The sequence below is a fragment of the Prunus avium genome, chromosome 8, assembly GCF_965620075.1.
Source record: "Prunus avium chromosome 8, drPruAviu1.hap1.1, whole genome shotgun sequence".
In the NCBI taxonomy this organism is placed as follows: Eukaryota; Viridiplantae; Streptophyta; class Magnoliopsida; order Rosales; family Rosaceae; genus Prunus; species Prunus avium.
In genome coordinates, this window is record NC_142291.1 from 31,013,152 (window position 1) to 31,064,062 (window position 50,911).

The 50,911-nt window shown below is 37.9% G+C and overlaps 5 protein-coding genes across 7 annotated transcripts; 4 read left to right on the forward strand and 1 right to left on the reverse strand.

The window, feature by feature from the left end:
* The first annotated feature begins 2,137 nt into the window (after nucleotides 1-2,137).
* Nucleotides 2,138-5,199, forward strand: LOC110749517 (cysteine proteinase mucunain-like). Its single transcript, XM_021949628.2, has 5 exons — nucleotides 2,138-3,002; nucleotides 3,650-3,885; nucleotides 3,971-4,111; nucleotides 4,294-4,752; nucleotides 4,847-5,199. The coding sequence occupies exons 1-5, from the start codon at nucleotides 2,504-2,506 to the stop codon at nucleotides 4,940-4,942; spliced, it is 1,431 nt and encodes a 476-aa protein (XP_021805320.2). The 5' UTR covers nucleotides 2,138-2,503; the 3' UTR covers nucleotides 4,943-5,199.
* A 3,192-nt stretch (nucleotides 5,200-8,391) lies between these two features.
* PEN2 (PTEN 2) lies at nucleotides 8,392-15,052 on the forward strand. Of its 2 annotated transcripts, XM_088245667.1 has the most exons (14): nucleotides 8,392-8,652; nucleotides 8,867-9,132; nucleotides 9,599-10,101; nucleotides 10,302-10,403; nucleotides 10,492-10,548; nucleotides 11,170-11,235; nucleotides 11,839-12,015; nucleotides 12,143-12,229; nucleotides 12,342-12,406; nucleotides 12,493-12,569; nucleotides 13,148-13,194; nucleotides 13,322-13,452; nucleotides 13,545-13,614; nucleotides 14,234-15,052. In XM_088245667.1, exons 3-14 carry the CDS (start codon nucleotides 9,679-9,681, stop codon nucleotides 14,768-14,770), a joined length of 1,839 nt encoding a protein of 612 aa, XP_088101793.1. In that variant the 5' UTR covers nucleotides 8,392-8,652; nucleotides 8,867-9,132; nucleotides 9,599-9,678; the 3' UTR covers nucleotides 14,771-15,052. The 2 variants fall into 2 exon arrangements, with proteins under 2 accessions (XP_088101793.1, XP_021805318.2); XM_021949626.2 differs by lacking the exon at nucleotides 8,867-9,132.
* A 1,361-nt stretch (nucleotides 15,053-16,413) lies between these two features.
* On the forward strand, nucleotides 16,414-19,306 carry LOC110749526 (Calcium-dependent lipid-binding (CaLB domain) family protein). Of its 2 annotated transcripts, none has more exons than XM_021949636.2 (7): nucleotides 16,414-16,572; nucleotides 16,717-16,821; nucleotides 16,940-17,090; nucleotides 17,295-17,366; nucleotides 18,489-18,534; nucleotides 18,646-18,958; nucleotides 19,047-19,306. In XM_021949636.2, the coding sequence occupies exons 1-7, from the start codon at nucleotides 16,458-16,460 to the stop codon at nucleotides 19,088-19,090; spliced, it is 846 nt and encodes a 281-aa protein (XP_021805328.1). In that variant the 5' UTR covers nucleotides 16,414-16,457; the 3' UTR covers nucleotides 19,091-19,306. The 2 variants fall into 2 exon arrangements, with proteins under 2 accessions (XP_021805328.1, XP_021805329.1); XM_021949637.2 differs by having other exon boundaries at nucleotides 16,964-17,090.
* An 11,442-nt stretch (nucleotides 19,307-30,748) lies between these two features.
* On the forward strand, nucleotides 30,749-33,020 carry CYCD3;1 (CYCLIN D3;1). The gene is made up of 4 exons (XM_021949621.2): nucleotides 30,749-31,546; nucleotides 31,644-31,845; nucleotides 31,993-32,123; nucleotides 32,287-33,020. The coding sequence occupies exons 1-4, from the start codon at nucleotides 30,977-30,979 to the stop codon at nucleotides 32,578-32,580; spliced, it is 1,197 nt and encodes a 398-aa protein (XP_021805313.2). The 5' UTR covers nucleotides 30,749-30,976; the 3' UTR covers nucleotides 32,581-33,020.
* A 7,661-nt stretch (nucleotides 33,021-40,681) lies between these two features.
* LOC110749525 (DNA-directed RNA polymerases II, IV and V subunit 3) lies at nucleotides 40,682-43,655 on the reverse strand. The gene is made up of 3 exons (XM_021949634.2): nucleotides 43,043-43,655; nucleotides 42,624-42,861; nucleotides 40,682-41,287 (listed from the first exon to the last, which is right to left on the reverse strand). Exons 1-3 carry the CDS (start codon nucleotides 43,486-43,488, stop codon nucleotides 41,015-41,017), a joined length of 957 nt encoding a protein of 318 aa, XP_021805326.1. The 5' UTR covers nucleotides 43,489-43,655; the 3' UTR covers nucleotides 40,682-41,014.
* Between the last annotated feature and the right edge of the window lie 7,256 nt (nucleotides 43,656-50,911).

Below are 50,911 nucleotides of genomic sequence, written 5' to 3' on the forward strand. Positions count from 1 at the left end.
CAGATTCTTCGTCATACAATTAATACGTAGCGGCAACCATCAAACTAGAAACTACCTAATAGTCACAGATTCTTCGTCATAAAATTAATACGTAGTGGCAACAATCAAATTAGAAACTACCCTAAAACTACCTTGATAAACACATAATTATTACAATTTCTATCCCTAATCTATATTTGTTAGTACTTTGTTTTATTGATTTTTGCACCAATTAGAATGTTCCATTGCATTTACAAATTCATTTGCACTTCATTGAAATGTAGGCTAATTCATTTGAATTCTCTATTTGGTAGCTCTCTCTTTGAAGTGGCACCCAAACTCTTATCAATTGGGCAATAATTGTTACATTCTATTCTAATATCATGATTTTATATAGGTGCATGTTGGAGCTATTAAGGAGAAAGAATGTGCATGCATGTGAAGCAAAAAGAAAAGAAAGAAAAGAAATGAAGCCAATTCCAGTCTATTTTCGGCAGTCAACTTGCAAGGCTCAAAACGTACACTTGTACTGCTCAGATGGGAATGCATTCTTCATAAAAGTTGTTCCAATAGGTGTCTATTATGACATATCCAAATTTGAGCCCCATTGGATACATATTGAAAACTCAGGCCTTCCTACACCAAGCCTGGTTCAGAAGAATCGTTTTTTTTCAGCAATCAAAAGAAAACCCACATAGGTTGGCAGCAAAAGGCAGCCATAATTGAACACCTTTGAATACCCATGTGAAGAAAGCTTGAGGTGCAGCAGCTAAAGAATTGAAAAGAATGCATGAAGTGCCACACCCATGCCAAAAGAAGTATGGGATGGAATTGATTCCAACCACACTAACTTAGACAAGATGAAGTGGGAGTTATGGATTGTATTGGAATATGAATGGTGGTGTTGGGATTCATCATAATGTTCCTCCTTCTTAGCCCTATAAATAGAGAAGTCTTCAAGTTTCAAAACACACACCAAGCTCACAATCTTCTCTTGAGCTCTCTCTCCTTCCTCCAATTCTTCTAGTTCTAAATTTCTGTTTTTATTTTATTTTATGGGGAACTAACTCCCTAGCTAAGGCTAAGGGGAAAGCTTTTAATATGAGTGTGTAATTTTTATTAGTTTGATCCAAACTTAAGCTTTAATGTGAATTTGTAGTTTTTGTTCAAATGGAATTTGTAGTTTTCTTTTTAATTAATTGATGAATGTTTGATAATCTATTTCATGGGTTCAATCATGTTTTTTCCATTGTGTAGTAAAAACTTTCATGCTTTTAAAAGAGACGAGAATTACTAAAGATTAATAGAATTTTGATGAAGATTATTTTTTGATAGTTTGTTGCCAATGTTACAAGTTATGCTTAGAATACTTCTAAAGGAAATTAAAAAGAGCTTTAATTATATTGAACAACTACATTGGAAAATATTTTGTGGATAAAATTATTAAGAGTTGCATGTTTATGTTAAAAGTGGAACCCCAATGCCTTAGTGTTTTAATCAATTGAATTTTCTTTAAATCAAATCTTACATAAATCTACCTCTCAATCACACTTGTTCTTTTTCATCTCTGTTATTTTCTTTACACCACTCTCTGTGGAAACGACACTCGGACTTCCGAACTACACTACTATACGACACATTCCCTTAGGTTTTGCAAAGTGGTACGAACATACCCCTTGTTGCTTCTGCCACAAATATCAGTTTTGTTTTTTTCGTTTTCCGGATACAGGCAAATATTAGTTGTAAATAACTAAAGGCTTGTTACTTTGCAATTGGCCATTTTGGGAATTGTTTCTCGGGAAAACTTAGCTGGCGGACTGTGTTGACTGCTTGCTGGTGGAGTGCAGAGAGAAACATTCAAAACATGGCATAAACAAACAATCCTCAAATAATTGAGCCAAAATTATGGCACAAAACTTGCCAATTATCTTCAAGTATTGATAACATAAAAGAAGATTTTTGGACAGTAAGGGAGAAATAAAAATACTCAAAGTATTGAATTTGATATTTCTACTATGTAGGAGCTGTATTTTTTTTTTTTAACCATTAAAGAATAAGGCTAAAACGATTTAGATAAGATCAATCGCCACGAGTTCTTGATCAATTTCTGATGGTTGATAAGTTGTAGATTCATGTTCATCAACAATTGGTTTCAGGAGTAAAGTTTAACGTTCAATAAGATGCAAATTTATGTACATCAACAGTTGGTGCACGTGAGCGACTTACCCTAGCACAACTCAAACCGAAAACACACCTAATCTCACAAACACACAAATTCCCCAAAATTTAGAGGTGGTCACCACCAGTCCTTAACCAACGTGACTCTCATTCCTATTTCAACGCAACTTCGGTCTTCTGAACCAATCCCAATTCGCTGTCCCATTCATTCTCTTCTCCTTAATATCCAGCACATCAAACAAACCAAGCCAATCCAAACCCCGCCTCTCTCTCTCTTGTCCTATATATATAAAAACCCACCAACCCCAACTCAACCCATCGCATTCTCACAGACATTTTATCAAACATGAAAAATTCTCCAAGATCTTCTGGGGCCATGTCCTCATTGGCCTGCATGGCTTTGTTCATGCTCCTTGGCCTCTCCACGGCCATGGACATGTCGATCATCGACTACGACGACAAGCACGGCATGGGCGTCCCGTCTGACAGGACCGAGGCCGAGGTGAAGGCCTTGTACGAGTCGTGGCTGGTCAAGCATCGCAAAAATTACAACGCCTTGGGCGAGAAGGAGAGGCGGTTCGAGATTTTCAAGGACAATCTCAGGTTCGTCGACGAGCACAACAAGCAGAGCCGGAGTTACAAGGTGGGTTTGAACCGATTCGCCGATCTGACCAACGAGGAGTACCGGTCTATTTACTTGGGTGCCAAGGTGGACCGCCGGTTCAGGCTTTCCGGGTCGAGAAAGAGTAACCGGTACGCGTACCGGGCCGGCGATGAGTTGCCCGAGTCCGTCGATTGGAGGACAAAGGGCGCTGTTGCTCCGGTTAAGGATCAAGGCCAATGCGGTGAGCTTTTTATTTTTGTATTTATTTTTGTTGTTGGGCATGTTTTTTTGGGGTCATGTTCTAATTGGATTGAGTAGACTTTGACCCTGGAATGTAGTGAAAGCGTTATGGGTCTGTTTGTTTGTCTTTTCTCTGAAAGAAACGATTTTGAGAAGAACAAAAGTATTTTTCCTTTTTCAGATTTATGAAATTGCGTGAGACTCGTTCATAATTGGTTTTTATTTTTGTTTTTGTGGCTGGATGGCTTGTTTGTATGGGTTGTTGTAAATTGCAGTGCCGTTTTGTACAGCAAATTTGTAATGTTTTACTTTTTGTTGAACAGAAACATGTTTCCTGGAAAAAAAGTCGGAAACTTGCTTTGCTCCAAAAGATGGTTATGCATATTTAAGTGATTGTAGCATGTGGATTAAAACTCGATAATGCTTTGATTTAGTCCATCTTGAAAATCTGCGCCTATAAAATATGTGAGCTTTTTCATTAACATAACGAAACGGTTTACGTATGGTAATTGTAGTTTAGGATTATGGCAAATGGGATTTTCCTGTGTACTATACAGAATTTGTGAACAGTGGTATTGGTATGCCTCATGTAATGCTGCTGCTGCGTTTTGCTTCTTAGTAATGGAATTTATGTGTTTTGGATTGAAGGGAGTTGCTGGGCGTTCTCAACCGTTGGTGCTGTGGAAGGGATAAACAAGATTGTGACTGGTGAGCTGATCTCTTTGTCAGAGCAAGAATTGGTGGATTGTGATAGATCATACAACCAAGGATGCAATGGAGGTCTTATGGACTACGCTTTCCAGTTCATCATCAACAATGGTGGCATTGATACTGAGGAAGATTACCCTTACAATGCTCGAGATGGTTCATGTGACCCTAACAGGGTACACATCCAATTCAACCTCTTTTGGCTTTTGTTTATGCACAAAATATTTCATCATTGTGTTAAGTTCTTTTGCGTTTATGTAGAAAAATGCTCGGGTTGTGTCCATTGATGGTTATGAAGATGTTCCAGAAAATGATGAGAAAGCCTTGAAGAAGGCTGTGTCACATCAACCAATTAGTGTTGCCATTGAAGCTGGTGGCAGGGAATTCCAACTCTACCAATCGGTAAGGCCTCTATCCTAATTCCAACTCTACACATGTGGAGGGTAACCATTACATTGTTGGATTGTAGGCTTGATTCGTTGATCAGTAGAATCATGTGCGGTCTTAATTCTTAGCCTGATAACGTAATTGGCAAGATCAATACTATACATCTCTGACAAGTTCTTATTTATCCGTCCATTCAGGGTGTCTTCACTGGACGCTGTGGAACAGATCTTGACCATGGTGTGGTTGCTGTTGGATATGGCACCGAAAATGGTGTAGACTACTGGATTGTGAGGAACTCATGGGGTCCAAGTTGGGGAGAGGCTGGTTACATCAAGTTGGAACGTAATGTGGCTAGCACCAATACTGGCAAATGCGGTATTGCCATTGAGGCCTCATACCCTACCAAGAAGGGTCAGAACCCCCCAAGACCTCCCCCATCTCCATCATCTCCTCCTCCTGTGAAGCCCCCCACCGTGTGTGACGACTACTACTCATGCCCTGTGGGAACCACATGCTGCTGCACCTATGAGTACGGCAACTTCTGCTTCGGATGGGGATGCTGCCCTCTAGAGTCCGCCACCTGCTGTGATGACCATTACAGCTGCTGCCCTCATGAGTATCCAGTCTGTGACCTTGATGCTGGAACTTGCCGATTGGTAACAAATCGTAGATCCCAATATATCTTTTTGTTCTTGTTTTTCTGCAGTGACCCTTTTCATCTTTGCTGATTCTGTGTTTTTACTGAAACAGAGCAAGGACAATCCACTAAGTGTGAAAGCGCTCAAGAGAACTCCGGCTAGAAGCAACCGGCATTTCCACTTTGGCGGCAAGGTTCCAAGTGCTTGAGGATCCAAACCTGTGAAATTGGGTAACCACAAGGAAGAAAGTAAAGTGAATTTGCTCCCAAGAAAATATGCATACCCCCAAGGAAGAAATTGCTTTTGTGTTCATTGAAATACCAATTTGTGCAAACCCTATCTACATTTACTTGGGATTCATTCCTTAAATAGTTTCAATGGTTATTGTATATAAATTATGTAACCAAATCAATTCAAAACAAATTGGCCGCTGTGCTCTTATTTAATCTCACAATGATTTGTGTACTCATTTGGTTTGCTTGTTGCTTGGTTCTGCCCTCTCCATAGTTTTATATGCATCAGCCATGGTGGCCATGACACGGTAGCTTGTTGCTTCTTGTTTAGTCTAACATTTTCCCACGAGTCGAAGGACCTATTACAATTCACAAATATTTTTCTTGGTAATATATTTCCTGGACAACAAGCCCTCTATCAAAGCGGCTACAAGAATTATAAACGAAAGTCACTATCATCAATATTATCGCTATCATCAACAAGAAAACATACGATACATAGTTTGTAATATACAAGAGAGAAATACATATAGTACCTTCTTATATTAAAAATTTGACATAAAATACGAGAGTGGTACATTTTGTAGATATTATTTAAAAAAGAACAAGAACATAGAAATGTGACAATATATACCACTTATATTTAACTATTGTAAAGTCAAAATCATATATTCTCGAAACATTTATACTAAATTTTAAAAATTACAAAAAATAAAATAAAAACAATGTGTTCTTTTTATAAATAAATAATTTTTTATTATTTATTTATAGCAAACATTGATTTCGAGACCCTATTTCGGTAGTTCTGAATAATTTTTGGGTGTTTCAGGTACACTATGTGGCTGGTGTACCATCCAATAGACGTAGTACATGTGGAATATTTCCAATGTAGCCAATCACATGTCATAAAAAGCAATGCATTAAGTTAGAAAATAATTCTACATATTCTATGTATATTGGATGATACACTAACCACGTGGTGTACCTCGTTCTGAAGGCTTTTCTTTTCTAACTCATACTAGTCCGTGAGAAATTTTCAAAATGATTTTTGTTGAGGCCCAAAAAAAATTCGTGGTTAGGCCCGAATGAATTCATGACCCAAAAGCGATATATTATCGAGAAAAGACTTAATTTGGAGCACGCGAAAATCTGCCATGCGCGAGTTATACTTTGCATGCCACGCCAAATAAGAATCTATTATGCTAGAAGATAAGATTAAAAGCATAAAATGCATTTAGCTCTGCAAATCCGTGCTAATTATTTTATCAAGCGTCAGTATGCCAAGCAACATGCCGTGCCAAGTGGGAAATCGTCATTTCACGCCCAATTACACTGCAAGCTTAAGTGGGCCCAAGCCACTCAAATGCCCGGGGCTTGCTTAAGTGGGTTGTGGTATGGATGGTGACAAGTTATCACGGGGTCCATCGATGGGCCAAGAAATGGGAGTCTCGGGTCGCTTGGGGGCCTCGAGACTCAAGCCCATTTTCTTAGGCCCAAACATGGGCAAGCACAAGGAAGGAGATGGGTCATTGCCTCAACCAAAGTAAGCCCATTAGAATAAACTAGCCAAATAAGTCTATTGACCCAATTAGCATAGCCCAACCAAGATAAGCCCATTGCCCCAATTAAAATAAGCCAATACTTGATCAAAATATCCCATCCGTTGGATGAATCATGTGGTGGACTTAAAAGACTTATGAAATTAGAATAAGAGGGCAGCATCAGACCTAGCACTCAGTTTGAAAACAAAACCAACGTTGGAAATCTACACATAGGTAGCTGCTGGGAACTAGTTCCAAGTATAGGAATTCAAGAAACCAAGGGATTTTGGCATGCAAGGGAGGATGCCACCCCTTAAACCAACGGGTACAGTCACTTTCTTTCCTTCATCAAGCTGGGCCATGGAAAGAGGAAGAAAGAGGAGAAAGAAGATGAGTGAAAAGGGGAAGCCCTCTTCTGAGGTCGCCGCTGGAAGAGGCTTAGAGCACCCAAAACATCTGATTTTGTGGGATTGGTCAGAACTGACCTTGCCACTATGAGGTAAGTCAAGAAGGAAGAGGAGAAAACAAGGAGAGAGCCTAGCTAAGTTAGGAAGAAACCATTAGGGTTTCTTGAAGAAGAGCAAACCTCAGCAATTATAAATAGGGCCTCTCCCACCCAGCCAAACAACAACAATCCACAGCCTTCAGAGAGCAAGCTTTCTCTCTTGAAAACTCAGTAAACTTTCGTGCTTTGGTAGCCCATTTTCCCCATCTCCCCTGCTTTGGCAAAATCACTACAGTTCTGACAGAGTCACTGTCGAGCTGCCGGAAGCTACGAAAACCACCCAAAACTCTCCTCCTTAGAACCTCTCCCCTCTTCCTTAGAATCTCTGACCTCCATAGGAATCCATGGACCCTCTCTTTCCAAAAGTGCTAAACTCCTGATGACTTTGCTCCCATGCCACATGCTCACCATGCCAAGCCCAAAAGTTCATCTGTGAATGTGAAGAAACTATCTGTAACTTTCTGTTGCTTTCGTTGGAAAAGATAACCAGAATACTTCCTAAGGTCTTGCTACCCTTTCGAAGCATTTTGGGGCCTAATTTCGAACTCAAACAGAGGGGATAACTTCACCAGCCCAGCCCACTTGCTGCCGGAAGGAAAAAGCCCCTACAATTTTCAATAATAATGTTTTTGTGTTTCAGCACCTATTAAAAAACAGGGGAAAATAAACTTTTTTTCCGTAAGAATTCTTTGTTCATTTTATTGATCTCCACACTTACCGGAACCCTTATTCCTATAATAACTAAATAAACTATATACATACATATATTATGCATATTGGATTTATTTTTTAATACTCTTTTATATTATTAAAAATTATAAAAATCTATATATATAAAGCAAAAGCAGAGAATGGTAAAACATTCAAAATACCAGAAAATGTCATTCGTTAATGTAAACATTAAGAATTGAAATTATTAATTAAATGAGAATAATATGAAAAATTCACACTTTTTCATATTAAAAAAATTAAAATTGAAAGAAAAATTAGATAATAGATCCTATTTTTATAGAACATAACTATCCATTATCTTTTTTAATTCTAAAATAAAATTTAATTTTTTTTTAAAAAGCCTCTTACAAGTGCGAAAACGCGTACGAAAAAGCTAATAAGAATATATGTTTAAAGTATTGGTCCAAAGTATTTTTTGGGACTTTGATCGAGTGGTATTTTTCCTCCAAATGTTCTGATTCCCATCGTTGATAAAAAAAAACATGCCGTAAAAGAAAATTATTGTCTTTTGGTAAAAAAAAGAAAAGAAAAATTATTGCAATTTTATACGTATTTAGTATTTACTAAACAGGTAGGGGAAAATGAAAAATAACAAACGCAACGCACCTTACCGTTTTAAGCCATTACTCTGTACAAGCCAACAACATCGTACCGTTTTATTGCCGCGAGATGACGATCTAACGCCGAAGATATCACAGAGTCAAGGTAACATCACCACCGTCGATTCGGTTGACCAAAACCGAAGCACGTGAAAATGATAGCAGAAAGACCTTGCTAACCCGCCCGATTACCAAGCCTCAGTTTCTCCCTCTCTCTCTCTGTCTCTCTCTGCGTGAAACCCTAGACAGGCTTCAGTTTACTTGTGTGAGATCCTCGGGGCTTCTAAATTCTCGGGCTTTTCATCTCGGTAAGATTGGATCCTATTCGTAGATCTCTAAAATTGCTTTAATTAGTCACTTAGCTCACGTTTTCTTGTTCATAGTGAGTGTTTTCATTTAATTTCGTTTTATGCGGATCTTGTGGTTATTTCAATTTCACTTCATCAGAATAATCTGATTTTTTGATAGTTTTCTTCAATGGAATTCATATGTATATGCATATGCATATGTTTTTATGTGTAGAAATGTAACTTGAAGAATGGTGCTTGAATTGATAACGTTGTTGTGAGTTGGAGATAAGCTGAAGTTTTGTTTCTATTTGGATAAGCATGCCAAGGGCTATGTGTTAGACTGACTGTACCCAGAAATGGAGCATTCTATTTATTTAAAGAAGATAGGCTTTAGTTTTGACGGTTGGCTTGGAGAGAGCAAGAACTATTGGAAATGCAGAAACTAAGAATTCCATGTTTCTACTCGCGGGATTGGCCGGGAAAGCTTGGAAACAGTTGGTTAGATTTGGGGAAACCTGTTTATAAAACCATTTGTTTCATTATTGAAGTCTTTAAGCTTGGATATCTCTTATGTTTTATTTTCATTTTGACGTAGATTTATAAAAAGGTTTTTTTTTTACACGGGTAGAGCAATAAGGGTTATGTGCTTTTTCTTTTTTTGGTCTCTCTTGTCATTTGAATTTGTGGAGTGATAGTTGCTTGGTTGATCATCAGTGTAATAGTATTAATCGTAAGTGGTTCAGTTTTATGCTACATTAACTGATGGACATTGTACATAATTGCACACTTCTGTTTGTCTTTTTCTCTTCTGTTTTAGCCCACGGAGAGAATAAGAATGATTAGAAAGTGAGAAAGAAAATAGAGGAAGATTGGAATATGTTGGTTTTTTCTTATATATTTTTGGCTGAAAATAAAAAGTCCATGGTTTTTGTCTTAAAATAATTGTTATGTGTGTGCTTTTCAGCTACAGAAAGTTCATATGCTGGGTTTGTGAACTTCTATTTTCAATACCCATTTCTCCATCAGGGTCGCTGGGGTAATAGGATGGATTCAGAATCCGCTGATTCATCGACTGCTCCTCAAACTAAAGCTCCTCAGGCACAACCTCCTGCTGCCACGGACTCTGGATCAGATTCTCAGGATGTGCCAAATAAGCCATTTTCTTCTGGCTTGTCATCATGGGCCAAAAATCTGAAAATTCCTCAGCCAATAGCACCAATGCAGGACAGCTCTACAACTGGGAATGCTGGACAATCACCCTTTGCACGCTTTACTAGTGGGTTAGGATTGCGCTTGTCTCCAAAAGCTCCATCGGCAGATGAGGGTTCAAGTGGAAGTCCAACAACTCAGCAACCTGGTTTTATTGGAACAATTACAAAAGGCATAGCTGATTCTTCTAAGAGTGTGGTGAAGGCTGTTCAGGTTAAGGCCCGACATGTTGTCTCCCAAAACAAACGAAGATACCAGGTGGGTCTCCTGTGTTACTGATTTCTTGCTGCTGTGGTCTTTTTTTATTTTTATCTTCTTTATAGGGGTTATAATTTATAAACTGCTTTCCTTTTGCTTCCTTGCCCTGTAGTCTCTGTCATTTCAAAGCAAACAAGACGTCTCCACATGTTATGAATTTTTTAGCATTTGTATAACCCAATTTTCTGCCTTGTGTATAGGAAGGAGGATTTGATTTGGACATGACTTATATTACAGAGAACATTATTGCTATGGGATTCCCTGCTGGTGATATGAGCTCTGGGTTTCTAGGATATGTTGAGGTTAGTAAGTAATATACTCTACATTTGACTTCACTTGTCCTGTTCCTTTGTATCACCAAAATTCAGTCTACCTAAATATGTAATGCAGGGATTCTACAGAAATCATATGGAAGAAGTGATTAAGTTCTTTGAAACTCATCATCAGGTAATAATGCATTTTGGTTCATGATCTTTATATTCATCTTTGGATAGCATTGCTAAAATCCTCTTAATGCTTAATCTTCATTTAATATTTATTTTACAAGATTTTATATTACCTTATGATGATCCATTCGTAATGTTTCTGAGTATACTAATGTTTCTGAGTATACTTAATCACTTAGATAAACTCTATCTCTTTCTCTCTTGTTGCATCTTGGTTCAGACTCCAGATAATATTAATTTTAAAACACTGAACAAAAAGGCACACACGCTGACAATCTCCCAAGCATAATGTTTCAACCGTTTATTGTGTTTACTCGGAACTGCTGGTGTTTTTATCTGAATTGAGTGGAACTTAACCCTTGTGTATTTAGTTTGTTAGCTACAGAAGTGCAGCTTCTTTCATTAGCTATTTCATGTATGGTTTTGCTGACATCAGAAACTGTATCCGTAAATTTCTTATATAGTGTGACTGTTTTATACCCTTTTTTTATTTGCTTTGTTGGTTAAAGAAATGTGATTAAGCTTCTGCCAATTGCTATGATATATTGTACTGATATGGTAAGAAATATCATTCTCAATGTATTTTTACATGTTGGAATATCTGATCTTGGGATATGTGCAGGGCAAGTACAAAGTTTATAACCTTTGTTCTGAAAGGCTGTATGACGCATCCTTATTTGAAGGAAAGGTGAGTCATGATTTTTCACTTGTGGGTGTGCCAACGGTTTTCATTTTAACCATTCAAATTAGTGATCTGTACTGTGGTAGGCTGGAATTGAAGCGTGGCTAGGTTATTATTGAGCTTAAACCATGGCATTCAACTAGAACTTCTCACAAGTAGGGACGGGGAATGGGTACCCACTAAGTGTTAGGGATGTAGTGGTAATTGTGATGGTGGTGATAGTGGTGGTAGTGGAATCCCAATAAATTTACCTTTCCTTTTTTGACGAGTGAGTCAATGTTATTTTCAAGAACCATGAAGAACAGAAGCATATGTTAAGTTCATGAGACTAGAACAACACAAGTGACAAGTCCTATTTGGTTATATTCTAATGTTCTTTTTGGAACTCCACAATTACTCTATATCCTAACAGATCTGATATAGGCACCCCACTAAGCTGATAGTCTAGATATTGGTGCATTCCTTTTTTTATATAATAAAGAATAAAGGCCGTAGTAAACAAAGGATAATCGCTTGAAGTACATGTGCTGTGTCTGGATTGTAATTATTCAAAACAAAGGTGTTCTGTTGTGACAGCTTCCTGTATTTGATTTATCATTTTGTCTACAGGTGGCTAGTTTTCCGTTCGATGACCATAATTGCCCACCAATTCAGCTAATAACGTTGTTTTGTCGAAGCGCTTATTCATGGTTGAAAGAGGATATTGAGAATGTTGTCGTCGTGCATTGCAAGGCTGGAATGGCAAGAACAGGATTGATGATTTCCAGTCTTCTTCTTTACTTGAAGGTATATTTGTGCATAGTATTTTTCGTGAAAGTGTGAAAAAGAATCTCATGGAAAAATGAGTTAATTTCTCAGTTTCATATTGTATCTTGTTTAGTTATTGTTGTAGACTTATTTGCCATCTCTTCAGTTTTTTCCAACCGCTGAGGAGTCTATTGACTACTACAACCAGAAAAGATGTATTGATGGAAAGGGGCTTGTTCTTCCAAGTCAGATTGTTAGTATTATTTGCTCTATTTTCTTTTGAGAGCTACATATTTTTGATTTCTTACCACTTACCCTTCTTACATCTTATGTGTTGGGCTAATTTTTGTCTGCTGTTTTTCTAGAGGTACGTTAAATATTTCGAGCGCATCTTAACGTACTTCAATGGTGAAAACCCACCGGGGCGCAGGTATACTTTTAGCTATATATCCATTTTGTAGTATCTTTATTTTTCACATGGACACTGATGGAATATTTTGTTTGCATCATATGCAGGTGCATGCTTAGGGGCTTCCGGCTTCATAGGTGCCCATACTGGATCAGGCCCTCCATTACTGTTTCTGATCATAATGGTGTGTTCCATCATCCTCGCTGCGTCTGTTACCACCACCCTTCCACTTTCCTACTATGCTGTCTAATGATAAACCTTCTACCATCACATTCATCTGTTATATTTGCCTTTTGTCTTCTTAGGGTTATCTGCAGCTAGATCTTCTTCTACACTTGTTTTTTATTCGAAGTACTATTGCACATTGTTGAATGTGGAAAGATGACCTAACTCGACACTAACAAGTGCTTCACGTTTCTTTTTACTAAATAATCCTCAGAACTCTGAAAAAATTCATTATATGAAATTATGAATGTGGGATGTTTAAAAAAAAAATTTCTACACTGATATCAAAGACAAAGAGTAAAGATCTTGTTACCTTATTCAGAGCTGACCTGATAGTGAGCTCAAAATGTGTCTCACGATTCACTTGGAAGCACATTTATCCATTTTGTTTGTGTTGAACTATGTCATGCTGATGCTTGCAAAGACTCATAAACGCATGAAAACCATGTATTTCTTAGAGTTTAAGTACTGCATAGTTCTGAAAGTCATATTTATAAGCTTATTATTATGCTGATGCCTTTGCTTTAATGCTCTCAGGTGTTCTCTTTTCCACGAAAGAGCATCCAAGAACCAAGGGTCTTTCGGTAGGTTTTTTTTGTTTGATAAAAGTTAGATACAAGTTTCATTAAAGGTTCTGCCTTTTTTCCGTAATTTGTAGCTTTCTGCCGTCCTTATGATAACTTGGGTTTTGCATGTAAATTATATTGACAGCCAGAAGATTATTGGTTTTCTGCTCCAAAGAAGGGTGTAATGGTCTTTGCGCTGCCGGGGGAACTTGGCTTGACAGAGTTAGTTGGGGACTTCAAAATCCATTTTCATGATCGTCAAGGAGATTTTTACTGGTATGTAGTCTTCCTTCCCATTTGTTTATGCTTTGTGTGGCATGGAACAGATTCTCTTTTGTTCTAATACTGTTATTGTCATTTATTCCCAGCTGGTTGAACACAACGATGACTGAAAATAGAAAAGTTTTAACCAACAACGATCTGGATGGGTTTGACAAGGTACATCTCTTTCTTATTTTGCATTTTTATTTCAAGATGTATGCTTTGTGCTAGCAAAATACAGAACCTTGGAAACTCATTGTTGGTGGTCTGCTCATGTATAGCACTTGCAATTGTTGAAATATATTTGCTTTGTATTTACTTTACCATATGCCCCACAACCTGGATAAAATAACAGATGGTGAGGCTGGTTAAGGGTTGGTCTTAGGTCAGAAGTGTTAAAAGTGGAAAAATGCCCTGGAACTTTAGCTATTTATCAAATATTGATACCTGTTGGCTGAAACAAAGTGAGCCATTCTACACCTTGAGAGCACACTTTTTTGCATTATCACTCTGCTTTTGCTGTTTACCATCTATCACTGCTCGTATTCTCATCATGTGGTGTGGGAGATATAGCTGGGAGCTTTTAGTGGAGTGCACTCAGTGGAGCGTTATATGATACAATTGAGTGCTCGGTTGTCGAGATGGTATTTCAATTGGACTCATAGGACTCCCTCTGCTTCTCTTTTATGTTTTTTAATTTTGTTTAATACCTCCTTTTCTCAATAATTTCTTATTTAGTTAAAAGATTAAAAAAGGATGGCCAACTTAACTGTAGTTTGTAATGGGCTTTCTGCAGAGAAAACTTCCTTCCCCGGGATTTCAGGTTGAAGTGGTTTTAGTGGATTATAACGGCAATGTCCCTATGACACCTAACACTGAAACTTCTACTAAGAAACCGGATGAAAGCTCAGGTACCAATACTTCCTCAGATGACGGGGGTACAGCTGCTCCACAAGAAAGTAAAAGCCCAGGAAATCAAGATAAGGATGATGTGTTTTCAGACAGTGAGGCAGAGGAATCTGGCTCTTCCAAGAGCCGGCAAGCAGAAACAACTTCGGCAGCAGCAGGTGGAACTGTGGCCAGTACAACCACCAGTTCTGAGTCTAATACCAAATCAGATCAAATTGCAAGTTTAACACATGCGACTAAACAAGTTTCTATTGGAAACGTGGACTCGAAACAGGTACCTGCTGCGAGTGAGCCAAAAGTTTCTGTTGGTGGTGGAAATGTCCCAGGCCTCGAGGCTCCAAACTCGGAAAGTGAATTTAAGGCAATGGCCGCGGATGCCTCTGTTTTCACGTTTGGAGATGATGACGACTATGAAAGTGAGTAAATCAGGGGGTTGACGTTGGTGCCTGGAACTTAGGGAATCTGTACATAGTATGGTTTGCAAGCTTTAAGTCCAGCAGTTGCTGATAATAGGTCATGTTCAATCCATTCGTTCAGTTTGTAATTGAAGTATGTTTCTGGTTAGTGGATTGATCAAGCAAATTTTTTTTATTGGAGATGCGAATAATCAACATCAAACTGTGATGGGAATTGTTGGAATTCATTTTATTTTTTGTAAAAAGAAAAAAAGAAACCTGTAATATATCATTTCCTGCTTTCTGGGGTATACTTTGAGTCTTTTGTTCTTTTCTTTTTGTTTGCCTTTTTAATGTTATCCTTCATTTGCAGGACAGTGACCGTCCTCTTCCATCCAAGTTCGAGTTCCCATCCTTGTAATTTAGAATAATTTAGACCATTGTTTTTATGCTATCCTGCCTGCAACAAGCAATCCAGCAAAGACAAATTCACAAATATTTCCTATTTTTCAAACCCAAACATTGTGAATTTCAACTAAGTTGCGAAGCCCACTCTGCCTTACTTCCAGCAAATGCCTTAGGGATTTAGTTGTATATTTCTTCTTAACATGTCGCTGATTTGGTCTAATGGAGACTTTGTCATTTGGCCTGCTATCGATCTTTTTCTTTTCCTATAAGAAACAAAAAAAAAAAAGGAGCATCCACCACGATGAAGGTGGAGAAAGACTCCAACTAGTCTCCAATGTAACAGGTCAACTTTGACCATTTATTTTCTTGCACCATTCTCATTTTTATATACCAACTCAGTTCCAAGTCTAAGTTGAAGTGGGGCCCAACCAAACAATTATTCAATTTTTATTTAAACACAAATAAATAAAAATATATGTTGATCTCTTTAAAATTAGTTCAATGAGATTATATTAATGGATCGATACAATAAAAATAAGAATTGTGAAAGTCAATAAATTTATATTACGAGATACAACTGGGGAAAAAAAAACTTCAATGGCATATTGACGAAACAATCTAATTATTAATTAAGGCATGTGTTCAAATTGATGACTCGTTTTATTTATTTATTTCATACTTATTGTTGCGTGACAAGAATAATTCAACCGAACAATTGAATTCTTGTAAATGAAGTTTTAAATAGAATCATAATATCCTACAAGAAAAAAAATAAATAGAATCATAATATCAACCCGAAATTCCTAATGAGATGTGCGCAAACTGACCCAGACATCTCATGGTAATTACCAAAAAAAATTCCAAATGAGAAGGAGTAATTAATCACCCCTATGTCATTGCCGACGGTAAGAAAATCGTGTGTCCAAATTAGAGAGACAAAGATATGCCGCGTTCGGACAGCGTGTCTGCCCATGCAGCCATCTTTGCGAGAAAACCACGCCTACGTGTCAATTCCTTAATTTAACCAAAAAAGAAAAAAGGAAAGTCTTGCTAGTTCCACGCGCTTTCCATCGCTGAAACTGAGATTTCATTAATTTCACGGAACCAACCATCACCGTCTCCTGTTCCTTCCTCGAAGTCCCAGAACTGGAAAAAAAATTAAAGACCCTCGTTGAATTACATTAACTGCGGCTATTATTTTAACCAAACCATGTTCTAAATTTTAATTAAAAAAATCAAAATTAAAAAGAAGAAAAAACGCGCAATTACATTATTGTATAAAAAGGACAAGACCTTTCAGAGGGAGAGATGTCAAGATATCGACTTTCATCCCATTATTCGTCTGCACCACCACACTACTTGTTTCCTAACTATTCGTCCATGTCGATTTCTGGTATTCAAGGGCAGCTCCTTGAGGTCACTGGTATAATTTCTCTTCCCTACAATTTTATTTTACAAAACCCATCAACGTCTTTTCTATTTTTTCTCGTTTAATTTTCCGTTTTCTGGTGTGTTCTTCTCAATTCTGAGTTTTTGAGATGTGGGTTCTCATTATCTGGTGCTGCAGTTGTTGCTTGTAACAAGTTGAAGGATACGGAATGGTTTTCACGGCAAGACCCATATGTTTGTCTTGAATATGCTAACACCAAGCACCGTACCAGAACATGCACAGGTATTTTTCAATTTTTACCCAATTTTACTTGGTGAAATTTGGCTTAAAGTTTTGTTCTTGTTTCTGGGTTTTTGTTCTTTTCTTAATCTAAACCTTCAGATCTGAAATTGGACTTAAGCCCAATTTGATTTATCTGGTGTAGACGGTGGTAAAAATCCTACATTCCAAGAGAAGTTCGTGTTTCCGTTGGTTGAAGGTCTTAGGGAAATGAATGTTCTGGTCTGGAATAGCAATACTGTCACCTTGGACGACTTTATTGGCGAGGGAAAGTATGATTCTCATCCTTTGTGTTTGAATATCTCAATTTTGGCTTTTTTTTTGTGTGTGGGTAAAATAGGGGGCAAAGCCCAAACCAAAGAGATTACACAGAAATAAATCTAGGCCTAATTTTGGCAATTTTTTAAGATACCCTTTTGCTTGTTCTGGGTTTTTGAGTTTGCTAATTGGATTATTTGGTGTGTGATTATTTTTAGGGTTCAACTTCAGAAGGTTCTTTCACAGGGTTATGATGACAGTGCCTGGACGCTCCAGACTAAAACTGGCAGGTAACTACATAAGTTTGAGCTCATAAACTGTTTTATTTTGTTCTATAATAAAATCTAAATGGTTTATAAGTGATACGAATCAGATGTGTTGTTATTTTTCTGTACAAATTACAATGTTCTAGTTGAATGTCCATATTCCGAAATTCTTAACCTCAATTGTTATTGCTCCCTGTTCCATCTGTACTTAGTCAAAACTCTAGGTGCACAGCGGTTGGTTTTTGTATACCGTGCATGCTAAGTCAATGATCTTTATGTTTCCATCCCTCTGTTGCTTTAACATCACATTGCATCCTTTCGTTAAGTTTTTTATTTTACTCTTTTCCATGATGAGACAGCTTAGTATTGGACCTGCATTGCATTAGATGACATAGGTTTTGAAAGTTGGATTATGAATGGACCGTGCTAGTTTATCAGTTGTTTTAGGAGTAAACATGGGGTGAATTGTGTTAGCACCTTCCATGTTTAAGCTGTAACACCAGTGAGCATCTGTTGGTCCAAATAAATCAACTCTAAGTAGACTGATGTCCCTAGCATACAATGACATTTCTGATTGCAGAATCTCCAATGAAAATCACTCTACAAGGGAACAATTAGTTTAAAGTAATACAAATTCATTTGAACGACTTTCATATGGCTTTATGGTCCATCTATTGATCCTCACAACAGCTCAAACTTAGGTCGTGTTAATCAGTCACGAGCTTTTCCTTTATACTAGGAAGAAAATTAGGGGAAATCAAAGGAGAGGGAATTGATATACTTCCTTATCTGTAGTGCAGGGCATCCCTTTCAGGACACGCTAGGTTGGACATGGGGTTAAAATTTTGTATGGTATATATCCCTTTTATTAAGTTGAGTGTTAATTTACAATTTGGGCTAAAGAAGAGAAAACAACTGGTGGGAATGGTTTCATATCTAAAAGTTCTTGCAACACTTTTCATCCTTCCTGAGTAGCCAATTTTGTCTTACCTTTATAACAGAAGCACAGAATTGGTTTTTGTATCTAGAAGTTCATCAAACTAATTGTCCTTTAGCATCTACATTTCATTTTGCTACGATTATGGGAAATATTCCTTTGTATTGAAAAATTGTTAGACTTCTGACATTAAATCTTTTTCATTGTAGATATGCAGGAGAAGTGAGGGTAATCATGCATTATGCGAAGACCAATGTAAGTTGCACTTTTTCTCACTATAACCGGGTTATTATTGAACAGTATTGTCTTGTATGTATTCATATTAATTACCTATCCAACTGAATTACTGTGTTTGGGTCACTGCAGAAACCAACAGCAAGCTATGCTCCATCTGCTCCCCCATATGCAGCACCACATGTACCACAATCTCATCTATATTCAACACCTCCGCCCCCCGCTCCTTATGGACCACCAGCATCTGGACCTTACCCACCACCACCAGCAGCCTACCCAGCTCCATCTCCCTATCCTTCATACACACCTAGTTCAGCAGGGTATCCACCATCCGCATATGGTCCCCCTCCATCTGCCTATGCTCCCCCACCATACCCACCAACTTCAGCATATCCTCCATCAACGTATCCACCACCTCCACAACCCTCGTCCTATTATCCTCCAGGTAACTTCATTTCTTCTTATGTTTCGTACTTCTTGCTGCCAGCATGACTCATCAAATACTGAGTCTCTGTTTTCTGCTTTTCAATTAGGTCCTTTTCCTGGACTTTATCCTCCTCCTCCACCACCGTACTGAGATAGAGCTCCTCCAGGCCCAAGTGAAGAAGCAATTGATAAGATGTGGTGATAGTCATGTATAGACTTTTCCTCTTAGTTTGGCGGTTGTGTTACCCGGTGCACTTTTATGTTTCAAATTGCAAATATGTGCACTTTCTTTTTCTCCCCTGTTGATAAACCGTATATACAGAGGTTTTGAAGGAGAATTTTGTTACATAGATGATTCATTTGGTTACCCTTTGCGCTTTTACTTAATTCCCAAAGGCAGATAAATGTGTTATTTTTACGTTTGTGCTGAAGACATGCAACCAAGGGATAGTTCTCAGAACTAATCAAATCTAGCAGGCTTCACTATTAACATGATTGGGGTTTTCAATCCAGCAGGCTTTGAACTTGTTTGATAACTATGAAGCAATAAAAATGAAATGTAAATCTGAATTTTCATCTGAACTGCAAACAAGATGCATTATTTTCAGCTCATTTTGAACATGCTATAAGAATTGCGATATTTTTTCAAGAAGTTTGCGGGAACACCATATCTTATGGAGTTTTTTTTTATATCAAAAATAGTCAAAATTTACTCTCTTATTTTCATAAATGTTAGTTTTGTTAAAAAAACTTTGAAAAATAGTAAAAAACCCACTTAAATAGACTCAAATACCCTCAAAACTAAATATATATATATTTTTAGGACAAATTCGGGAAACATTAGGAAAAGGAAATCGCACTTGTGATCCCACTTCCATCTTCTAACTATCCATTCCATTACTCACGTCCTCAGCCCAGAGGCAGCTCCCTCCTCCATCTCCATGTTGTGGACTGTTAAGATCCCATGAGCACGACCATGCTCGCCCCTGCATATGTTTATTAAAAAAAATGGTAGACCGAACAAAGAAGCAAGGGAAACACACAAAAAATATAAATAATGGCACTTACAGTACAGGGAGTTCGACTAGTGCTGCAAACGTGCCTACTAAATTCTAAATTTTTATCTAGTATGGTTTTGCATTTTAGATTTATGTGGTTTTAGTTTTGAGGGCATTTTAGTCTATTTAAGTGGATGTTTGGCTATTTTTTAAAGTTTTTTTACAAAACTAATGAAGTAGGGGTAAATTTTGGTTATTTTTGATAAAAACTCTATCTGAGTCTTATGTTGTATCCTCTCCCTTCTATCGTTAGGTTAAAGCATGTCGTGATCAGAAGTAGGGTTCTGAGTTTTAATGGAGTTTTCAGTTGTATGTTACAGAAAAAGCAGCTCTGTAGAGGATGGTGTACAAAATGATCATCGCTTGCCCTGTATTCTGAATAAATTATGAAATAATCTCTTCTTCAATGACTGGGAATGGAGCAGAAATCATATTTATGTTCATAGCTTTCTTTGACGTGTTAAGAGATACAAGCATGCATTGTCTAAATTTTTTATTTATTACATGGCTGGCAAAGCCTAATGCTATTATTTAATTTTGATCTTTTATAATGATTAATGCTATGCAATTCAGTGATCTTATTGGGTCTCTGGAGGGTTTTGTCCAAAATTAAAAAAGTCTTACATAAAATACAAAGGAGCTTGTAGTTCAAGTGGTTAACAGCATTTAATCTACACTCGAGATCCTAAGCTCGATTCTTCCGTCCCCCAATATCACTTGTACCAAATTTTTTTTTGCATACAATAGATGCACATGATGAAAGTGAGTTGAATCTAGAAATAAAGCAAATAAAGCAAACAAAGCAACTCCCTAATTAAAGCTCTAGTTTTTAAACAATGCCAGTCGTACAAGAATTTTACCTGCAATAGCAAGCATCGAGCTGATCCTGCCTACTTTGTTACATCGCACAACGGATGCTTTTAGTTATAAATTAATCATTCTCACTTAGAATCAATGAGGTTTTACGATTTGAACAGCAACAATAATCAAATTTATGATCTGTTTTGTGTATTTTACCTTCAGGGTGAGCATAAATTCTGCTTCTCCATGCACTGATGATAGATTTCTCATACTGGAGTTAATGTTTTCAAAAGTAAACCGATAGTTTTAAAAAGTTGCCCATTATGAAGATGATGATGAATATCTGGAAAACATGGGTTGGAAGGATTGCTACAACCTGTCAAGTACTTGGCTTCATTAATATGTTTCTCTTCAGATCGACCAAATAAGGTGGGAGCCATGCATGCATGAAGCAAATGCCTCTCCCTTTCACCTTTCTTTTCTCTCTCTCTCTCTCTCTCTCTCTCTTTTTTCTTCATATAGAGAACCTTTTTCAATAGGGTGGTTGAGCCTAATTCTGGATTATGGGTCAAAGGAGTCACTTCATCTAGTTTGTGATGAATTGAGAGAGAAGGGGTTCTTTGGTTTTGGTCAAGGCCTTATGAGCTATCATTTGGGAATTTGAAAAGTTTTGTGTTCAGTGGATGACATGATACTCACTCTCAAGTGCTTCCTGTTTGAACCTCAAATTAAAGCATATCCACTTACTTAGCAGAAGACAATCCAACATAATTCTAGTCTACAAAAAGTTGGGTAGTTAGAAGAGCTTTGAAAGTTTTGCACCTTTTGTTAATTCTGTCATTGACTTATTGTTGATTAAGTACTTAGGAGAAGATGATATTTGTTTTCCATTATAAACCAAGATTTCTTTAATTAGTGGTTAGATTAAGAAGACATTTTACCATATTATAACATCATCACATGGTGTTACGAATCCATTCATATTAAAATCAGTATGTGTATATTTATTGATATTATACCCTGAAATATAAACATGGAATCCACTCATATTATAATACGTGCAACATAATTAGAGTCACGTACAAAAATTTCCCGTCAGACTCTGCTTATTGATTTATTTGCTTAGATGGGAACCCGAAACCTAGTAACTCATCGAGCATAATAAACTTACCAATTTACCATGTTCAGCATGTAGCCAATCAAATTGGCAAGATCTGTCTATATATGTAGCAGATGGGTTTACAGATGACTATATTGTTTGTCCACTCATGGACACCTCAAGATTCAGTGGAAAGGGTCCCGTTTGCACAGATAATATAAGTGGAAGAAATTCATTTGTCATTCGAGTAAAAGTCAATCTGGCCTGTCTTCTGGTTGAACCAGTCTGGATCTTGAACAAAAAAGGTTAAAGGTGGGGCTGTGTAATGACCATGGACAAAGAATTGAAGAAGAACAAAAAAAAAAACAGCTTATTTAATTAATTAATTCGGTGATTTGGGTGTTTTGCTGTGTTTGTGGTTAATATGTCATTATAAGCCGATGATATATTATTATTGCCACAAGAATTGAGGACAGTAGAATTACTGTGCTGCAGTCACAAGATACCAATTCTTGGTTGCCACAATAACCACCACATTGATTTTTACCTAGCTAACTCTCAAGTCTCATGGGGAACTTCACATTGTTGGTGGCACAACTCGTAATGTGTGATTTTATATTGTAATGATTCATGCGTAGACTTTTTTCTCCTAAATCTTAAGTTATATCATGCGAGAGAGACGCGATTGTTATAATTCTGTGAGTTGTGATCCATAATATCAATAAATATGATACATATAACATTATTGTATATGAATAAGTCTAAGCATTTTAAGTTGATATTTAACACGAGGAGGATCCAGATGAAGGGACCCCAAATATGGCCGGATTTAACCTCATGACCATGGGCTGCTTGAGCATCAGTTACAAAATCAGGTTCTCTTAGAACATGATGAACATAACTTTCATTATTTTGCAGTTCTTGGAAAGTGACTTTGCAAGTAAAACATGAAAACCATAAAAGTAAAGGACACATTGAGCTGGTAACTAAAACCATGAAAAGTAGTAACTAGTAAGCATGATTAGGACAGTAATAACTATAAATTATAATCATGGAGCTGGTAAGCCCAACTAACTAAAATTCACCATGTTACTGGTATATTATTAGCTTGATGACTTTGCATGCTTAGTTATATTGATCAATAATTGGGCTAAATTCTTACACGAAAAAACAAAGCAGAATTGTGGTAATTAGTCTGATGGTCCCAATAACTACTACGGATGAAAATTTCTCTGCACAATCGAATTTGGTGCCATCTAATGATGCTGAACACTTCTGCCCTTTTCTTCTTGACTTATCTCACTGTGAAATTTAGACAGAGTGGTTGGCATCTCTTGAAAAGAAACTGCTCTTATAGCTCTGCAGCCTTTGCAAACTGACGGACATGGTGGATATTTCTGGGCCATACATATTTCTTTTGTTATTCCCCCGTTAAAAAGAAATAGAATTTTAGATTATTTAGAGGGGTGAAAAGAATTTGATGAATTATTCCAAACTAAAATACACTAAAAGTGGAAAATTTTCTCTTGTAACATGGTGAATTTTAGTTAGAGTATGTGGATTTTTGATTCCACCCATGCTATAAAAAAAAATTTGTTACAACCAACTCCAATTCTTCCTTCTTTTTTTTTTTCTTCTTTTTTAATACAATCGGAGCAAAAAATATGCATGATTTAACATTCTTAACCATTTGAGCTATAATCGACTGAAGAAAAAAAAAACCACTTGAGCTGCATCTACATGTCGTTTGCACAACCAACTCTAATTTTCAGATTTGACGCAAGGCCTGAAAGTAAAGCTCATATACTTGTAAACACAAACAACAAGAAAATTTAAATGTTTTCAAATTCAAACCTAATACACTTGAGATTATGGCTTGTATCACACTTAATTTTGTACTCTCTTTTTTTAACCCTTGTGTTAATAAGTTAATAATGGATTTATCTTGGGACCCAGAGGGGGCATGTGCCCCATGGTGACCAGGCAGTCCCACCCTATTGATTTATTTTGCTCTTTTACATATGTATTATTTGTAAAATATTGATAACGTCTATATATTGTTGTCATAACCTATCCTTACAAATATATATTTTAGCTCATTTTATGTGTTCAAAGCTCTAAACTTATATGGTGCATAAGAGCATTTTCAACCCAATTGCTTAGTTCAGGCAAAAGACTCTTTAGAGCATCTCCAAGGGAGATGTCAAATACCAAATATCAAATTTAAATTTGATGACTGATATGACAATTTGATATTTACACTGTTTTACACTCCACCCTATATGTCAAATAAATAATTATTGTAACAATCAAATCATTCAAGATAAAGAAGAAAAAATTAAAAAAGGAAAGTAATAAATGAAAGTAACAGCCAGTTGTCTTTAAAAAAATAATAAAATATTCATTTGACATTTTGCTTTTGGGATGTCAAAAGTAACAACCGAACCTCCAGCCTTCATTCCACATCAACTTTAACAATTCGGTTGGAGAGATGTGAGATGTTATTTCTAGCCGTTAAATATCTATGTGGCACTTTTGACATATCGGTTGGAGATGCTTTTAGGCTTCAAAATTCATTTTTAGAGCCTAATTCTTGCCAAGGCAAGAGGTGAGCTCCACCAACTCCGGCAAGACCTAAGGCAAGATGAGCCTGAGCTCCTACCCGCAGGCTCTGACGTCAGCGTTGACGCCAGGCTAGCATCAGCACACAAAATTATTATTTTTTTACTATTGGTGCATGACATACTAGCGGGGACTGTGCGCGTTACGCACGCCAACGGTAAAAAAGACATGGACAAGAAAAATTGGGAAACCATGGCCATGGATACGAGCCATATGTCCCCTAAAACAAAGGCGTTTTGGAAGAAAGAACGAATGGATGTTATGAGAAGAAGGCTTTTCTATGACGATGGACCTAACAGCATGGATTAGTTAAATAACGAAAATCATTAGGTTGTATTGATAGAGTTGCCATTTCTTAATTAGTTGTATTGATTGTCTTTTATTGAATAAAGAAAGCATTCAATTATATAACCATTTATTTAAAACATTGCATAAATCAAAACAATTCACAAATAAAACAAAGCATAATTCAAAACTAAGCATTAAACTTGACTTCATTGACCGTTATTGTCTCTCAGTGCCCATAAGTGCTCGATCAAGTCAACTTGATATCTTTCGTGAACATAAGAAGATTGCATTTCCGTATAACGATCAATCATACGATTGTTGTAACGGCAGTACCTAATCAAAGGTTCGTGCTCCAAGGGTTGTCCATTTACTCCCACGACTCGTTCATAAATTCTTGTCAATGTCGTGTTTATAGGATAGGGTTCAAACAACTTTAGTTCATCATAATCATCCTCCAAAATCATATTATAGTGGATGATGCAAGTCATTATAATGCTCATAAGCACTTCTTCATCAAACATACGAGAAGCCTCCCTAATGATTGGGCAACGAGCTTGGAGGATACTAAAACATCTTTCCACATTTTTCATATAACCCTTTTGATAGACAGCAAAGTATTTTTTCTTCTTCGATTGGGGATGCCAAATTGTTTTGACGCATGTCGTCCACCTCGGGTAAATTCTGTCTGTTAGGTAGTACCCACCCAAGTAGACAATATTGTTGATTTGATACGTGATCTGAGGGGAATGTCTTCTCAACACATCATTGAACACCAGGAATTGATCAAGCACATTAAGGTCGTTTTGAGATCCTGTAACATCGAAAAAGGCATGCCAAACCCAGGTATCGAATGATACTTTTTTTGCCCTTTCTATTCCCATAATCTTCTTGCCATGTAGTTGGGCAATTCTTCCACTCCCAGTGCATGCATGCGATGCTTCCAATCATGCTTAGGAAACCTCGAGCCTCGGCTTTTTGTAGAAGCCTTTGGAGGTCCCTAGTCGTAGGTTTGCGGAGGTAATCCCTTGTGTAGATAGTTTTAATTGCATCACAAAATCTAACCAAACGCTCTAGGATAATAAATTTCCTCATCCTAGCAATCTCATCCACCTGGTCTGAAAATGCGTCATACACTTATAGCCGTAAAGAAGCTATAAGTGTTTGCTCCGGAAGAAGACTAAAAACCCTAAGAGCATCATACTTCTGAACGAAGTATGCGTCGTAATTGCAAACATCATGCATGATTTTATTGAATAAATGAGGGTGCATTCTATATCGCCCTTGAAAATCAACACTAGAGTTAGGGATCATCATTTGGCCCGCGGGCTCGGGTGCCCATGGGGCCCCGCCCGGCCCATCGAGAAAAAACCCAGCCCGGCCCGTTATGGGCCATGGGCCAACCCGGCCCATCAAAGTGTGGGCTAGGCTTGGGCTAAGGGGTCTAAAGCCTAGCCCGGCCCATAGGCCCGGCCCAGAGAAGCCCATAAAAACCCGGCCCGTTTGGCCCATCAAAGCCCAGCCCGCTTGGCCCATGATTATAATGTATAATTATAATTATAATTTATTATAGTGGACTATGGGTGTACTAATTTCTAAAAAAAAATACTTCTTGATTTTGTTTTTTTCCTTTTGGTAGGAACTTAAACTCTCTCTAGACGTGGTTTTTATTTATGGAATTTACTCACAAAACCAACATGAGTATTGAACAAATAAATACCATATTCGTAAATTGTTTTATAAAAGTCACAACACAACACTAGCCCATTTTTTAACCACTGACCGACACCTTTAATCAAAGAGAACCATGAAAGGAAAAAATAAAAGAAAAACACCCAAGATTTGTTTAATTTTATTTCTCTTTTCGGGAATGAGAAAATTCTCTAGAATTAAGAGGGAACGGGTAAAAACATAAAACACCAGAAAACGCAGAGCCACCTGAGGCATCATGCTAATTGCCTCTATTTTCTCTTATTTGTAGAATCTGCAATAGCTCCGCATGATCATTGTTTCTCTTCCACAGTGCTTCTACATGCTGGTTGGCACAATAGAGCTGCCTTTGCAAATCCGCCACCTGAGCCTTCAAGGAGGCTACTTCCTCGGTCAGAGCTCCACACTCTCGCGTCCTCGCCAGTAATCTTATGCCCAAATTTGTAGCGGAGACTGCTTGGAGAACAGTTAAATCATGAGACTCCTCCACCGCGGCCTTGTCTGACCTCTGTGCCACGTGCAGATGATCTGCCGGTGTGAGTCTACTAACAGTCATGCCTCCTGGCAGCACTACTCTTTTCGACATTACCTCAGCAAAGTTTGAGGCCGAGCCATGATGATAGGAGGAGTTTGGGAAGATAGGGTTTGGAGGAGCGCCTACTTGAACATTCGGTGGTGCAAGTGATAACTCAATGTTGAGATTATCAATGAGCTTAGATGAGGATGCCATTGTTTTGTTTCTGGATTTTTTTTATGGTTTTCCTTGAGTTTTCAAGAAGAAATGCGGGGTAATCCTACACTTCACCGATGAATGGTTTAAATAAACATCTACTGATGAGGGAGCCGACATCCACTTCGGTTTTCTGGATTTACCTCCGCGTTTTCTGGTGTTTTATGCTTTTACCCTTTAAGAAGTTAGTATCCCCAGACTCCTCCACCACGACTCTCTCTGCCTCCTCAGGTATAAAGGAAATGACTTTCTCTTTCCAATGGTTTTTTTTAAGTCTTTTGCTTGATGGATGGGGACCATTCTTAGCTTGTTGTTTATGAGATCCAAAGCACAAAAGTGCTCTTCATGATGTTTATTTATAAAGGAAATAATTAGATTCTTTTAATTTTTAATTTTTATTTATTTTATAAAAAAACTGTTTATTTATTTATATTGTTAGCCCATTTGGCCCGGCCCATTTTGGCCCATTTGGCCTAGCCCGATGAGGCCCGTAAAAGCCTAGCCCATGGGGCGGGCTCGGGCTTTGATTTTGTAGAAAAAGCCTAGCCCGGCCCAGCCCGTATATTTTAATTAATCTAATAAACCCGGCCCGGCCTAGCCCAAACCCATTAGGCTTGGGCCGGGCTAGCCCAGCCCGGCCCATTGCCGATCCCTAACTAGAGTACAACGAATTTGGGAAAAATTAATCTTCCAAGAGATTCTTATCCAAAGAATGCGTACGTCTGTTCGTGTTCGGGCCACGGCCGAGTTGTGAACCATGGTGGTGTTGGCTTGATTGATCGAGCATACCCACCGCTAAAACAACTTGATCATCATCTGCTTCCCACTCCCTTTCTTCTTCAGCACATTTATGCATTTTTTCTTCATTTTCTCGCTCGACCCTCTCCAACAACCTCCTCATGTAAGACATTGAAAGTAGAATGTATTTTGTAAAATCTGAGAAAAGAAAGGATAGAGAGGATATGGATGATTGGTGTGAGTTGAGGGTGTGGTTTTATAATAGGATTTAGAAGATATAGATGACACATGGCGCAATAATAGCAACCGAAAATCTTATTCGAAATATGAGATGTGAATTTTATAATAAATATGGACATGTGAAAACAGAAAATCTTATCCGAAATTTGAGATGTGAATTTTATAATAAATATAGACACGTGACAACCGAAAATCTTATTTGAATATTTTATTCAAAATATGAGAAGTGAATTTTATAATAAATATGGACACATGAAAATCGAAAATCTTATACAAATTAATCTTATAAGTATTTAAAAATAAAATTAGTTTGTTGTAAATAGTAATTGCCCTTTACCATGATAATGGGTGAAAAAGTAACAACAAAATTGCTACGGCAAGACTATTCACGTGAATAGTAAGATCCCTTACCTCTCCTTGCCTTTTACCATGAAAAATGGAGTGGAAATGCTCTAAGCGACTTAGTAATGCCTACTATATCATTCTTGGCTCGAACACTACTTTGTGCCATCCATTGTTAAATTTGAAGAGTGCTATTATTAGTCGTGTGTGAGCTCACATACATCCATCCACACACCGAAACACAACTTACCATAGTAATAAGTACTAAAAACACTATGGTAAGAAATATTTATGTAATTGAATAAAAAGTTTTTGAAAAGAAGAAAAGAAGAGGGTGAAAAATAAAAATTTAAAAGTGAAAGTGGGGCGTTGCGCCTAAAGATGAGTAGCAGAGTGGTGGTGGGCAGTGGGCACTTCACTTATAGGCTTATGAGAGCACGTCAAAGGAAAAAGCGTACGTCTCTCTCTCTCTCTCTCTCTCTCTCTCTCTCTCTCTCTTTCTCTCTGAGTCTGCGTGTAGTAAAACTGGCTCGCACAGACAAGACAGCATTATTTATGACTTCCTAATGAGACACAAAGAGCCATAGAGAGAGAGAGTGAGCGAGCAAGTCAGCCTCACCCTTTCCATTCCACCCACTCTCTCGCTCCTTGGACTTGTTCAAGACGCGCCCCTCTCTCTCGTTTCTTTTTTTTACTGGTAAAACAGTCTCTCTCTCTGATCATTTCAAAAGCAAAGGCATGTTTGGACATTTGCTTGTATGTCGCGTGGTGGATGCCATGTTATGTTAAGTCGATCCATCGTCTTGTAAATCTTGTTTTGTTTGTTCTCTCGTGGTGGACTGGGCTGGCCAAGGGTTTTGTCAATGGCAGATCTGCTTCAACTCCATCCCCAGCTTTTTTTAACACATTTCTTTCTTTTTCTTTTTTACTTTTACAACAAGGAATGTGAAGGTCCCTATACATGAATCATGACTTGTAGTGAAAGGTAAGTACGAATTAAGCTGTAAATTTATGGGTGCATGGTGAGAGTTTTTCTCTTCACTCCAGAAACAAGAAAACCATGAAATATAAGTAAATTTCGATATGTAGAATTATGAGAGCGACCGACATATTTAGACAAGAATCAACGCGATCAATGTTCCAGATTCACAGTCATGCATGTAAATATCTCGTGTTGATAGACGGTGTAGTAAAAGAAGACTTCCTTGTATGATTATCACATTATGTTTGAACTTACCATAGTGGAATTAAACCATATGTTAAACATATCACATTATGACCATATAACCTTTTAAAAATTAAAATATATTACAAATTTGATTATGAGAAGAATTATTGTTTGCAATGAGGCAAAGAAAAGATGCAAAGCAGGTTCTCATTTTGTCAACAAAGCAAGATCGACATGAATGTATCAACAAATCATATCAAACTCTAGATCAGAAGTGGGATTTATTCAACTCAAAAAAGGAAAAAAGAGAAAAGAAAGAAAAAACACAACTCACTCACAAAGAAGTGGGAGATTTGTTAAAGACTGTTTGTTTGTTATGTCAAACACTAACCCAAAGCAAAGACTTGTTAATTTGCCTATACTTTCTTCTACTGCCTTTCTAATTAATAATTGTTCCTAACACGACTTTATTTATTTTTTTAATTTTTATACAATCGATATTTTACTTGAATATAATCTAATTACAGAAATGAGAATTTGAACTCGAGTACAAAATAAACCGCACATTCGTTTTAGCCAACTTCACTGACGACTTTAATATTGCATAGGGACATATATGCATTATTATAATATCATTTGTTGTTTCTAAAACCCTCAAAAATCAATGAAGAGTCCAAGACACATAAATGCTTGGAAGCATAAACCCAAAAGTGTATTAACTATACAACCCCTACTAGTTACTTCTTTCTACTACTGCGAATAGAGTCTATAGGCTCTGTTTCTCTTTCTCTCTCTTTTGAGTCTTCTTGAGCAATGAGCACAGTGACTCTTTATTTAGGCTTCTATAAGAGGTTGTTTTCAATGGGTCCGGCTTGGTGTGTGTGCCGTTACATTTCTGCCCGCCAACGAAACACACCGAAAGCACAAAAGAAAAGAATGAAAGAAAAGAAAGAAAAGAAAGAAAAGAAAAGAAAAGAAAAGAAATTCCAAAACCCAATATATATATAAAAAAGGACAAGCGTGAAACCCACTCTGCTCTAAAATCAATCCCCCTACCCCCTCTTTTTCTTCTTTCCCTGTCACCCTCTCCCCCCCTCTCTCTCTCCTTCTCTCCCTCTCTCTAGCTATACTCTATTCTCCACACCACAACCCAAAGCAAAAATACAGAGATATGGGTGTGAGACTGATGAGCTTTTCTTTTGTATAATGAGCAGAGGACTAAAACCTCTTCTTCTTAGAAGAAGATGGCAATGAAACAAAATGAGCAAAACCACCAAGAACAACAGCAACAACAAACCCATTCACTTTTGTTGGATGCTTTGTTGTGTGAAGAGGAGAAATGGGAGGAGGATGAAGGAGAAGTAGTGCAAGATTCTTTAGAGGAAGTGACCAGTGAGAACTACAAGAATGACATTAATGGGCACAACCCAGCCTGCCCTTCTCTGTTTCCCCTGCTCTTGTTGGAACAAGATCTGTTCTGGGAAGATGAAGAGCTTGTCTCTCTCTTCTCCAAAGAAGAGCAGCAGCAGACCCATTTCATCAAACACTTGGAGGACATGGGAAACGAAGCACCAGAGCACTCTTTGATCTCTGCGGCTCGTCGTGAAGCTGTCTTGTGGATGCTCAAAGTCAATGCCCATTATGGGTTCACTGCTCTCACTGCAATCCTAGCCATTAACTACTTTGACAGGTTCATCTCCAGCCTCCATTTTCAGAGGGACAAGCCATGGATGGTGCAGCTTGTGGCTGTCACCTGTCTCTCCTTGGCAGCCAAAGTGGAAGAAACCCAAGTGCCTCTTCTTCTAGACCTTCAAGTACGTTTAGCCATTTTGAATTCAAAGTATTGACCTTTATTTTCGTTTTTGCTGATTAAATTCTAAAATCTGACATTTGGATTTTGTTCTGTTTCAGGTGGAGGACACAAAGTATGTGTTTGAGGCCAAAACGATTCAAAGAATGGAGCTTTTGGTGCTCTCAACTCTCCAATGGAAGATGCACCCAGTGACCCCACTTTCATTCCTCGACCACATCATAAGGAGGCTTGGATTGAAAACCCTTCTCCACTGGGAGTTTCTCAAGCGCTGTGAGCGTCTTCTTCTTTCTGTGGTCTTTGGTAAGCAAAATCTGTAACGGTTACACTAATCACATTGATATTTGAACCAAAGCTTAGATTCTTTTTTTCGATAAGAACAAAGAACAGAACTTCACCCTTACGACTTCTCATCATTTTGTTTGCTTTTTCTTCATGGGTTTCTCTCAGATTCAAGATTCATTGGTTATTTGCCGTCTGTGTTGGCCACTGCAACAATGATGCGCGTTATAGACCATGTTGAGCCTTGTAATGCCATGGAATATCAAAACCAGCTTCTGGGTGTTCTCAAAATAAGCAAGGTTTGTACTTTAATGCTTTTGTTTCATTCAAGTGAATCATGATGCTCTTCATCAGTTTTCATGCTTCAAACAGAACATCAGTTAATGCACATTATTAGATATATGATTTACTTAATTAATTATGATTAATTATTTCTTAATTAAGTGCTGCATTGTGAAACAGGAAAAGGTGAATGATTGTTACAGTCTCATTCTCGAGCTGTCCAAGGCCTATGATTGTGGCTACAACAATCCCCACAAGCGCAAGCATGTACAAATCCCAGGCAGCCCAAGTGGGGTAATTGATGCGTATTTCAGCTATGATGAAAGCTCAAATGATTCTTGGGCATTGGGCTCATCAATTTCTTCATCCCCGGAGCCACTCCTCAAGAGGAGCAGAGCAGCAGAGAAGGACCAACAGATGAAAATGGCGTCACTCAACAGGCTCTTTGTGGGAATTGTGGGTAGCCCTCCTTAATAAAACCATCATCAATTTATCTTCCTCTCTCAAGAAAAACACAAAAAAAAATTGAAGTTCAAAAACTCCATGTCTGTTATGGTAATTTCTCTTTTGGTGCAAAATCTAAAGTGCTGTGCTGCTGCTGCTGCCATACATGCATAGTTTCTGTGCCTTAATTTTCCAAACAATGCCCGCAATTCTACAGTCATGTACTGGAGAATTGGAGATGATGGAGTTTGTTATTGATGGCAATTTGGCAATTCACAGCAAAGAGGAGGGACAAGATTGGAAAGTTAAGAATTACTCTCTACATTGAAGTCTGCTTCTCTGTATATTTTGAAATATGGAGAACTCTTATATATTTCCATATATCTCTATATAAGTCTCTCTTTGGCCCATTTGGACATATTATATTAATAAATAAATTTAAACACCAATTTTGTTCATTTGTGTTCAAATATTATCTGTTCACTTCTCATTAGCTCGATCCCTGTATAGCAGAAAAATGGTATGTCAGATGTGTCAGGCATCAAAATCTCTATTTAGTATCTGGTCAATGAAAATGGATTATATTTTGTTTAGGATGATGCTTGTCTCTTATCGTGTAAGGAGATGTGAATCATAGTTTAACATGTATTCAAAAATATTTACACGAAGAAAAACTTATGCACACGTATCAATAGTTTGACAGGAATGTAGGAGCTCATGATATTTTCCTTTTGTTTATGATATAAATTGCAAATTTCAACTTCATAATTAAGATTAAATCTAGAAATTAGATTAAGTTAAGTGGGTTTTTTTTTTTTTGAAAATTTGTTTAAGGGAAGATAGATTTGCATGTGAAGAGAGGAAGAGACTGTCGGGTAGTGGATTTGGTGGAAGTAAGACTTTTTGATTGCGGAGTTTGACCTTGTTGGAAGAGCCACTTTCTTTTCTTTATGTGACCAAAAATAAAATAAAATAAAATAAAATTTGTGATGTTGGTGTAAGATTGAGGTAACCGTAATCTTCTGTGTATGAACCTAACCCCCCACCTAGTGGCCTACACTTAAAAAACACCATATAATGCTCTCTTTTAGATCTTCTTCACCTTTTTGGCTTCAAGTGTTAGATTGGTCATGCAATGCAGCTGTCCTATCCTTTACGTGCCTATGGAGAGAGTGTGCTCAGTTGCAAGACTGTCATTTGAAGTGGTCAATAATAAACCATTTTATTTGGTAAGTCTTTGTTTTGTTCATCAATTAGGGAAAAGAGTTTTTATGGTCAATTGATAATGAAATGAAGATTAGCTTTCTAAATTCTAAAAGAAAGAAAAAAGAGAGTATTTATGTAGGAAGATGTGATTCACACTCCCCCTTAGTTATTTTGCACTCTTACTAGTATAACTAGGGAATTTTTGTTATCGCTTTGAAATAACAGTCATGCGCTTTTGTTACAGACTGCATGATGACTAATTTGGAGTCCCTATAATAGTACTAAAAAATAATACAAAATTTGAGAGTGAATAACATCTGTTTTTTTTAATTATATATATATGGAATTTTTTAATTTCAACTTGATCTTTAGCGAAAAATGAATAAATAAATAAAGAGGGCTGATTAGGCCTAAGCTTTAGGTCAATGATTATAAGTATGTATGGGTTAGATAATAAGTCTTTGATGTGTGTGAGTTCCAACTTCCAACAAGGGTGGGGATTTTACAGGTCACTCAGTGAAAAAAATACAAAGCGTTTGTTTTAGCTGGGTGTTTTTAATTGGAGTCTTGGTCATTTAGTTGGTGAATGTTTGAAAATGTTGAGAGGTAAAAGCTTTTGTTAATATAAAAGAGATGAGAGTGAAAATGAAATGCCCATACAGAATGACATCAGTGTCGTACCATTAGTGCCTAAAATTATTAAAATAAAAATATTTTGCAGGTCAAAGCAGTCATTATATTCAAATCCTACTGGCTCCTGCAGTAAAACTGTGAAACTGATATGCCTCTGTGTGTGATCTTGCTTAGGTGTGTGCATGTGCGTTTTATAGAAAACTCTCTCTCTCTCTCTCTCTCTCTCTCTCGGATTTGCATCCACATTGCCCCATTGATCTTGCCTAGGGTTTGTTTGATGTGGTTGTCCCTAACTCCTGAGCCATATAGAAAATACCCAAATTAAAGATTTCCTTTATCTCTTTACAAACATGTAACAACAAAAAATGCACACATACTTAACTAGTGTAGTTTAATTTTCAGCCTAAAATCTGAAAGTTTGCAATTTTGACTATGTTTAGATCATTTTTGGACCCACGTACTTGTATCAAATGAAAGCAAATGGTCAAAATAATTGAGTAGGGAGTCAAGATGGTTGAGAAAACTGAAAGTATTTCTTCCATCTAAAAATGACCTAAAGATTCAGAATTGTAAAATTTTCAAGCTTTAAGACAAAAATAGTTAACTGGTGACAGAAATTGTTTTGTCTTTTTGTATTTTTGAAGCAAGAGTACTACTTTGGCTTTACCATTGAAGAATCTTTAGAAGACACTACATGGTTATCACCTAACCTCCAATAGTTTGTTCTCTTTTTTGCATTGTCAAATCCTTCTTCATACTTTTTCTCCCTCATTACGATGAGGCAACAAGAATTTCAATACAAGGGCATGAAAAATTGTTGGATAAAGTTCTTGTTCTGCTTCACAGTGTGTATAATTAGATCAGATGTGTGAGTTTCACGTAATCAACGATAAGAAGTCGTCCAAACATACATGAGCGACTGACCATAATATAACTTTTATTAATAATACGTTTAAAAAAAAAAAAGTTATTCTGTGCCCTTGTTTATGCTTTTGCTGAGTAAGCCCTACGTAGCTAGTTGGCTTGATTACTCAATTTATAATGCCTGCGACCCTTTATGATATCCCAGCTTTTAGGCATGTTGGATATGCATCCTATAGCTAGCCCTAATTTAATCCAATCTTTCCCTTATGTAGAACTTAAAAAAAGGATTAGACCAACTTAGATATAACGTTAGCCCCATAATCTTTTCAAGCTAAAGTAATGCGAAAGTTTTGTGATACCCATTACCATATAAAGTGTACATTCCCTTGACCATCCCCCTTTGCGTGGAGATTCATGATGCTTCAATTTTAGTGGATTCTTAATAGTGCATGCCTCACCCTTTTGTTTATTCTCTTTGCTTTTTATTTTATTTTCAAATTTTTTCCGTGGAAGTAACAAAAAAAAAAAAGAAGGAAAAAGAAAAGCTCATTTTGCTTTTATCACGTGTTATATGGTAGCAATATTTTATTTTTATAAGATCGATGAGTCTAAGTAGTGCATGCAAGCACATTATTGAAGAAATGATTTTCTAGTATGATGCATATTAAAGCAAATGTGATGTTTTGTTCCTAGGGTTTGCACAAAATTTAGCATTTCAAATTAGGGCAATAGCTGTGGATGAAGAGAAAACAAAAAACATTGTCAAAACTTGTATTTTGACTAATGGCTATCACTATCCTGAATAATGAACATCATGCATTATGTTTTCCATAATCTACCAAAGAAAAAGATAAGTCTTCCCACTACATATAGAAAAGCAAGAGGGAGAGAGAGATATTTTTGGTGTTCAGAGGGAGAGAGATTAAATTGGTTTATGGTTTTGGGTAAGTAATTTTGATGGAGCTAGCACTCACTCAACTTATAAAAGGCAAAAAGACAAAAGGTGGGTTGATTTTGAATTTGGGAGACAAAATCTTTGATTTTGTGGGAAGATTGTCTTTTGTTTGGTCTTTTTTTTTGTTTTTTTTTTTGGGGTCTCTACTTTAAGGTTGGTAGAATGTGTAGATGGCATTTGATGCATGCTAGTGATCATGATACATGAGAGAGAGAGAGAGAGAGAGAGAGAGAGAGAGAGAGAGATATGTGTTTTGGAAGGGAAACAGCTTGCTCCCAAGGAGTAGTGAAGATGATGAGGTCAGTTTGTCCCTACCCCAATAATTGTAGAATAATATGATGGCTTGGATTGAGGCTTCTTTTTTTGACCTAGTCTCTCTTCTCTTCTGCATATTATTAATTGCTGTTTTCATTAAACAAAGTCACATGAATTCAAATTGGAAACACAAACTCAAAACCCTTTGGCTTTGAGTAAATTTTTCTTCTTCTTTCTTTCTTCTCTTTTCTCTGCTCACAGCTGTAAAGTTTCAAAGGACAACAAAGGAGAGGACCATTCAGAACTGTGGGCCTCTGTCTTTCTCTCTCTCTCTCTCACACACATGCATGACACACATCTATGGCTCTTCTCTCAGTCTCATCTCATGTCCCAGCCAGGGGACTTTGTTCTTTGTACAACATGGAAACAACTTCCATAGGCTGTGCCATTGAAACATGCAAGTGATACTTTTTGTAGCCACTGCCATCTTCAGGTCTACATAATTAATGATCTCTTTTGACCCAAAGAAAATAAAAAGAAGTATATCTCAATGCCTGCATTTTCTCTCTTTTCTTTGGGGTTTAAAATAAGACTTCATATTAGGAACTAATCTTGAGGTAAAATGCCTCAAGACTAGTTGGTATCTATAATATTATTCTGCAGAACTTATAAAATAGTAACCTTATTTTGACTTCCTTAATCCTTTATTATTTCTAGAGACATCACTAATTCTATATGAACTATATGAATTGGTACTCTGAGAATGAATGTTTATCTATATTAACTTTACAACAATTATCCTTTTCTTTCTTAGAGCTTTTGCCAAAGCATTTCTGGATGCAGCAAAACGTGCCAAATCATTCATGGAAAATCCTGCAATCACACACAACCACAAAGATTACTAGGTATTGATGTTACATAACTTGTCCCACAAACTCACAAGATAAGATGAAGATGTGTTCCATATTCGTTGCCCGATGCCAAAGGGAACTTCAAAAAGCTGATGCAGCATTTTCCAATGGCCCCCCTATATAAAATCAGAAGGAGAAGGCCCCAAAAACCATTGTCAAGTAACAGCAACCTCATCAGCCTGCATTGCACATCCGATGCGTGACCCGAATAATTGTGCCAATGTCCTTCATATCTCTTCTGTAAAACAGTTAATATATTGACACTGGAAAAATCGGCATCCGATGTGTTGGGTTGTGTCCTTGGCTTCACTTACATTATTGAAAAGGGTCACCATCAAAAGAATCTCATCAAATAATGCCAAAACCAAAAACCAATTTAGCTCAAGTGTGGTTCCATAAAAAAAAGAAAAAAAGAAAAAAGAAAAAGGAAAACAAAATGTTCATGTTGTTGACCTTGTACAATCATATTCATTAAAATGTGAAAACATGATCTTGCTTTTTCTGTTGGACTCAACACATTGTAGGCTCTACCATGTAAACTCATTGAAAAAGGGGTTTGATTTATGAGGAAGCTAGCTCAACAGACATACTAATTGAACTGAGCTCCATGACCACTTGGGTTGTTCTCTATTTAATGAGTCATGTCCTCAAGATTCAATAAGTAGTGGAAGTTGATGAAACTTTACACACCAAGATCTTCATGTAGGACCTTTCTCCTTCAATGACCCCAAAATGGCTACCCTACATGTGTCACTCACATTATACCAATAGAATTTTTGCTAGGACACGTGTAACATTTCGGGTGGTTCATGATACTGCAAATGCTAAATAGGGGTTTATTTACCACAAATGAGTGAAAATGGTTTTACATTTTTACATCATTACTAAATCATGGATGAAACAAGTTGTGTAAGAAAGAACAAGTTTTGGTCCATTTTTCATCCTATATATGCATTTACCTATGAAATTTGAGCAGTACATTTTCTAATCGGTTATCAGTGTGTTACAATTTTCTAAGACGTCATATTAAAATGAGCCTATTTGTAAAAAGCTAAAAGGGTGGGTAAATAGATTAGAGGGTAAATACTAAATGGTCCCTATTTATCTTCTTCTGTATAGTAGTAGGAGGTGAAATTAAATACAAAGCCAAATAGGTGGCCTTTTGGGGCTCTAGAGTCCCTTTACAAAGTCAGAAGAAAAGGACAAGAGAAGTTTGAGGGGCCAGCCATGGCATGTCCCAGAACTGTGAGACTTGGCTGCCAACCTGCAAGCATGTCTGGCTTCTCAGACAAAGATTTGGGTATCTTTTGAACGGGGCTGCAATTACCATAACCCCTATCAACAAATGTTTTCAAAGGGTCTTGGACTCTACAAATTCTATGAGGCTGCTGGGTCTAGTAGTAAAAGGTGGTAGGTGACAACTTCAAATGCTCTATCCAATACAAGGCCCACTGGTCTAACGTATTTACATTTTTAGGGTCCACATAGAATAAATTGACAAGCTATTTTGCAGATATCCTTCCTTAATTTTACTCCCAAATTATTTATAAGATATTAAAGAAGGAATTAATTTATAGAATATTCTATTTTCTCAGATAATGTAGCACGTTACGTTTTCGGACTATCAAATTAAACTGTTGATCACGTGAATTATTGCCTAAGTACACAATTTGAATTAAAATTTGTCATCATAAGTTTCGCAAGATTTGACATAACGTGTGGAATAGTCAACCCCCATCCCCACACACATATAATGTCATTTCTTGTAGGGTAGAGTTGCACATGATGTTTCATACGCATATGGTATCTTTTTATGTACAGACATGTAATTGAGAGTGTTAGCTTGATATACATTGTTGGTCGATTATTAAGTTTTTAGAGTCAAATAATCGTCAAACATGATATCTGAGCTCTCGTTCCTTGAGGATTTACTAGAAAACTATATAGAATTATATACATGTATGTACATATAAATCACCAAAACTTTCTTGATGCATTAATAGTTCATGGGCATTACCGAATTCCGCTATCCCTACAACAAAAAGGTTATATGAAGATGTGAAGAGGACTACGTTGAGCCCCTTGTGGTTAAACTTGAAATAGCTGGAGAGACTATTGCATATATATATCTATTTGCATCATGAAATAACTATTCTTTTAGATTTTATCTGAGGCAAAGCAAAGAGCCTCTGGCCTTTATGGCCTCATACATACCACAACCTGCAACTCCAAAACGATATAAATTATTTGGCCCACAATTTTTTTTTAAATCTTTTTATTTTGTTCATACAAAAACAGAGCCCGTGACTGTTGTCATAGATTTATAGTACACTATTAAAAGTTGGTGTGCCATCAACTCTTTCCTTCCACATCCACTTTTCCCCCCAAAACAGAAAAAAGAATAAGAAAAAGAAAAAAAGAATGAAGAAGAAGAAGAAGCTTCACACACGTGATATCCTGAATTAAACTATGAATCATAAATAAGGTAATATCCTGAATTAAACTATGAATCATAAATAAGGTAATGGCAGAAATCGCAATGAATTACTAACTATTAACTCTACTGCTCTGCACTTACAGCTTGAGGTTAGACGAATCCTTGAGCATTGTATTTTTTTTCTCTATACAAATAACATTAGAGCAATGAGAATCGAATATAGGATCTCGGGTGCATCTAGGTAGATGCTTTTAACCTATGATCCCGTTGCAACCTTGAGCTTCTTTAATGTGGAGTTTTGTAGCTTCAATAGTGCATCTCCATACTAGGCCTCAAAAGTTTGATTTATAGTTGGAGTTACAAAATAATTATATCTTCACAGGACAAGAGTTCAATTCTAATTCTTCCCTTCCAACTTGTAGGGTAAGAACAAATATGAAGCATTGTCTTACAAAATAAAGATATTTTAGGGCTGGCTTCGGGTGTTATGGGTTGGACCGCTTGGCTTTTTGGGCCTCTGTATTTGTTTTGAATTGTACTGGCTCACTTCCAATCCACCTTTTATTTGTTGGTTGTCCATTTGTATTTTCACTTTGCTTTTCAATGAATTTTATTCTCTAACAACGGCTAAGTTATGAAACGCTGTTTTGATGTTTAATGCCAACCAATTATGCCTTGCAAAGGCAAACATTGGATTGAAGACACAAAATGCAAAATGCTTTCAGTAAATCATTTCCAAAATTTTGTTATCTGGAGGTGAGATATTTCAACCACATTCCAAACGTCAAATCATTTCCAGTATGATCTTCCATCCCAGCACCCAAGTTTCTTTAAATTTTGAATTCAAGCTTGAAGTTTTCACAGAGAATATATGTGGAGATTCTGCAAAAGCGAATCCTTGGTGTAACTTGATTACTAAAACAAAGGGTAAATATAAAATGCAAGCTACACTAGAGTTAAGCATTGTCTGTGTTTCGCTTAAACATTTGCGACGACGACCCCGACAACAAACACAGATGCGAATGGTCTGGCATATATCCAAAGACATGCATAGCAGATAATAGATTAGCATCCACAGTAGAGTGAAATTAGTAAAGGCAGCTGGCGCAGCATATAAACATGTCCCACCAAGTAAATGGAAGTCAATTGTCCCATCAAAATCTATATGAAAAATCCATTTAGGAGCTCTGCTTACCAATTGGATCATCCTCCTCGCATATGAGCACCTAATTCACCAAACTGATCATCAGCTTCTACAGTATCCTCAGAAAGGCGCACTGCATCCAGTTTCTGTTTCAGGACTTCGATGGCATTGAGTAACAACTGAGAAGCTTTGACCGCACCAGTAGATTCCACTGTGAAAATAAAACTATCTTCTTTTGCAATGATATCCACAAGCCCAGGTTTCCCCATAGCTTCCGCTTTCTTGATCACTTCATCATCATAGGTGTATGCTTCAGGATCAACCACCACGACCTTTCAAAAGGAAAAGTTCAAAAAAGGAAACGAAAAAAGAAAGAAGATTAAGATAGGCCATCAGGAATTATGACACAGAATTCAAGCAATGGTGATACAATCTCATCAGGGAAACTGTTAGTAAAGTATTTTTTTTTTCTCTTCATATTCTCGTGGAAATGAACAATTTAAGCCTAAGCAAGCTGTAACAGAGACAATACAAGATTCAAATGAATTAGCTAACAAATCTGGGATCTGAATCCACTACCTAGATGATGTATACGTGTATAAAATGCACACCAAATAATTGTCTTGGAGCATTGGCCAGTTAAAGAGCACTTGCAAGAGAATCCCTCTACTATCGGTGACTATAATTCAAACATACACAACATCATTTATCTGAAAGATGGACAACAAGACTTTTTGGCTGTCATATGAAAATTGAATGAATAGCTTTCATTTAAATAGGATTTTTATGAACTCCCTTTAATGGAGTTCATAAAAACATATTTGGCATTCAGATCAATTTCCTCAAGATATTCCACATAAATCAACATGCAGAAATTCAAATATCATGGAATGACCAAAGATACAATAAAGGACGGCAAAATCTAGCGACATGAACCAGAACCTGAAAACTAGGTCCAAAATCAAGCCCTGTAACCACCAGTATAATCATCACTTGCATTCTACAGTGCCTCGATTACCCCTACCATCATGACCTGTGTGCTCCCTCCTAGAAACCACATCTTGCTACAAACAGAACTTTCAGACGCATAATCTTAACAGAAGTAGTAAACATCTACCCACCTATAAGTCATGCTATTGTATAACTACTGTCTACAATCTACTTAAGACAAAAACCTTTTGGCGATTGGCTCTTCATTGGGGAACTTCCCCATTTCCAGAAGTTAAGCAGCATTAGGATAATACACATTACACGATTTCTACCTATCTAATAAAAAGGTTGATAACTAGAGTAAAAGTCAATTATAAATACAAATCGAGGAAAGGTGAACTCTAGACCCCTCCCGAGATAAAAAGAACTGCTACAAACAAATGTATTATAAGATGAAGTACCAATTAAACACATTCAGCGTCACTCCTGAGGAGAAGCAGTACATTTAAATTCCATCTCCTATTTTCCCTTAAGAAGCACCAAGATACTTGAATACTTAGTAATATTCCATTAAATGTGTCCTCATGCTTAGTAAGACGAACTGAGAAGCAATCAAATGATGCACCACTAATGTAAGGATTCAGATAACCAGCACAGCAAGCATCTAAAGCAATGACCATAACAAAATCAGATTATCACATCCATTAAAAAGAAGTACAAACGTAAGAAACAACCAACCTTCTCGGTTTTAGGATCAAAGTCAAAGACTTTGGTAGGACTACTTTCAACCCAAGCCTTCTTCTCATCAAGAGTCAACATATCCATCAACTCCTCATTGATTCGAATATCGGGTTCATACATGAAAGTGACAGTGGCTGCAGGTGACCACTTGGCATGATCTTTGCCAATCCCCTTTCTGGCAATGGCCCTTAGCCTCAGCTCTTGCCCCCTTCGCAACTTCACAATGATAATCCCTCTAAAACCACACCAAAAGTAAAGTAACCAAATTTCAACAGCAAAACCATTCAACCATACCCAAATAACAATACAAATTACGACGTCAAACAAAAATTAGGGGAAAAGGACACATTACAATCTATTCCAAGAACAATACCAAAATCCTAAAAAACCCTATAAATAAGAGAGAGAGTACATACTTTTGTTCAGAGGATTCCATGCCGGCGGAATCGGAGAAATCGACGGGGACGACGGTGTGGTCAGAGCTGAGAAGGTCCTTGCTAGTGACGTCTAGGGTTTGGTCGGAATGGCACTTGGCGCGAAGATGAAACTCGACGGAGCAGAACTCGCACTGGCCGTCGCCGTCGCAGGCGTCGCAGTCACGTGAGAAGCGCATGCTCATGGCTCGGTCGGAGGTCAATGGGATGAGTCCGAGTCTGTGGGCTATGAACTCGTCGTTAAGCACGGACGAGTTGATCTCGATCTCGACAAGGTCGATGGCGACGGTGGGGACCTCGGCGATCATCACTCGCCGGAGCGCGTTGGCGACGCTGGCGTCGGTGTCGCGGAGCTCGAACTTCATGTAGTCGTCACGCATTTCACGGATTTTGACCCGCGGTACCCTCTGGTACGATTTGCCTTCCATTTCTCTATGTCTCTCCGAGTTTCTCACAGTACCGTCTCAGAGCTTAACTGTCTGAGAGAGAGAGAGAGAGAAGGGGTTTGGGTGAAGAAGACGGAGTGGCTGTAGAGAGAGGGTTTTGGGCTTTTTGTTTTGTTTTTGTTTTGATTATTTATTTATTTATTTATTTTTGCTATACAGGGTTTCTGCTTTTGGGCCTATGGTGTTTTATTTGCTGTGCCCTTCAAGTTTAAGTCTATGAAAGATCAATTTAAATTAAAAGCTGCGTTTCAGGATGATTTGTGAATCACTTATGTTCTACATTAGGCCTCATCATTTGGCCCGCGGGCTCATGGGCTTATGGGGGCCCGCCCGGCCCATCGGAAAAAAGCCCGGCCCGGTCTGTTATGGGCTTTGAGAGGGCCCGGCCCGCTTGGGCTTGGGCTGGGCTTGGGCTTAGGTGTTTGAAGCCCGACCCGACCCATAAGCCCAGCCCGATTAAGCCCATAAAAGCCCAGCCCGGCCAGCCCACAAAAGCCCGGCCCGTTAGGCCCGCATACATATATAATTATGTATAAATAAGAGTTTAGGATTAGGATTACATCACTTGAATGACAAATCCCCCTCTTTCATTTTTGTGTGTGTGTGTTACTTGTTTGAAAAATTGTGTTTCTGTTGAATTCTACTCATTCCTAGTTTTTAATTGGATAATTAGCACATTAATTTGTGTCATTTATTAATACAACAATTATATATATATATTATATATATATATATATATAATAAGACGAACAACATATCATATCACCAAACATAATCATACCACCAAATGTAATCATACTTTTCTTTAACACATCACCAAATATTTGCATATTTATTTATACCATTCTTATAAATTTTTTTTTTTTTTTAAACTTATTATTTTTTAGACCCATTTCGGCCCGGCCTGGCCCGATGGGCTTTTTCAAGCCCGGCTTATAAGATGGGCTTGGGCTTTGAATTTTCTAAAAAAAGCCGACCCGAGCCGTCCTGATATTTTCTCTCTCCTCTTTAAAGCCCGGTCCGACCCGGCCCGGCCCATTGACGAGCCCTATTCTACATACATAAATATAATGAAAGAAGATCATTTTTGTTTTGGTGCATTCATGGAGGGCAAGGATCGGGGAAGGGGCCTTACACAAATATTCATTGGGTGCTTAGGAATTTCGAACCACATGGATGAAGGTGGAAGAACTCAACCAATTGAGTTATACCTTACTACAGAAAATAGAAGTTAATTGTCTAACAAATATTCAAAGACTAGTTCATATATATATGCTTAGCAGATAATAGATTAACCATCCAGAATGCAATGAAATTAGTATTAGCATAGGCATATATAATATAAACATGTTCAACAAAGAAGATGGAAGGAAGTGCATTTAAATGTTTGCAAAGTCCAAGGTGAGCTGTGTTGATTGTTCATATTTTTATTGTTATTGCTTCAATTTAGTTTAAAAATTAAATAATTTCCTAAGGAACAACTCTCTAAAAATCCTGAAAAAAAGAGCAAAATAAATAAAATATAGCTCAAGTTCTCAGAGCATTTTGGATAAATATATTCTTAAAAGAGAATAACATATGCTTCAAAATTTGGTTGAAGTTAACAAATGAGATTATTAATGACAAAAAAAGAAAAGAAAAGAGATTATTAGTTGATAAATAAAAAAAGAAAAAGTTTTGCAGTTTTAGCAATTATTGTGTCTATGAGGGAACTCCCTCCACAAAGAAAAAAAAAAGTTTTTCTTTTCGAGTACAAGGATTTGGGAAGGGGGCTTACACAAATATTCATTGGGTGCGTAGGAGTTCCGAATCTCTGCCCACATGGATGGAGGTGGAAAAACTCAACCTATTGAGTTATATCTTACTACAAAAAAAAGAAGTTAACTATCTGACAAATATCCAAAAAGACTAGTTCATATAAATAGGCTTAGAAGATAATAGATTAACATCCAGAACCAGAATGCAATGAAATTAGTATTAGTATAGGCAGTTAAAGCGGCATATATAATATAAACATGTTCAACAAAGAAGATGAAAGGAAATGCATTTAAATGTTTGCAAAGAAGATGGGGTGAGCCAATGAGCCATTGCCACCTTTTATTACATAATAAGAAAAGGAGAAAAGGAGAAAATAAACTACTCTTCTTACAACTTGGAAAAGAAAAATGAAAAATAACAAGGTTGGTGTTGGAAAGCCATATATCTATCCATCCACTTATGAATGAGCGCTATTTACCTGCTGCTTCCTTCCTTGCAAAGGTCTCGCCCATTACACGAAAATTGCTGAATCTATTACTTTGACGGTTCTGAATCTATTATTACCTTTTGTTTTCCGAAACAAAACTCTGGGGCCTACACGATGCTCTGCTTCTTGAACATGAATCCCATCCATTAAACGCGAAGGCATATCAACCAATACTAGAGATTTAAGATTTTCGAGGTGGCGGATGCCGGAGGGCACCTGTTGTAGTTGCGGACTAGGTCCAATTTTCAAAGTTTCAAGAAGGGGCAATGCTCCATTGTGTATTGTCATCAACTTCAGGCCTTTCAAGGGTCTGAGAATGAGCTTCTTCAGTTTCGGAAATCCTCCTTCAAAGTGCAGCTCCTCACAACTAAACGCCTCATGGATCACAAGGTGCATTAAATTGGGTAGAACTTGTAGGACTTTTAAGGGATCATGATCACCTGCTAGTCCCGACCAACATAAACATAATTGAGTTAAAAGACAAAGTCATGCAATCCAATCAGGTAGCTTTTCTAGACGCCCCATCAAAGAGAAAGATTGAAGACGTTGAGGTGGATTGGAGATATGCTGTATATCAATAATTTCATCATTATTTATTGCTTTTACTTCCAATGATCGCAAGTGAGGCATCTTTCCAATGGACACGCATAGATCTTTCCCATGTTTGCTGGTTAGTTTTTGAATTCCGAAGCTTTTTTTTTTTTTTTTTTTTTGGTGAAAAGACGGGGCCAAGCCCAAAAGAAAACACTAAACTACGGCCCGAGGCCTACAAAGACCACGCAGGTCATCAACAAACGAGGACCGAATACTGTCTGGGGGCACTTGAAAGGAACTGAGACCCAAATCAAGGCAAGAGCCCAAGTTAGCAAGTCTATCAGCCACCATATTGCATTCACGATAGACATGAGAAATAGAGCAGCCCCAACATCGTTTGATGTAGTCCTGGCAGCCCCATAACAAGGTAGCAAGAGGGTGGAGGGCATCCACAGCTTTATTGAGAAGATTCACTGCAACGGCTGAGTCAGATTCCAGCACAACATCACTACAGCCCATATCCCAAGCAGATTTGAGACCATAGTAGATACCCCATAACTCAGCATCTAATACTTGACCATAACCAATATTAGCAGCAAACCCTTTAACCCACATCCCAGAGCTTGATCTAAGTACACCACCAGCAGCAATGCGACCAGTCTCTCCATTTCGGCAACCATCAGTATTAATTTTAGTCACTCCTGCAGCAGGGTACTGCCAGGATAGATTGGCTATGGAGCGGATGGGTTTATGAGCAAGATCAATGTTGGCAAATTGCCAATCTGCAGCAGCCAAAAGAATTATGTGGTTGGGATTGGGAGGGAAGACAAACCCAGGATCGAAAATCTTCTGGTTCCTCCATTTCCAAAGGAACCAGCATGTGAAAGCAAACAAAGTAGACCACACAACCCTGTAACCCATTAAGGTGTAGTTGTGTAAATTTTTTCCAGCCCAGGTAATCAAGTTGTCATCCTGCGACAAGTGCAGACTTATAGGCAAGGAGGATTGGCGCCAAACAAGAGAAGCCAATAAACAATTCCTGACAATATGATCCACATTCTCCACAAGGGGCACCACAAATGTCACAATTTGCATGCAGAGTCAACCTTCGCCTGACTCTTTGTTCATTAGTTAATAACCGATCTTTATGGAGTAACCAAAGAAAAAATTTAATCTTAGGGGGAGCCTTTAAAGACCAAATAAAGGCCCAGCTAACATCCATACTTGAAGAGTCCCTACAGTTAGCCCTGTAAGCAGATTTGACACTAAAAGAACCATTAGAGGTATGTTTCCAAATAGGAGAGTCAGGTTTACAAACTAACCCAGCAGGGACACAAATGATATGGGCAACCATCTCAATGGGTAAGTCTTCCTTTAACTTCTGAATATCCCAAGTTCCATGAGCAAGGTAGTCAGCAACTTTCAACTGGAGTTTATCTTCATCCACTCCCTCAACACTCTGGATCAGAGGACCATCACCAAACCAATAATCAGTCCAAAAGAGGGTGTGCAACCCGTCGCCCACTCTAATTTTCACTCCATTTTTCAAGACGTCAACACCATGTTCAATGGCACGCCATGAAGGGGAGGGGGAAGAAGACATAAGCCTTCCATTCCTGATAATGCTCGAGCTATTACCATGTAGGTACTTTTTAATCAAAGCATCAGACCAAAGGTTATCTTTTTGTTGCAACAGTCTCCATCCAACCTTGGCCAACATAGATTGGTTCATAAGAGCCGTATGCTTAAGGCCAAGACCACCTTTCTTCTTACTCATACAAACAGAATCCCAATTGACAAGGTGGGTTCTCGAGTTGTCACCATTGCTGCCCCACAAAAAGTTCCTATTAATTTTATCCAACTCATCACAAGTACTTATAGGCATCTTAACGGTTTGCATAGTATACAATGGGATAGAAGCAGCCACAGATTGGATTAGCGTAGCTCTGCCAGGCAAACTAAGCAACTTACCTTTCCATGCAGTAAGCTTCAGCTGCACTTTGTCCACCACACCTCTATATGTGGCCTTTGTGATTCTGCAGTGAATTAAAGGAACCCCCAAATACTTGCCAAGATTGAGAGTCAGCGGGGAACCGCAAATTCTACTAATCTCCACAGCAAGGCTAGTATTAACATTTGGAGAGCAAAAAATTTGAGACTTCTCAAAACTGATAACCTGGCCAGAAGCTAGGCAAAATCTATCAAGACATCGTTTCATCACTCTAGCCTGTCTGGTACTAGCTTCGGCAAAGAGGAGCAGATCGTCCGCAAAACACAGGTGGGAGATCTTAGGGCCATTTCTGGAGATATTGACAGCTCTCCATTCATTCTTGACAACAGCCTCACTAATCAGATGAGAAAGCTTCTCAAGACACAACACAAACAAATACGGTGATAGGGGGTCCCCCTGTCGCACTCCTCTTGCAGGAACAAAAGGCGGGGTAGCTTCACCATTCACAAGGATTTGGAACTGAACTGTGGAGACACATTGCATGATTAGTTGGATTGTAGACTCAGGAAGAGTGATCTCTCTCAGAACATACTCCAGAAAATTCCAGTTCACTCTGTCATAAGCTTTAGAGAGGTCAATTTTCCAAGCGATAAAACCTTTTTTCCCTTTGGAGTGCCTGAATTTATGTAGGAGTTCCTGAGCCAAGAGGATATTGTCTGAGATTGATCTTCCAGGTATGAAGCTAACTTGATTAGGGCTAATCAAATGTTTGAGCAAAGGACGAAGCCTACTCACCAGAATCTTAGAGATAACCTTGTAGGTGGTGTTGCACAAGCTAATAGGTCTCATTTGTGCCATTGACAGAGGGCTAGGCACCTTAGGGACAAGCACAATCAGGGTCTTAGCAAGGTCAGGGGGGACTTCCCCAGTAGAAAACACCTGTTTGACAAGGTCACACACCTCATCACCACAAACATCCCAACACTGTTGATAAAAACAAGCAGCAAAACCATCCGGACCAGGGGCTTTATGAGGGCCAATTGAGAACAAGCTATTTTTAATTTCACAATTGTTCACAGGGAGCAACATCATGTCCAACAAGTGTTGATTAGCCTCAGGGAAAAGATTTGGGAGAGTAGAAGTGCCTGAACAAGTTTGATCATCATTGAAAAGCTGCTGAAAATATGTGGTGGCAATAGATTTAATGCCATCAATATCAGTAATCCAGTTCCCTGTATCATCATTGAGACCAAGGATTTTATTTCTTCTTCTTCGGACCACCGTTGTCATATGGAAGAATTTGGTATTCCTGTCCCCATCCTTATTCCAATTGATCCTAGATTTTTGCATCCACATCATCTCTTCTTGATCAAGAATTTGTGCGTATTCCTGCTGCAAAATAAATTCAAGGTCAACAAGGAAAGGGTTGTCTTGTATACATAAGGATCTTTGGATACCAGCAATCCGAGCCAACACCGATTTTTTCCGAGTGCGAAGGTGGCCAAAGACTTGGGAATTCCACATTTTTAGCCGTGTGGGCAGTTCCCCAATTTTAATCAGTAGGTTCCCATGGTATTGATTCCAAAAATTAGCTACAAAACGCTGGAAATCAGCATGCTTAAGCCACATTGCTTCAAATCTAAAGGGTTTCAGATGAGCATGAGATTGAGCAGTTGGGTCTAGCTGAAGGAGAAGAGGACAATGATCAGATTTCGCCCTTGCCAGGTGAGTGATACAAGCTTCAGGAAAAATGAGTCGCCATTGGTGGTTGCAAAGACCTCTGTCAAGTCTAATCAAAACCAAACCCCCTACAACACGCATATTAGACCACGTAAACTTGGCCCCATTATAGCCTAAATCAATAAGACTATTATTTTCCACCCACTGTTTCATGCCACCAGCTCTAAAGGAACTCCGAGAGCTGCGCTTCTCATAGGCAAAGAGATATTCATTGAAATCCCCCATAATGAGCCAAGGAAATTGGTGAGTCGCTGCCACAGAGTCGAGGTGCTGCCAAAGAGCCTCACGCTTAGTGTTGCAAGGGCTGCCATAAACCATAGTGGATAGCCAAACTTGACCCGAAGGGAGAGTGATCAGAGATGAGATGGCTTGGTCGAAGAGACTCACCACTTCTAGCTTGCAGCGCATATCATCCCACAGAACCCAAATACCCCCAGAGAAACCCACGGCATCCACCCTTTCATATCTTGGAAAACCCATATTTTGAATGACTTTCAGAGAATTGGCCCCGCTTATTCTAGGTTCAACCATAACACAAATACTTATATCATGGGCCCTACAATGATCCTTAACTGCAGTCTGTAGAGCTTTTCTACCTGCACCTCTGACATTCCAAAAGAGAATATTCAACATAATGAAAGACTGAAAGGAGGAGGACCAAACCTAGGGCCAGCAAAGTTGGAATCGAGCTTCGTGGTTCAAAATGCTTCAACTGAGCAAAACATCGAGCACATAGAGTGCATAGTTTGCTGAACCCAAATCCACAGGTAAGAGCACAGAACCAAGAGTATCTTTACCCAAAGAAGAAAGAGAAGACAATGGATTTTTTCTCCCCTCTCCCCAGTGAGAGTTCCCTCACCGTCTCTGGTGATCTCTCTAAGCTTTGTCTTAGCTCTTTCATTAAGTTTTTGTTCTTCATTATCTTTTAGCCTTTT

Excerpts from the sequence above, each read along its gene's own strand:
- PEN2 (XM_088245667.1), top strand. The coding sequence starts at position 9,679 with ATGGATTCAGAATCCGCTGATTCATCGACTGCTCCTCAAACTAAAGCT. Across the intron at positions 12,016-12,142 it reads GTCTTCTTCTTTACTTGAAG|TTTTTTCCAACCGCTGAGGA; the intron begins GTATATTTGTGC and ends CCATCTCTTCAG. Across the intron at positions 13,195-13,321 it reads CAAGAACCAAGGGTCTTTCG|CCAGAAGATTATTGGTTTTC; the intron begins GTAGGTTTTTTT and ends TTATATTGACAG.
- LOC110749517 (XM_021949628.2), top strand. The coding sequence starts at position 2,504 with ATGAAAAATTCTCCAAGATCTTCTGGGGCCATGTCCTCATTGGCCTGC. Across the intron at positions 3,003-3,649 it reads TAAGGATCAAGGCCAATGCG|GGAGTTGCTGGGCGTTCTCA; the intron begins GTGAGCTTTTTA and ends TTTGGATTGAAG. Across the intron at positions 3,886-3,970 it reads GTTCATGTGACCCTAACAGG|AAAAATGCTCGGGTTGTGTC; the intron begins GTACACATCCAA and ends GCGTTTATGTAG.
- LOC110749526 (XM_021949636.2), top strand. The coding sequence starts at position 16,458 with ATGTCAAGATATCGACTTTCATCCCATTATTCGTCTGCACCACCACAC. Across the intron at positions 16,822-16,939 it reads CCGTACCAGAACATGCACAG|CCCAATTTGATTTATCTGGT; the intron begins GTATTTTTCAAT and ends ATTGGACTTAAG. Across the intron at positions 18,959-19,046 it reads CTCGTCCTATTATCCTCCAG|GTCCTTTTCCTGGACTTTAT; the intron begins GTAACTTCATTT and ends CTTTTCAATTAG.
- LOC110749525 (XM_021949634.2), bottom strand. The coding sequence starts at position 43,488 with ATGGAAGGCAAATCGTACCAGAGGGTACCGCGGGTCAAAATCCGTGAA. Across the intron at positions 42,862-43,042 it reads ATGGAATCCTCTGAACAAAA|AGGGATTATCATTGTGAAGT; the intron begins GTATGTACTCTC and ends GTGTGGTTTTAG. Across the intron at positions 41,288-42,623 it reads TTGATCCTAAAACCGAGAAG|GTCGTGGTGGTTGATCCTGA; the intron begins GTTGGTTGTTTC and ends TCCTTTTGAAAG.